The sequence below is a fragment of the Poecilia mexicana genome, unplaced genomic scaffold (genome assembly GCF_051168715.1).
Source record: "Poecilia mexicana isolate PSO_F unplaced genomic scaffold, ASM5116871v1 scaffold_21, whole genome shotgun sequence".
In the NCBI taxonomy this organism is placed as follows: domain Eukaryota; kingdom Metazoa; phylum Chordata; class Actinopteri; order Cyprinodontiformes; family Poeciliidae; genus Poecilia; species Poecilia mexicana.
The window spans coordinates 11,261,611-11,331,973 of NW_028263390.1; the positions used below are offsets into that span (position 1 = coordinate 11,261,611).

Sequence of the window (70,363 nt, forward strand, 5' to 3'; positions counted from 1 at the left end):
CAATATTGCAGAGTAAATTAACAGACACGCACTTGTGATATTTGGGCCTCATTGTGTCTAATTGCAATGTCCTTTGGTTATGTCTCTTACATGTTTTGGATTGTAATGATCTCAAGCATTTTTCATATCTAAACAAAATCTGAACCACCTGCCTCCTATACTGTACGGATTGAATTTATGAAAGAACCAAAATAACAAAGATACCGAAGCAACAAAAGACACTGAATGTTGTTTTGATGAATGAAAGGTTTCTAAACTGAGAACAGGGCTCCCTCTGCTGGTACTATGACGAACTTCAATTGAAAAGACTTGCAACATGGATTATTGAGGCTTACTATCACAGGAAACTTTTCCTTATTTTGTAAAGTTACGACCACAAACAGTATGTTATGTATTTTGTTAGGAACTCATGCGACGTGGGCTCAAACTCTTTCCACAGTCCATATCAAGAAGCACGCCAGTAAGGTGTGTTGACAACATGGCTGCTTTCGCCCTCTGAATCCGTGAATGTGGTTTGTTGGGCATCATCTGTATGAATCACAACTGAAACAAACTGAAATTTAACATGGTTTCCCCATGTTAAATTCGAATTGTTTTCCGAAATCACTTCTACTAGTCACCAGATGGCGCTATTACACATTGTGCGTTTAATCCAGAACTATTTCACCTGGTCCTTCCTCTTATAAACATGTCTGCAAACCCCATAGACTTTTCTTCACTCAAAGTCAATCGTGTCTGACCAATCCGAGTGTCAGAAAGCGCATAATAACATAAATCATTTCAAATATGTTTTTTTTTTCTCTGCAGAAAGCAAAATTCTAATGGATTTTATGTGTATTTATTATTTCTTAAGTAGCGCAGTTTTTGTCTTGGTGGGGTAGAGTTGGAATGATGAGATGATGAGCCCATACCTGTCCGTGGGAGGGGCCCCAAGTCACCGCAGCCCTGTGCAGGGATCAGGTCCCTCTGGTTCCTGCTGCTGATCCCTTTCAGCTGACGTCAGGAGAAATGGCGGAGCAGGATGGCAGCGACACCTCTCCTCCGGAGTCCCAAGGTGAGCTCTAATGCCGCGGCGACTCTTAACTCCTATAAATAATTTTTAACTTGCAGACATTCCGTCTGAGCTACAGCTCAGCTCACCTGAGCCCCTCTGGTTGTTTTTCCCCGTCGCTGTTTTAAGGTCTAAATTATAAACAAACTCGGGTTCCCCACCGGTCGGTCACGGGAATGGGATTATCTGTCAACCAACTCACCCAACCGGTTGCTTTACTTTATTTGTGCTTGACTTTTTAACTCGAGCCGCTCTTCTTCACACCACTCGAGCCTCTTTAGTTGTCCATTTGTATTTGCCGTTGAACGACATTGTGAGCTCCTCCTGACAAACACCTGTTGCTGACATTTTGTCAGCTGGTCTCCGTCTGAGCTTCCTCCCTCGATGTGTGACAGGTGGATTAATGGATAAACGGAGGTTTGTTATAATGGAGACTTGGTGTAGAAAAAAAAAAAAACTCCTTTAAATTTGGCTTATTGATAAACTTACCACCGTCTGAGAAATGAAATGAAATTGCTCCTTAGACCGGTGTAACTATTTTTCTTTTAGCATCTATTAGTAGATTACAGCAAAGGATTAATCGAAGTAGAACTAATTGCTTGTGTGAGTGAATTTTAGTTTATTGGATAGAAGTTCTGTTGAATGTTTATCTCTTATTACTTGAAAGTAAATAAAAGAGAAACCTTTTTCCCCCACATGTAGCCACACCCCTCCAGTCTAATAGGGATTGAGCAGGTGCTTTTTAATCTATTGTTAGTGTACTAACCTGCTGTGACTCCATGACTGGAATTTGTCATTGTTTTGTCTTCCGTTGTGTGGCGTCTGATGACTGAACGTTTTCTGTTTGGAGGGATTTACAAATGAAGATTAGCGTATTGTTTTACAGTGTAAATCACTTTCAGTCAATTTCTATTTTTAGCTATTAGTACAGGATTTTGGCAACAGAAATAAACAAGTCAAAAATATGAATTCAATCAATCAATCAACTTTATTTAAAGACGCAAAATAGGTCCATAGAGTAAAAGAAAAAACAGAAAAAAAAAAATTGTACTTATGAGAAGTTAAAACGAATAATGGGTAATAAATCAGAGCCTTATCTTTTCTTTTAGAAATTTTGCTGTTTGGTTTATATGCTTGCTAGTATGATCTTAAGTTTATATGAAAGTATAGGTGTTACTTGTACTCCTAACCTTTTATTCACAGAAAGTTTTAATCTGTTTGTGAATAAAATTATTTGCTGTTTTATTACAAATAATGTCCAATCAAGTAGGCATGTGCTTGTGTCCTGTATCGAGGAATAACAGGTTTTAAAAACTTATGATTCCTGGATTACTAAACTTCTCACAACACAGTGGACACTATAATTTGTGTTTGCATACAAGAAAAAAAAAAAGTGTCTCAATATTTTTGGCTGCAAAGACCCCGATACCCTGATAGTGATCCTATGGAAACAAACACAAACATGCAGGTGGCAGCATCATGCTGTGGAGATGTCCCCAATCACTCTAACTACGGTGACATTATTTTAAAGCAGTAATTGAAAAAGCCAAGAGCAGCTTGCTTGTTTGATTGTTGTCTAGTATTAGAATAATAAAAGGTGTGCATATTATAAGAAAATATGATAATTCATGCTTTGCTACTCTAGCAGAACGAGGGATATGTACTTGTTCTCTGGTTTAAAATAAATGAATTGGATTAGGACTAGTTGCATTTGTAAATATGATGAGTCCATACAACTGTGGTATTTTTACTCAATCATTGTACTGTGAAAACTTAAGACTGCCCGATACCCACTGAACTGCAGCAACAACACGTTTTTACTCTGAATACAGGCCCCGAAGCCTACGCCCTGATGCTATGAATGGGCATTCAGTGTTGGCTTAAGCATGATTAGTTTTAATTGTAAAAGTCTGTACACTAATGCCAGTGAAGTGTAGTTTCTCCACTACACTTTCCTTTCTCCAGCACACCTGAGTCACGTTAATGGCCTCATTTCCGTCCATTAGTATGATTAAGATTGCATGTGAACCTGAGTGATGTTCTGATGAGAAAATTCAGCCAACTGATTCAGATGTGTTGGAGAGGATTTAAAAGTTGCAAGATAGAATTTAATTTCTGTTGTTTTGTCTTGTCTTTGAATAATTTTTTGGGTACTATTGGCTTTTATTTGACAGTAATCAGACAGGAAGGGGGCAGAGAGAAGTGGGGAAAGACATGCAGCAAAGGCATCGAGGATGGGAGTTAAAATCGGGACGGCCCGTCGAGGTCGAGAGCCTCCGTATGGGAAAGGGACATGGTGCATGAGAAAATATTTGTTTTCACTCTTTGCATCTCTCCATCCTCCCTTTCTTCCTTTCACACCTACTCCCCTTTGTCCCTCCTTATTTCCTTCCTTCCTGGTGCCTTGCCTACCTGCCTTGTGCACCAACTCCTTTTCCTTTCTTCAATATATTCTTCTTTTCATCTTATGTTTATTTTGTTGTCCTTCTCTGTGCCCTACCCGGTCTTTGTAGCCATCCTTCCCTTCATTCTTCATTTGTCTTATTCCATCTTTCTTGTGCTGTAGCTTCATTCTTTCCTTCCTCTGCTGCCTTTCCTCTTTGCCAAAGTTTTTCTGTACCCTTGTCCTCCTCATTTTACTCATTCAAGCCCTTCCTTCTTCCCTTCCTTCTTTGTGTCCTAACTCACTTCCTCCCTTCTGTCCTTTTCAGTCCCCTTATTTCATTGTGTTAATCCGCTTTCCTCTTTCTTTCATTTAGTCCTTCCTGTCTTCCAGTTTCTGGTTGCCTACTTATGACATATTCACTGTAGGAATATTAGATGTAAATTTGTGTTAACTGTAAAATCCCAGTATCAATACATCTACACTTAATTATGAACTTCACTTACCTTTTTCATGTAAAAATCCTATTTGTACTGGTGTCTTATTGCCACACTGAATATGAGTGAGAAGGGTGTGTTGCAGAGCCTATCACGTTAAAGTCAGGTGTAGGCTTACAGCACTGCTGTGTCCTGTGGGGACAAAGATCAGATTGCTCGTCCATGATTGTGTTTGTGCAGCACATGCTCTCTGAGGACATGAGGCTGCAACTATTGGCCTGAATTCCTTTATATTATTATTACTGGAAAAATTTCCTTTAATAGAGATATTAAATGAATAGCTCCAATGACAAACTGCTGATTAAGCATTTTGACTTCACAAATGTATAAAGTATATTCACAGTCCTTAAAACTTTTAACATTTTGCCTTGTTATTGCTATAAATGTTAGTTTTGTATATTAAGATTGTATGTGAGTAGCAGCAAACTAGTGCATAATTGTGAAGTAGAAAGAAAAGCAACGTTTTTTTGTTGTTTGTTTTAAAATAATGAATAAAAATCTGAAATAAAAAATACATGTACACTGGGGAACCCAGAGTTAATACTTCTTAAAACTATCTTTGGATTATTTTTCATTTTTATGTTTGCTTGCTTATTTGTTTGTTTGTTTGTTTGTTTCTGGGTGTGGGAGAATATGCCAGAAGCGGTTGGTACGCTGAGTTTTTTGGGAACATAAAATAACAGGTTGAATATACACGCATCATTCGAGTATAACTTGCTACCAGAAATTGGCCCATATAAAAATAATATGATTTCTCTTTAAGTGGAGACGGTGGGTGGAGCCATAAACCATGTGCTCTCTGGACTCCTTCCAAGAGCAATGGCTCCAGTACTGCATTATTTGACTTGGAGTGGTTGCATCCAGCAACAACTGTGCTTCTTTGCTCTGACGTCCACCTGTCAAACTCCTACTTTTGCACTTTGTCACTGGTCCATGTGCTGCTGTTGTCAGGGAAACCCATTACGTTGTACCGGCTCACCTTCCACTACTGGAGCTGCACTGAATATTTTATCGACTCTCCTAACCTCTTTTCATCCTCCTCGTCCCTGTGTGCGCATATCTTCGTACAGTAGAAGGAAATGCTATGTGATGTAATTCTCCTGGCAGATTTGCAGATGAGATGTAGGGGACTATAAAGACGGGAGGTGGGGTGTGTGTGTGGAGACAGCAGATGCAGCATCCTCCTGAGGAGTACAGGAGTCACTTGTGCAGTTCTTACAGACCTCTGCGGAGCCACTCTCGTGGATTAAGTCTTCTTTTCTAAGCCACACCACCAGAGCTCATCCTCATCCTCACTCTCTCTGCTCGCTGGTCCTCTGAGCTGCTGTGTTTGTCTGCATCCCTTTCCTTCCTCTGCACTGCACTGGGTTTATTCTTGACTCATCTTTTTTTTTTTTTTCCTGTCTTTGGCCGTCCTCAAAATTACTTTATTTTTGTATCATCTGCAAACCTTTTCAGCTTCAAAGTAGCTTGTTTAACATGGCTGTGGGTATTTATCTGTAAGATACCTGCATCTTCCTGAAGAAGAGCGCTGTTAGGGGTGACCCTGACCTCCAAAGTCCTCCGGAACAGTTCCCTATCTCTTTTGGGTGGGGTGGGATGGGCAGGGCTCGGGTGAGTTAGCCTGGGGGCTCGAGCAGTTGCAACAGGGCAGGCGATGCCGGATAGGAAAGCAGGAGGAGGTGGAGGAAGTGGATCACCCAGAGACAAGTGGAAGCTGAGGAAGAGAGGCAGCCGGCTGACGATTCAACCTCTCTTTACCATCACTGAGGAAGAGGAGGTACAGAGACGGAGGGAGGCAGGCAGGAAGAAGAAACGAGGTATGAAGGAAAGTAGACTGACTGGGTGTCCAATGTGACCGTGCAAGTTTGAGTGTGCGTTAATGTATCTAAATTAAGGGCATTTTCTGGGACAAAGAGTTTATAATTGAACTGAGGAAACTTTGAGCATTCTCCAGAGAGTCGGAGCTGCAGATGCTCTGAAAATGTGACGCACAAAATATTTGCGGACTTCTTTTTTTTTCTTCTTACTGTACGGCTCATTATATATTTATACTCAAAAGTAAAATCTCTTGCTGCACTTTGCTTTATGGGGTTTGGATTAGAATGCGCTTCGCAGACACCGTTGGTGTGCAGGGACTGTGATGATGGACACTTTTGTTTGTGCAAGAAAGAAAATTAGCTGAGGCTGCAAGATTAGGTCAAGACAAGGACAGCAGAGATGAGAGCGGAGGTGCAGTGTGCTTCACACGTGTATGTGATGGCAATGCGTTTGTAAGCAAAGAGGTTCTGTCAACACCCCAGCATACGACTGCAGTCGCAGCAGTAAGAAATATGCAGTGCTGGGACTTTCTCTTAAATTGGCAGGTCTTCAAAAGTTAAGTATTTCTGGTAATACTTTGTTAGGAAGAGACTGGAATTGCAGCTTTTGCCTGTTTCTGGTCAGAAGATACCGTAACCGACAATAGTAGTGGCCGAGAACTGACGCTTCACCCTGAACATGATATTACCACTGACAAACAGGCTTTTCTTTAAAATAGCACAGCTTGAACGGAACTAAATGCACATCAACATTGGAAGAAAAACCTGTTAGAGACTGCAGCTGGCGCTGTGGTTCACACTCCATCAGGATGACCCTCAATCTATAGCCAGAGCTACAATGGCAAATTTTAGATCTTACCAATTCGATGTACAGCAAAACTTTTTGCTTGGTTTTCACTGACTCCATCCTTTGACTGAGCTGATCTGTTTTGCAACTAAAATGGGGAAAAGTCTCAGCAGAAGACTTTCCATGTTACAACTATGAACGACTTTGCTTTCCCAATAAAATGCACCATCAGTTTGAGGGTAAAAAATGACATAAATGTGTAAAAATACAAAGGGTTTAAAAAATTTTGATACGTACTATGTTTTTTAACTGGAAGGAGCATCTGAAAATTTTTTAATTCATTCTATTTTGACTGTTTAAGTTGCTTTGCAAATATTTTCCCTGAAAATTATCAGATGAAGTTATATCATCTTTAACTCGAATCACAAACTTTGTGGAGAATTTGAAAGTATAATAAGGTGGCTTCTGAGAAATGTCTTGACAAAAGTAAGATGGCAAACTTTCAGTTTGATTTTTGTTTTTGCATAAATATTGCTGTTTGTGAGAGCCTAGCAGACATTCTTACGCTTGAGGCTGAACCACGTATGCAAGACAAAGCAGCTCGGACCACAAAATTATAAAACGCACTGTTGTTGCACCTTTCGTCCAGAGCTGTAAAGGAATACTCTCAACCCTGCCCCCTTTGCCGCTCCGGTGTTTGGAGGTTACAGTTTGGCTTAGCATTAGCAGCAGCTAATCCTCTCAGGCTGCAGGGAAGGAAGGAGCTGCACACTGTGCCTGCCTGTTACCCACTGGCCTGGACGGCAGAGCATTAATCGCCAACTCTGACCATTTAATCTGACTGACGATGAATGCAGATAGACTGGGGGTGGGGAGGGTGTGCAGACAGACAGACAACGAGCGTAGGAGGAGGGAGGGGCAGATTAAACAGTCACACTCTCTCTTATATCTCACTCTGTGTAACACATATTCATGCAAAACGGCATAAACACACACACACATGCACACGTAGACAAAAGGATGGGGACTGGCGTGTCAGCAGCGGTGACACCGACTGACCTCGCTCATTTTCTAAATCTAATTTAGAAAAAGCCGGATGGAGGAGTTTTCCTTTTGGTTTCTACCTGGACTGTGGACTTTGTGGTTGAGCTCAGATTCTGCCAGGAAGAATGCTTTCAGGAAGTAGGAACCTTGCTGCCGACCCCGTGATTGATTTAGCTGAAGTGGACAGACCAGGCAGGGTCAGAGGTCCCACGTTTGGATTAATACATCTGACATTATGAACAACTCAGGTAAAACCTTGTGCTTTGGCCAACTGGACGATCTGTATTAAATAAAACTTTATTATATTTTGATCAAGCAATAGGTGAAGATAAGAACTGTGGGAAAGAGGAGTGAGAGGGCATAAGATTGGGTTATATTATGGTCAGAAGTCAAAGAAGGTACTTTGACTGCATCGTTATGCTTTTAGTTCACCAAAATCTCATTACCATCTGGAGATTTTTGTACTTATATTCTGTACAATATTATATTTTGACAGGGGAAAAAAACCCCTGACTTTTATCTCCAAAAGTTGAACTCTTCATGAACCAATCTTCTATATGTACTTGAATGCTGTCTGGCTAAAGTCATGTGCTATGTTAGTTATTTTCAGCTGATTTTTATCACCGAAACCACAGACGGATATGAAGGGCGATAAGTACAGTTGATTTTCACGAGAAAACAAAAGTAAAATTGGAGATGCACAGCAAAAATGTCCTTTTCACCTCTTAATTTGTCGGTTTAAACATCTTCAAACACAAACCACAATCTTCCAGTTTCTGAGAAGCCACGCCCCCCTATTTATGCTTTGTAAGGTAGTTATTACTTAACCCACATAGTTGAATCTTTAAAATAAAAAATGTTGGAAGCTTAAGAGCAGCGTGACAGGAAGCCTCTACTGTGAGCAGGTTCAATTACACCGCATAGAAGGTTTAATGTGTTTGCGGATGGTGTTAAACAGCAGGCGAGTGTGCACAAGCAAATACACTTTGGGCTATCGGAGGTTTGTTGATTCAGTGACCTCTGCAACAGATGGATGCCTGTGAGATGCACAGGAAGGACACAGCTACGCTGAAAGTATATCGGATCAGTGGAGAGGTTATTGCGACTGATTGCTTTTTTTTAAAATACGCTGTTTGTACCAACAATTTGATTTTATACTTGTTATTATTATCACTTATTTGGCATGAGGTGTCCGTCGCTACTCTGGCATGAAATATTCTAGCGCTTTTAGGTTATTGGGTTTTTACTACATGGGTTTCATAAACTCCAAGTGAACGTTCATGTTTGAAGCAGAAATGTAAGGCAATGTTTGGGTTGATGTTTAAATCTTTCATTTTAATGGATAATATTGCTTCATATTATGGGGATAAATTGGGAAATTATATTGCTTAATATTCCAATGACAATCTCAAATCACTGCAGTATATAAAACATATGGAAAAATAAACTAGAGCACAGAAAAAATAGCATTTCTACACTCTAGTTTCTGTCTATGTATGAAATGTCCATCTGATCTTTTGTTTTGCAGATGTTGTGCTTAAAGCCTAACTTTGCAGTAAATTCACTTAATTTATTTTGTATTTTCACATAAAAATTGCATTAAGAACTTAAGTGTGTAAAAGTATAAAATTTTCTCAGGAATACATTGTGGGAACACACTGTATGATTATTTCTGTATCTCCTCTTTACTTTCTTTCTGTCCTATAATCAGTCTATAAACTTTAACCAGTTGGTGACAAAATCATGTTTGCACATTTAGCGCAGTGAATTATTTCAACTGGCTAAAATATGTGCTGTTGGTGCATAACAGCTGAATGAATGGGACTAGGATGTCGCATCAAAATCCTACACCGAGTTAGTATGAAGAAGACACTTTTATATATCATTAAATATGTATTTACCTCAACATAGTCTCATGTTTTGAGCAAGTGCTTGTTCACATATATATTTGATAGTCTCTGTGTAGCTTTCTTTTGGGCGATGGATGCGCACTGCTTTGTGCATTTGTTTTAACAACAGCAGAGTGGGGCTGTACCAAGATAAGTGGGGCACAAAGTACCTCGCACTACTGAGCATCCTGTTCTGCATGCTGCACTCAAAATACATTTTATTTAAGCTTTCGCTTCTTGGTGAATCCATTCACATAAGCTCCACTATATTTGGTGTTAGTGTTTTCCAATCACTTTGATATACTGTAAGTAGGAATGCACCAATCAGGCGGTCAGAGGCCAGAACTCTGTGCCCAGAAATCAGCTGCTATATCTCAAATATATGCTTTGACGGATTGTTTGAGATAATGCAATGCCTTCATTTGTGCTACATTCAAATCTATGACGTCTACCAAAGAGCCTGTAGCATATTTTTCCGTTTGATGTTTTATCATCAGAATAGGTAGCTCAGACCTCAAAAGCAAACTAGACATTGTCAATAAGAAAGGATCCAATCAGTTAGTTCAGACAAGACTAATGTTTTTCCCTCTCTTAAGTTACTCTATATAATAAATATGTTTTTAGACATCTTGTAAGGATTCCTGTTCAACTCTCTAGATATTCATTTCATACATTTCTCACTAGGAGAAGGCCTTTTAGGCCAGACTCTAAAATGAAATGAGCAGGTTTTATCTCATCTGATTCTGACCTTTCCTGGATGAGTTGTGGGAATAAAGAGCTGGGCAAAGTTGGCTATGAGGGAACATATTTGAATGGGACATTGAACACACTGAGGTTTATTCAAAGCTTTGTGAATCAAAACAAGTTGCCAGTTGTGGTGGCGTGCTGCCCCCTTTCCCCTACTTGATGTTGACCTCAGAAACGCAAATATATATTCTCTTGCACATTTTTTTTTCCTCTAATGTCATGCCAAGCTCATAATGAGTTTCTAGACAAATATCAAGTTAAATATTGAGATGCGGGAAATGATCCTTTCCTTTTTGAGCCGATCTTTTATATGAGGAAATGGATTTTCAGGCGCGAACAAAGTCCCGGTGCTGCCTTTCTTGTTGTAACAATAGTCATTATGACCACATCTACCTGAGGCAATGCAGACCTGTGAATGCTTGTGTACACACCTCTGCAGCTGCCCCATACACGGTGTCACACAATACCCAGTCAACTATGACCTGATGTCTTTTCTCGACTCTTTTTGTAAGTTCGTGTAAAACTGTTAAGCCTGCTGTGGGTGGAGTCGGCGACGTCAGACACAAGAAATTGAGAATCGGGAGTTTTAAATAGACACTTTATCTAACCTTAGACACCGGTGGAGTCAGATATGAAATCTGTACTTTGCTCCTCTTTTGCCTTGTTGTGGGTAATTACTAGACATGCTGCGGTGTTGCTGAAAAGATAGGAAGCCCACATGGGTGTTGAAGTGTATTATTTTAGTTGGGCTTGGAGGAATTGAATGAATTGTGACATTTACCTCTTCCGCACAAATTTCTGTTTTATTATTCTAGTTATATTTGTACATAACCCTGTTTTTGTCTTCTTGACTTACTAGTGGCACTAATATTTCAACTCAAAGGGTTTTTTTAGTGCTTTTCCATCACATTTTAAATAAAGCTTTGTTTCCAAATGGCTAAAATTAAGAGCTGAGTCACCCTGGAGCCAATAGAATCAATGATCAATAACTCAGCTCTATGAGACATTAACGTTGGCGATAACCAAAAAAAAAGTGATATTGAATAATCTTTTTATTTTTTTCCTATTAGGAGAGGCAACCATGTAACAGAAACCACAAGCACACTCTTAGTCCGTTTTTATTCACACAGCTCATAAGAGGTGCTTGTTCTTACAAATCTTAGATTTATTGCTGCAAGCATGTTCCAGACACATAAACACATCTCTTTTTTTGTTTGGACCTTTGCACTATAAATGCAGCTACGGTATGGCTTAAGTGTATCAGAATGCAGCCTGCATGGAGTTTGCATGCACTCATGTAAACTCCATGCAGAAAGACCCCACATGGGAATTTGAATGCAGCACCTTTCTTTCTTTTTATTTTGGTTTCAAAAGTATGCACATCTCATAATGAACACGAAGGGGGTTTTTTTTATTCTGTGATATACATTAACAATTTAAATTGGTAGGTCAGACCTCAGTGAGAATGAGAAATTGTCCAAGAAAAGCTAAGTACAGATATTTTATTGAGATTTCTGACCTTGGTATTCAGGATTATGACATGCAAGTCTCCACCATTGTACTATGATAATTCACAACTCATTGTCAATAATAAAGATTGTCAATAATTCCTATTAATGATTAGTTAAGCAGTTGCATTTGGACAAGTCCACTACCATGATAGTAAAATCACTGAAATGAACTTTGACTTCTGACGCGTAAATAATAATACTACTACTAGGCACAGTAAAAAGAAAGCTCCGGGAGTTATGAAAGTTAATATGGTATGGTTTTAAATATTTTGTAGAGTAAAACATTATTTAGAGAAAATCTATGGGTTTTTATTACAATTTAAGTAATTTAACAGCTGTGTAAAGAGTAGATCATTTTTAAGTTGAAACTTTAGATCAGATATTTCGATGTTTTTCTCAAGTATGCTTAGTGAGAATCATTACATGGGACACACTCATTCCTAACCAAATAGAGTGATGAACCAGAAAATCCCGTCATTCTGGTCCTTTCAAAGGTTAAAACACTATTGAAATCTAATTAAATCACTTCCGTACCTACACACTGCAGGGATGCAGGTATTATTGTAATGAATCTCGAATTTAGGGTCTGATGAAAAACATCATCTTGTGGGAATAATGCTGACTGTAATTCGGAGGTAAAACTTTTATGGCTGAGGGTGATTTTTCATTTTTCCATGTTGGACCAATTAATCTCCACTTGTGACTTAATGTTTTCATGGCTCCGATGTATCATAGTTTTTTTTGTTGTTGTTGTTTTTTTTCCATTTCAGTCTCTTTGCTCAGTGTTTGATGCCAATCTGTTTTTCTTCTCAGCATCTTACTCCCAGTATAGGTCTGAGGATGGTCGAGGGTCTTCAGCCTCTGGGCAGACCTACTCCCCCACTGGGACACCTATACCCCCTCCCATTCCTAATCGGACCACCAGCAAAAACACAAGTAGTTATGCTGCAACCAAAGCAGGTAACTCATTTAGAATAAATGTATTTTACTGAAAAAACAACCTGCCAGTTTCTCCTGTTTGTTTGTTTTTACCCTTCTAAATGGAAGACTTGCTAATAGTACTAGTAAACTGTGCTGCAGACTCGTTGCTCTTTAACAAGATTGATGAGAGACAGAGGCTGGCCCGTGAGCGCAGGGAGGAGCGGGAAAAACAGAATGGTGAGCACCCTTTATCTTCATGTGTTTGAAAGTCATTCAGAGGAAAATTGATGTTTTAAAGCGAATCTGTGGCTGTTCCTTTATTCTCTCCTGACATTTTGCGGCTGAACTTGGTTGGCAGCTGTGAAGTGTCTGTTTCCCTGGAAGTTACATAAAATCCAGGGTGAACCCAGGCATCCAGTTGCCATGGATTCTACCTTACATAATACGCCAGTAAATCAGGCAGGTCTTAGGAAGGCTGAAAAGTCAAAAGCTGTTTGTTACACATGCTGATCATGTTTTACATAAGTCAAAGATCTGACTTCATATAAGGATTTACTTTGTGCTGGAAGTTTACAGCATTCTCACGGGAAGTGCCGTTGACCCTTCTCCTTGTTGATGTGTGCGTGCGTGTGTATGTGTGTGAATTTAATTATGCGAGTCAAATTCCAACTTGTCTGTGCGTACGTGCATGCAGCTGCCAAGGAGGCCCAGTGGCAGGCGCGCGAGGAGAGAGCGAGGCAGCACTATGAGAAACAGTTGGAGGAGAGGAAGAAAAAACTGGAAGAGCAGCGGATCAAAGAGGAGAAAAGACGGGTCGCTGTGGAGGAGAAGCGAAGGCAAAAACAAGAGGAGGACCGGGTATACATCCATTTGGGTTTTTTTTTTATGCTTGACGAGCCTCATCTGAGAGTTAATAAAAGATAAATACGAGTGGCAACCATTACGGATTGCTCATAAGTTATACAAAACTGCAATGTTATGAATATTTTTTGACATCACATCCGATCTGTTTGGATAAAACAAGTTCAACAAATGATATACGTTCATCAATTAATTGTGTATACTTGCTTGTATTATAGTGGGGAATTCAAATATAGTTAGAAAAAAAAATCTCTAAAAATTGTCCTGGCTAAGTTTTCAGGCATTTAGCAAATATAAATAATTTTGGCTATTCTAACTAACCTAAAATCAAGACAATTATGAGAAAGAATATGTTTGTATCTTTTATTTGGTGTATTTAATCTTCTGGTTTCAACTGTATAGACTTGGCTTCAAGTTTTTTTTATGTTTCAACAATGCTTCACATACACGTGGAAGCTGAAATTTAAACTGTAACGCTTTTCACGGGGGCTTTTATTACTCACACTCACCCTGGTTCAGTTAGACTAAATTTGATCTGTAAGTGAAGTGGTAACTTTGTGGTAATTTTTCTGTCTTTTTTGCATTGCTCCTTCACTCCCATTTCTATTTGTTTGCAAATACAAGTATTATTTGGATGATTTGTCTTCTAATTTATTTGGCATATCTCACGTAGCCGTAAAACTAGTGTACAAAAACACTTTCTTCACTAGTGTTATTAGCACAGAGACTGAAGAGATTATGTTGAGCTTGTTCAAAGCCTAAGAAGTTGCCACATTGAGGAATTTCTCTTTTGTTTTTCTGACTGAAGGTGCGTCATGAGGCAGTGATACGCCGCACGCTGGAGCGGAGCCAGAAAACCAGACCAAAGCAAAACCGCTGGTCCTGGGGAGGAGCGCTGCACACCAACACTCCAAGCATACCAGCTGGTACTGAAACACATTCATACCCGCAAAGGCCCTGTACTAACACATCGAGTTCGCCACAGAAATCACAAACTTTTCCAGCCGCCTCAGCTTGTCAGAATTGTTCTGCCATGTTTATTTTTGCACTTTTCAGGTTCGCTGCCTTCTGTTGTTGCTGCTTACTCACACCCTTCTCTGCCTTCCCTGTCTTTCTCTCTTCCATTCTCATGTTCAACTTCTGTCTGACTCATTCCCTCCTCTATCTCGCCTTTGCTCTTTCTCGGCTCAGGTTTTGTGGAGTCTGCTTTCCTCTGTCCACTCGACCTTGCTGGACTGGAGCACATGCAAAGTGCTTTCAGTTTCTACCGCAGATACGGATTGACGTCCCACTGTGAATATTATAGCTCTGTATCAGTTAGCTGGCTAGTTTTAGAGCACTAGCAGTAGTACACATGTAGACCCTATGTGGGCGGCATCGTTAGTATTTGGTTAGCAGCACACCACGTTACCCAAAGTCGTATTGCAAAGACACAACATTTCCATTTAGCACTAATTCATTTATTTTTTTAGGAGTTGGTAGTTTCCCAGTTCTAACCTAAATTAATGAATGCATAGAAACTTAAAGTCTGCTGGGTCAGATCTCGCTTCCTTTTGTTTGCCATCATTAATTTATTTTTCTCATTTTGACTGTAGATGCTGACAGAAGGTCGGTGTCCACCGTGAATTTATCCAAACACACGGATCCCATCATTACCAAGCGCCTCTCCTCCTCGTCTGCCACACTGCTGAACTCGCCAGACAGAGGTAATGAAAGTCATGACATGCACATGTCACTTCCTTATATTTTCGTATCCTTTATATGGGATTGTTTCATAAGACTTTTAGCTGAGAGTTGGATTGTGCTAAATCTTTGTTGTAAAGGTTAATAAGAATATTTGACTTGCTGTTAGTCTACAGAAATTATGAGAATTGGAATTTATTGAGTGTTACTTTGTCCCAGTTAGCATAGATTCATTTAGCACAAAGTTTTTTTCTTTTTTTTTCTTTTTTTTATATATATATATATATCTTCATTTATGTCAGGCCATGTACACAGATGGATCTTTATAAAAAAAATAAATATCTCTTCCACATTGTTTTCAAAAATAATATTGTACACATATTGTAACAGTGTATTGGAATGTAAAGTTAAAACACAAGACGATGTCTATTGGGAATTGTGTCGAAGCAAGTATGTAGAAATAGTTTGTGCATTATTTGTCGCAGCCCAGTTTTTCTATGTAAACACACAAACACAGAGTTTTCTCAAATCTCCTCTTTGGTTGGCACATTTATAAATAACTTTTTTTAGTGGTATTAGGCGGAGTTTTGTGTGGATGAAAGACAAAAACGTAAAAAAAATGTATTTTGTTTTCCCAGATATACTGTACGTGCCTCAGATAGTGGTTTACAGTAGCATCATACTTATTGGACAGGTTGGGGAATATTGATCGTGTTGTCTCACTCTTGGCGGGGTTTCTTAAACTGTTTATTGTTTGTGAAGTATCTTTTCTCGTGCACAGTTTAAAACATCATGTATCCTCTGATGTTTATATGTTGCTGACAGGCTTACAGATGAGAACAGCTTCCACCCCTGTAATAAGCAAAGCTCAGTCCAAACCCCGCCTACATCAGGGGAAGACCACGCAGCACAAAAACACAGGTTTCATCTAGGGCACTTTTGACTTCTTATGTTATGATGCACAGAGCAGAAAAGACCATGGGCTGAAAACTGCGAATGAAAGTAAAAAAAAAAAAAAAAGATGGTTCCTTTAAAATTAAACGATGGACGTCTGGATTCTGATTGCAGATTATGCTTAAATTACAACTCACAACAGTTCACTGTGTTATGAAGGAGCACATGCTTCCACTTGAGTATTTAATCACTAGGATTGGGCTCCAACGTAACCCCTTTCTATAATCCTTTGTAGGATAATCCTGTTTTTTATGGGAATGCTATATATGCATCATGGCTAAAAAAAAAAAACTAAAAAAATGCCATGTTCTATATTATCAAGTTTGTTTACCGGTTAATTTAATTTAAAACCTTCTTCAATACCTCAATTGCTATACCAAAAAAAAAAAAACAATAATTAGGCAGAATTAAAAATTATACATATGCTATAAATTGTTTAACAGTACCATTCGTTGAGCATTCATTCCTTCAGTTTTCAGCTTATTGGTATCTTTTACTTGCATACTTGTGAAAAGTATTTGCCCCATTACATTACTTCTTTTTTGCATATTTCATATAGCCAAGACATTTTAATGTCAATCAAAGATAAACTGAGCAAATATAAAAAGCAGTTTTTTATGTGGTAATTCATTTATTAAGGACAAAAGTTATCTAAACCAACCTGCCTGACATATAGAGTCAATAAATTATTTAAATATACAACAAGTCAATAAGATCTAAGTGACCTGTTATGCCCCAATCTAAATAAATTTAAAGATTGATATACCTTTATATCTATCAGTCTAAACAGGGAATAATAGTAAAAGCCAAGAGGTGTCCGGACTACCAAGATTGTTCCAAGAGCACATCATCATCTTATCTCGGAGGTCATAAAAGAAATTAAAACATCTGCAGGCCCATCTTTGTTCAGTTTGAGAAAGTGACTATGACTTCCTAAGAAGAAAGAAATTAGGCAAAAGTAGAGCCTCGGAGAATGTCCAAATAACTCAAAGTTCACAAAATTAACTTCCCAAAGAACGTTTTGGGCAAATAGTCCATGGGTTGATGGAACAAGATGGTGATCGGGAGTGCATCAGCAAGTCCAGTGTTAAGATTTTGAAGGGGCTTGGATACACTTCAGATTTAATCCTGTTGAGACGTTGTGGCAAAATGTTAAACAGGTTCTTGCAATTCTGCAAACAGGCTCAAAATTCCTCCATTTATTACCAACACTCAATGACAGTTTTTGCCTCCAAGGTGGGCAGAGACATTATAGCGGTCAATTTCTTTTTCACACAGGGGCAGGTTGGTTTGTGTTGTTTTTTTTTTTTCCTTAAAATTTGAGTTCTCTTCAGGTGTTCACTCCGAGTACAAACTGAAATTTGTCTTATTTTTTCCTTAATAAATGAAATCATGTTCTAAAAACTGATGTTTGCCTTTACTCAGGTTATCTTTGTCTGACGTTGAAAAGTGCTTGATCTGTTGAAGTGTGCCAAAACAAGGAAAACCAAATGAACTCTGGGGTGAAAGTACTTTTTTCAGAGCATTGAAAAAGCTCCAATAACCCAGCCCTGCCGCACTGCATGCTTTGCCTGATGTTGTGTTAAAGTGGGGTAAACAGATTAAAATGAACATTATTTATATGTGTGTTCCCAGTGAGCAACTGGGGGAGTTATGGTCAGATATTTAAACTGCTTGTATAAAATCCTGGGAAGTCTGGTTTTGTAATCTGATGCTGCATTGTGATATTTTTTTTATGCTGCAGCCTTCTGCTATTGCTCTCCTACCTGCATCTTGCCTTTTGTGTGCAGTTCACTTCAAGGTGTTTGCTTCCTCTGATACTTACCAGTTTAACGCATGCAATGGGGTGTCCACTTGACTTCTGTTCACCTTTCACTTTGGATAAGCAAAGAGAAGTTATGCTGGGCCTGCGGATGGTTTATAATCTGCTTTGACTGACTGCTTGGGCTGATAAGTGGGTAGGTAATAGTTTTAGCTGTTATCAAAGCTCAGGTGTTGCATGCGTCTGTGTTCAGGACTCCGCCGACTTCCGCTGACGCCATGGGAGAGCAGCATGGTGAACCGTCTACAGCAGCCAACACACTCATACCTGGCCCGGAGCCGCAGCGCCATGAGCTTGTCTGGAGAGCAGTCAGGTAACACACAGCCCCGTCCACGCTTCTTTCATTCTTGGTTATCCTAAATTTGATGACAGACTTTCTGCAATCACTCATAAGTCTTCACCTGTACAGTAGAAATAAAGTAATAATATTTCAACAGAGTGTCTTGACCTCGAGGGTTTTCAATGTTAATAAGATTTGAGTGGACTTAAAGCATTACACTGTCCCAAACTGCCTTTACCAGCCTGCATCAGGGCAGCCGAAGCTCACTGTTGGTCACCACACACACACACACACACATAAACAAACACACGCACTGAAGCAGACCGCAAGATCCTGGTGTCTAAGCTGTTTAGGAAGTATTTACCCATCAACAGGGCTGGCTGCTCCTCCTGTCTCCGTAGCAAAACGTTTGCAAGGTTACTGTGTGAACTTTGTACAACTTTGCATTGTCTTTTATACAATAATCATATATTATTTTTAATATGTTTTTTTTTTGTTTTCATGTTGAAAACTACAAATTTCATAAAGAATTATTAAACATTTGTGGGTAGTTTTCTCAAAGCAAGTTCGAAAAGGATTGTGCATTGGCCACCAAACAGTCACCATGGATGTGTTTTTTTTTTTTTTTTACCAGAAAACAACATAGATTTTTATTTATTTATTTTTTTTTGGTGAGGAACATCTTACATTGCCAATTATGTTTGTTTTTTTTTTTTTCTTTTTTACAAATTTATGCAAGTGCATTGTACCAACTTTAATAGGAAATAAATATATCCAATAGCGAGATCAATTAGAAAGGTGCATTCATAAGAGTACACATATAACTACTATGTGCTCTGGGTTCTCCATATGCATGTGGTAAAGTTCCTTGTTTTCCTAAGAAAGGAGGTACTAAGGAAAATATGTTGGGAGGTAACGGGCTAAAGCCTTCACCTACGTTCACCTGTAGGCTTAAACAAAGTTCATTCCGTCTATTTGTCACATTGCTCTTTGGCCTGACATTAGACACATTAGGCACTTTAGCTTGTTGTTCATGTTGTAGTTTGTACATATTTCCTCTGTTTGGTGTTGGGTGTTATGTGTAATACTGACTAGCTTGTCCTGATTGAATAATAAACTAAATATGTTTCCCTCCTCGGGGTGTTTCTTGTTGTTAGGTAATGTCTGTATATATGTTGCGCTTCTACTAATCTGTAGCAACTAACAGCTTCTTTCTCTTCTGCTTTCTTACTTCCAAAACATCACCTTTACATTCCTGTTACCCCTTGTTTGACCTCCCTAAATGCATGGCTTTATTCATACCATTCACCTAACTTCCTTTACACTTCCACCTTTCCTTCTGAACTTTATTTTTATGCGCCTTTTTGCCAAATCTTTTCTGATGTCCCACAAATTCCCACACTGTTCCAAATCATACCTGCTCCAAAACACTCCAAACCTCCCCGCCCACCTTGTGCATCGTCACGGTAGCCATGCCTGTGTGTCCTCGCTCAGTTTCCTGCCACCCCATGGGCGCCGTGTCATTCAAGACCCTGCAGGCCCAAGTGCTCCCTCACTGTCGCAGCCAGGACAGGAACCTGAGCAGAGAGAAAGCTTCGCCTGCCTCCGCCGCCACTCGGAGGAGGACCACAGGGACTATGCAGGTATGGAAGGAATATTTCCTAGCACAAATGTTTTTCAAACAGTCACAGAGTCTCAGTCTGGAATCAGGTCTGGGTTTTGACTGGTCTGGCATAACACATGGATAGATCCATTTTATTTGAGGGTATCAGAGTTAAGGAGGTTGAATAAATATCTATGTCACAGACTTCAATTTTATAAACTTGAAAACCATGCGTGATTTCCTTCTGACTCACAATGTTTGTCACGTTTTCATTTGGTATGTAACCACGCCAAACTTTTTATTTCATGCTGTGTAAGACAGCATGGGATGGTACCAATTTGCTTAGATGGTGAGGGAACAAAAAGCAAACAAAGAAATGTATATTAATATTTTTTTTTATCATTGCATCTTTAAAAATCCGTGTAAGCATAAGGACCGTGACAGCGTCAGGAAGTCTTGGAGCAACCTGTCCCTTCCACTGGCTCCTGTTCTGACGTTACCTCCCAATAAGTCCTCCATTTCTTCAGGCAAAAAGTCCAACAAAGCAACACCACCCTCTGCTGGCAGGTAGATGAATCTATTGTTCTCTCCAAAACGAATATGAAGCTTGAAAAAAGTTCTTGTTTTGACCTTACCTTCTAATATAACATTTTTATTCTCGCTTGCTCACAGACCTCCACAGAAGACACTGGGACGTCCCCCAACTCCCAAGCTGCTTAAATCTCCCGTTTCAGATGATCCCGGAAACCTTCGTCCTGTCAGGATCACACCTGAGCACTCCCAACCCTCAACGCCAACAGCAGCTCCGAAGCAAGAAGGAGAAGAAGAGGAAGAAGGGAAGATTTTCAGTCCTCCTCAACCCAGACCTCAGCCACTGGGTGAGAACAATCCCCCGAGTGAGGCACCAGCTGAAGTCAACGGTCGGTCATAAAGACACAGAAGTAAATCATGCTGGAAGGACAAATTTCTTCAACGATTCTTTTATGATGTCTTCCAGAGACTACAAGCAGTCCTCCAACTCAGAAACCTTCAGCTGGCACCACAGATCCAGAGGAGGCCAGTCGGATCCTGGCCGAAAAACGGCGGCTGGCCCGGGAGCAGAGGGAGAGAGAGGAGGAGGAGCGGAGGCAACGAGAGGAGCAGGCGAGGTACGGAGGCCCTCCGAGGACATCTAGCGGTGTCGCCAACGCTGCAGGTTGACTTGCATCAACGTCATTTGTTTGTCTCCGCTCAGATTAGCAAAGGAGGAGATGGCCCGCCGTAAAGCGGAAGAGCGAGCGAAGAGAGAAGAGGAGGCCCAGCGTCTGGCAGAGGAGAGGAGAAGGCAGGAGGAGGAGGAGGAGAGAAAAGCTGAGGAGGAGAGGCTTCAGAGGGAGAGAGAAGAGGCAGAGAGACTCCAGAAACAGGTCAAAGGACACAGCAACCTTTTTTTTTTGGTTTGGTTCCATGATTATAAGTACTTTTATATGTATAAAAACACAACATTTAGTTTATAAAATATATATATATATTTCTTATAATCAATTAAGAATATATTAATATATTTTAAGCAGAAATGTCATGTCATGACCTAGATAGTAATTGGGAAACCGGAATTTTTCCCAAAACATTAAATGTCACAATTGCAAGCAAAAATAAAAAAGACACAAGTGAGGAGAGAATAACTTTAATCTTCAATAGTATCATCATCTGAGTATTTTTTCTATTCTGATTCAGTGAGATTTACCTGTTGGTGCCGAATTTAGCTGAGCTCTGTCTCAGTGCTCGTCTCTGTGTTTGGATTAGAAAGAGGAGGAGGAGTCTCGATTGAGGGAGGAGGCAGAGCGACTGAGGCAGGAGAGGGAGAAGCACTTTCAGAAGGAAGAAGCAGAACGATTGGAGAGAAAAAAGGTGACGTCCTTAAACATTAATAAATAACCCATCCAAAAATCCTCTGTGTTTTTAAATTAAACGTTCTCCTGTCTTTACCTCCTGCAGCGTCTCGAGGAAATCATGAAGAGAACCAGACGCTCAGACACATCAGATAAGGTAAAAGCACATATTGGTTAAAAACCGAAAACACGCCTAACACACTTTCAAAATGTTTATTCTCATTTCCCTCATCTCCAGAAAGTCAGGACCGGAGACAGCGCAGGTAACATGAACACACCTCTCTCCTCCCAAAAACACCTCTCCTCTGTTGTTCCAGTGAAGGATGCCACTCATAGTTACTGTTCTTGTTCCGTCAGTGAGCCCTGGTTCTCCTGCAGCACCTGCAGCCACCGTGCCTCAGACAAACAGCAACAGTCACCAACCTGACCTCAGCCCACATCCCAGCACCACTCCTCTGAGCCATCCTGACCAGAGGTGGTGTACAGCGCAAACAAATTACACCACACAGTTTCTATCCTGTTTATTACGTTTTTTTTGTTGGGTTTTTTTTTTTACTCCCACTCTATTTTTGACAGGGAGAACGGGGCGTTCGAAGAGGTGATCCCGCTGCCTTCACATTCCAGGTTGTCTCCTCCTGAAGGAGAGGAGGAGCAGCAGGAGACGGAGGAAGAGGAGAGTAAAGTTTCTGTCGTAGCCTTCATGGAGAACGGTCTTCTAAAGCCTCTGAGTGCAGTTGAAGATCTATCAGCCCAGCAGGGACCAGGTCAGTAGGACTTATTTTGCTTATCTATTGTCTTATTATACTACCTACAATTGGATATGTGTCATGTTATGTGTACACTCAGGCTCACAAAAGAAATATGAGAATGTTGGTGTTTGTGGATAATTCCTAGCAGACGCGTTCGACAAAAATTACACCAGTTTTTACGCCGTTTTCCTACACAAATGTTGCACTCTTCCAGTATAACTGTAGGTGGTATTAGATCATGTTGTCTGGTACAAAGTGCATAAAAGTATTAATATTCAAGATAACTTATGCAAGAAACAGATGACAAAATTGCACTGCAAATATATTGTACAGGACTGTTCAATTGTAGATGTGTGTGTACAGGAAACACTCGTTCCTTCAGAAAAAAAAAAATTACTTTATTCCTTCATATGTTTAGGTCAGTGAGTTGTATTGCATTTATTTATTTGCTCTTATTACTTTGCCTTTTCTTTTTTGAAATTCAGATGTAGCCTGAAGCCGCTTTGGAGCGTGACGACTCCACAGCCATGGAGACGGGAGAAGCACTCGGAAAGAGGCAGAGAACCATGGAGCTCTGAAGACTGAACCAAAGGAGAGATTAGCAGCACCATATTTATATTCTCTTTCTCCTATGGACAAAAACGCCATTGCCATGCCCCGAAACCGGTGTCTCCAAAGAACTCCAAACAAACAAACAAACAAAAACCAGACAACCTTTCCAAGAGAAGTGTCTTTTCCTTTAGGAAACTCAGGCAGAGTTCATTTTCTCGGTGACATTCGGTCTTATCTTCTTGTTCCCGCCCAGTTCTCCGACGCCCCAAAATCACAAGACAACTTCAACTCCTGAGATTGAGTGAAGAAAAATTTATTAATTTTGTAAACTGAGATTACCTTTTCAGTCTCCAACCGCGATACTTGAAGCGTTTTTGTTGTAGATGTTCTTTAATCTAATTTTCAGCATTTGCAATGCGAAAGGAAAAGAAAGGCTCTGATGCAGTTTTCGTGTAGTTTCGGCATTTTCGGTTGAATCGGTACTGAAGAGGTGGTATGATGGCACTAAGTTATATAGAGACTACCTGGAAATGTCAAGTAATGCAATGTATTCTGTCTACAGTGTTTAAAACTAGAGGTTGTAAGATTGAGGCCAGGGTGATTGAGTATTACAAACTTTAGTTTCAGTAATTATTAAAAGAAGATTCTGTTTTTATCAGGCAACAGAGACATAGGGCATAAGCTTCTGATTTCTGTTTAGCTTTATTTAATTGCTGTACAGATAAAATGTGATTCTTCTAGTTGCCTGCGTCCTTTTTTTTTTTGTTTTTCTCTTCAGAAATTTGCTTTGGGTTGAAGCCATTTTGTAGTTAAAACTCAGTGAAAGCTGTATCCTACAACTTGCCCCAGAGTACTGGAAGAGTTTTACTTTTTCTTTAGCTGGGCTGTGTTTAGAAGCTGAATTTTGTTCGGCTCAAAATGACTTGAAATAATTTACATCTGATACTGAATCAAAGAAATTAATAATTTTCATGAATAGATGCTGCTAATTGTGAAGTTGCGTTGCAGCTGTGTAGGGCGACATTGTTCCCACACTGAGTTGAAGGTGAATCTGCATTCCTGAGCTTTGGCATTTGCAGCCAAACTCTCCCATGTCTTCCTTTCGATGCAAACGTCTGAAGCTCTGTCCCCACCACAAGCAGCTTCTCATACATTTTTCACTCAGCTTTTGTAAAGCGTAGCATCAATACGTTCTAGTTGTGAGCAGGAGGTTTCTACCAGCTGGACTGTTGACATCATGGTGACTACCTACTTTTGTAAATATTACCAAGTGGAAATTTTCTGAAAGACCACAAAGCTTTGAAAGCAAACAAAACCTTTAAGGACAGTTGGGTGGGAAGAATTTTTTTTTGAACCATTGTATTACTGAAGTGTAAAATTATTTCATCTCCATTTGTTGGCAAATTAAACATTTTGGACCCGATTAAATATTCACTCTGGTTTTCCTGGATGGACTTTCTTTTACTTCTTAGAGCAAAGCAGGCAATGCACACAAACAACACAGTCATTTATTTTTGTACATTTATTTCAGCATAAACCAGTTCAAGTAGTTACAAACAGCAGGACAGTAAGATTAACATGAAGGACATGTTGGGAGGTAAACGATGCCTAGAAAAGGCAAAAACAGAAATTGAAAAGTCCACATAAATGGAACATAAAAAAAAGAGACATACACAAGTATAGACTTTCATTTAGCTTGAAAGATTTTTAGACAGAAAATCTGTACATGTACATAGCAATGACTTTGTAGTTGCTTGTTGAATGAAAGACTCAACAAAAACCCTCGTATGAGGACTCCGTTTCAGCACTGAGAGGAGGGAGTCTATCTGGGCACTTTTAGGACAAAAATCTGAGCTTCACCAGTAGAAGGTTTTTGTGAGGAAACTAGCAGCAGCATTCAGCCAGCTCCCATTGGAATCTTCTTTAGCTGCAGTGCGGGAAATTGCTTTGTCAACTTCCCTCTCTGGGCTCTCCTCTTCCTCTGGGAGGTAGTCTGGGATGTCCGCGTTTTGTGGCACCTGAGCGCCACAAGAGTTCAGAGGGACATAAACCTGAAGGCAGAGATGTGAGATATTTTAAACGCTCAGTCGGGATAAGCAGAAATTCTATCTGAATGTCGTTCACCTCCTCTCCGGCATCGTTTTTCACCACTTGCTGAGCCGACAGCACCTTGGTGGAAGCGATGGCTGTGGCCAGACTCTGACAGAAAATGCACAAGTTCAGACAAAATGCACTTTTTTTTTTCTGGTTGGATTTGACGGACTTTATGAGGCATAAACTACAACAAGATAATGTTGAATGCCTTCTCTTTACCTCGGTGGGGAGGTCTGAACGGATGCGGACTGTACACCTCTTTGAGGCCATTTGAAACGTGAAGCTGATCACCCCTTTGACTTTCAGAAGAGCCTCTTCACATAAGCCTCTTTGTTGCTTGAACGCAGCAAGAAAATGCACGAGTAAACGAGATGAAGCATAAATCAGATTGTAAAAAATAAGTTGGTAAACTTACAGTGCTGTCCAACCCCTGGATGTGTAATGTGACAGACTTGGCCTTCTTGTTGGTGGAATTGATGAAGAACTGGGGCTTTCTTCTCTTCTCCCTCTCTGGTGTGCGTGGTGCTGGATTAGCAGGTGCTCTCAGAATGCCATAAACCTCTTTAGCCAGAGCTGTGATATCTAGAGACAGGCCCTCTCTGTGTGGGGAAAAACCTCACTTACATATACTGTATTGCTAATCTACAATGGGTCATGCCATATTTTCCAGAATAAATGTATCACCTTGATGAAAATATATTAATATTGTCAAATTGTCTTACCTTCTGATAAGAGTTTCCAAGCTCGCCATCATACCCAGCTCATTCTTCATAATGGGTACATTGAGAGGCAATTCAGCCAGATAACGAAGAGTCTGAGTACAAATAAATAAAAACAATAAAAAAAAATAAAAGATTATGCATTGTACTTTTTTTTTTATTTCTCAGACAAAATAGACTGGGTTGTTCAATATGACTGACTGGTCAAAACAAATATCAATTCTTGTGGATCAGATCTCAGGAGGACAGAATATACAAGCACTTATTTTGAGAAAAATTACTTCTACTTTACAATTCACAAAAAAATCGAATGAAATACACACCTTGATTATGTAAAAAAAAAAATTAAGGGGAATCAGCACTTTTGCAACATTTCTGTACCTGCAGGGTTGCAAACAGCACTTCTGGATTCTTGTGGTCCAGGAAGAGAACCAGTCCCGGAAGACAACCTTGGTCCTGGACAATCACAGCTCGGTTCTGTGGTTCAGACGCCAGGTCCCGCAGCTGACACACCACCGACAGTGCATCCATCATGTCTGAAAATCTGGCCAAACCTGAATCTGGAAGATGCATTCAATGATAATCCGGCCATTTTTGACGTCAAAGACCAAATGGTAAGAGTTATCTTGAAGAGCTTAGACCTCAAGAATGCGGCTTGTTTTAAAAAAAGACAAGAGATAAATATAATCAGATAGTAAAGTTTAACACTTATTTTTGGGAAAAGGGTTATCTGTAAAATATACATAAACGATCCGATCCTCTGGGTTCCATTATGGCAAGCTAACGACGTTAACTACTTTCTTATGACACCGTTAAGAAATTATGCCACTTAAAATACATTCCATTGATTATACAAACTTTAAACCATGAATCTTCGCTAATTATATTCAATAAAAGTCCCCTTTATTGAAACAGATGATTATTAGACATTATTAAATGGAGCTTAAATACGTTTCCTTACCAAAGAGAAGAAGTAGCTCGTGCAGAAAAATACAAAATTGGTGGGTTTCCTCTCGCGACGTGCTATTGGTTGTCACACGGTGGCAAGCGTTTGTAAGTCGCCCTCTCCTATTGGATATTCGTCCCATTCCTGAATCTGCAGCCAATCAGGAAGAGTTTTGTTACTGCGGCATTATTTGACTTTACGGATGTGCTACTTAGACGTGTGAGGAAACAAACTGCCTTTTCTAAACTGGCTTAATTTCAATTTCGGGTAAAGGATTGAGGAGATGCCTGGCTATTAACATGTGGCTTCTCTGACTATAAGAAGAGTTGACGGTAAGTTCTTATGTTTTATGCTTTTGAAACCTCATCTTCGCTGCGGCGTTCTCAGGTACTTACTTTTGATGACCTCTGCAGCTTTCCCCCATGCATTGCGGGACTGCAGTTCTCAGTCCCTCAAAGCATGCGGGACTGAGCACTTCTTTTCCCTTAAAGTTATCTTCTAGTTCCGATACCTGAAAATATCAGGATTTGCAGCTGAACTAATTTAAAAGAAGACGATTAAAGATCTGAAAGACTTCCTGAGCATCAGTTTGTGATGCATTCAAGTGAAAATTGTGCATTAACAATAAATGAGGTTTGTTGTGACCATGTTTTGGATTAAAGTGGCACCAGCTTAAAAGGGTTTGCATTACCAGCGCTGCAGGTGAAATATTTGCCTTCTGTTCAGTTTTAATTTAAATCTGCTTTGTTGTCTCTCATGTAGTTCTGTTTTAAGATTTCCTCTTAAAACAGGAAATCTCTGTTTTAAGATTTCCTCATCTTAAAACAGAGAACATTAGAACATTGAAGAGAGTCCTGTCCTTCTTGCATAATACTAATTACACACACATATCAATCAGCATAAAAAGGTTGAATCTTTACATTCTTTCTGAATTTATGCAGCTGCCCATTCACTTTATTATTGTTGTTTTTAACCTCCCCAAAGGATTTTATGGACATTTTGTGTTGGATTGGTTTTTTCATGCCCCTTTGTGTGTGCTAATATATGATATATAAGTTTTTAACCTTTTAAATAGACCATGCACTGACTGAATTTGTTGCATGAATGATTTGGATTGATCTATTTTGTAAAAAAATGTGAGCTTATTCTAATTCTACATTAAAATGTCTGTCTTGGCGTTCTGGAATTTTATGTCATCAAATCTTAGTTGAGTGTGTTATGTGGTCATTTCAGGTGTAAGGTATGTGACTTCTCTTTGTGGTGGCCCCACGCTTAGTCCGTCAGCAGAAACAGAAGCTTTCCAGTCATCAGCTGCTGCAGGAAAAAGTCCTTGCCATGTCTTTAGTAGAGGATATTCTGGATGTGCTGCGCATGGTCCTGGACTATTTTGGTGTGCCTCCAGAAATGGTAAGCCTGCTGACGCTGCAGCTCTGTTTGCAGCTCAATAACTGTAATATTTGTTATCTCTCTCCTCACCGCTGCGTCACATTTAACTTCTGTTAAGTTTGTTTCTTACTTATCTTTCATCCTGACTGCAGCTTGTTCCTGTGTGGGACTCTCAGCTGTGTGGTCAGTATCGCAGCATTGTACGAATGATCGGCACGAATCTCCCACTGAAGCCCGCTCCACGTGTCCATTTTCAGGTAATTGGAACATAAAGTTGTGTTTATCCCGAGATAGTTACGCAATCTTTGTTTTTCATAGTAGCTTTTCTTAATTGATCCAGTAATTACTTTTCACACACAGCGCTGTAGAGCTGAGGTATTTGTTCATGTATTTCTTATTGCACATTAATGGGTTTCTGTTTTAATTAAATAAGAATCCTTTTGGCCACAAGAAATGTTTTCTGTAACCTTACGAAGTCAAGTTATGTAGATTCCTACCATTTTCTGACATTTACTGACACAAAAATCACACTTAAAATATTTAGAGTTGGATAAAAACGTATAATAATTATTTCCTATCAGGATCTTAACTATGTGACTTTTTTTTATTTATCTCAGATCCCCCTTGTTACTTATAAACACCATGGATACATTGAAGTAGAAGCTGATGCACCCGCCATACCGACATTTGCAGATGTCATGTGGGTGTTTGACTATGAGGGGGAGAGCTTTGCCAGAACCAGGTACACAATGAATGACGATGCATCAGAAGATCAAAATACTTTTTTAAAAATCTATAATTGTTTTGTTTTTCTTTTTTATATATTAGAAAAACACAAGTTAAACTAGAAACGTATTTAGTAATAGCCTGTAAAAAAAAAACAAAAAAAAAAACAATATACGTAATTTTATGAGCTGCAAAGTTTAGTCATTTCTATGTCTGCAGTTGGTTATAAATCTAACTTTAAAAGATTTCATTAATCTTTTGAATTATTTATGATAATAGGTATATAATTATAAATTTTAGGGCTAGTTTTTTGCTAGGATTTTTGCAAGGGTTAGGGTTAGGATTTTAAATTTGGGTTGATGTCCAATATCAATATTGCAGTTATGGCCGATAACTGATATTATATGTATATTTTCCCAGACTTTCAAAAGCGACCAGTTTGCCTATGTTGCTTGTCTGCTTTAAACACCCCCATAATCCTGCACTGCATAGCTTGCACTGCACTCCTTGTCACAAACAAGGAGTGCAGTGCAACAAAATGTAAATAAACATCAGCCCTTAATGTTGATCCACTTTTCCTTATCGGATCAATACAACGACCTAAAACATGACTAACATCAGTAGAAAGTGACATAGATGCAGAGATATAATGCATTCCTAGATTTTACTGCACACTTCAAAATGCCAGTCAAAAAAAAAAAAGAGGGTGTGCAGACTTGTGCAGCAAGGTTGTATCAGCTTTTGCATTTCTCTTTGAATTCTCATGTGAGAGATTTGTTTTACAGATGAATTATTCAGGATTTGTGTCATTTATAAAGGTAGAGGAAGTTATCCGAAAGTTTCAAATTATGTTTCAGTTATCTGCTATAGTCTTAAAACAAGGTTTGTTAAATATTTCACAAAGGAAAGACTAACTTTAAGCTTTTTAAGTTTAATAGTTATCCATTATAACTAAAGCATAATGAAAAGTGGCGACATGTTTGCACAATGTACACACACACACACATTAAAACATTTTAATGCCAGGATAAAAAGGAAAGTAATACACTATTACTTTTATTGTGTGTGATTTTCAAGGAACCATTTACCTCCAAAGAAAGATGGCATTTTTAGTCAAGACTTGATGAGATTTCCCAGGCTGCCTCAGAATCAAGCTGAGAGAAGAGGAGGAGGAGGAGGATGTGCGCGACAGAGGGTTGATCCTGAAGCCCTGCAGAAGATCACCCAGCTGGAGAGTGAGCTGCTCAAGCTTCGGGCTCAGATCGCCATGATTGTTACTGCAGCTCCATCCTCAGGTACATTTGAGATTTTTCTGCAATCCAAACACTCTAAAAAAAAAACACAATGATCTTAATGAACCATTCCTTACTCTTCAGCTCTGACTGAGACCCAGAATGCTCCATTTTCACCTCTGATGTCCCCTGCTCCACTCCCGGCTCTCACCTCCACACCTCGTCATGCTCCTCCACCACCTCCCCCACCGCCGCTGCCATGCCAAAGCTCCTTCAGCGAGAAATCATCTGTGATGGATCTGATCAAAGAGCGCAGGAACAACAACAACTCTAATAAGGGTCAGCTTCAGGCCCAGCACTCAGGGCTCAGCAAAAACATGGAAAACAAACTGATTCCTTCGATGCTGGACGTTCTGAGGGACTTAAATCAAGTCAAACTGCGCTCAGTTCAGAGGTAAGAGTTTGGTCAGTTCTCAAGGAGAGCTTTTGATGTTTATTGCAATTTAATAGCTTTTTGTTTTCTAGTTTTTTTCTTGTGGCATGATTGAGCTAGGTAAAACATTATTACAGTATATAATTTGGTGTCGTATTTCAGAAGCAGAGTGATGGATGAATTTTTGACCTTTCAATTTGGCAGTGTCTGAAAAGAATAAAGGCAATTTTTGTGTACAATTTTCAGAATTAAGATCTGTTGACTTGTGAATAAACAATATTTGCAGTTAAAATTAGATTTTGATTTAAGGAATTAAATTTCATTTTCATTATACAAAGATCTAATCACTAATGATTAAATTAGTGAAAAATGTAATAAAAAAATAGGTGGCAAAAAACAGATAAGCTAATTCTGCTCTACACACTTACTTTAAAATTCCCCAATTCAATTAAGAGAATGAATGTGCAAAATAATAAATCAATTTATTGAAGATCTAATCTTTCTGAAAGTTTCAAATAAACTAAAGAAAGGGATTCATGAACTAATTTTGAATTTTGTTTAATCTGTGAGTAAACCTTAAGAGGGAAGTGGAACAGAGGTTCAGAACCATCTTTGATACGTCGCCAGAAATCTTCTGGCCTTTTCAAAGAAGTTTTCTTGGTTGATTCTGTCTCTCTTTTTGCCGAGTATCAGAAGCTGTCTCACGCAGCAGCGAGGGGCAGGAGTCGTTATTGGGGGCGTGTTTAGCTGATCAGAACTTGCAAGAACCAAGTAAAAAAATAATTATAAAAATAGAATAAATTGCATTATTTCCACAACACCTTCTTTAGATAGCAGAGAAAAGTTGAGTTGATGTTCCACCAAAGGTATCTTAAAAGGACCTTGAGAAAAGCAGTTCTTGAATTTGAAAGTTCCAATCTGAAGTATTTGCGTGCACTACACTCCTTGTTTAACTGCTGCAGAAAACTTGCTCTGTGTTAAACATTAGAGCCCGTTTTCTCTACAGATCACCAGGAGGCACTCCAGTCAGGAGGAGAAGCAGTAAGTGCGATACTGCTTTGCTGAATGACCCCGCCGCTCTGATTGCTCGGGCACTAAAGACAAAGTTTGCTCAGCACCGTCACAACACTTCCTCAGACAAAGAGAATTCACTGGAACTCTCTCCGTTCGGCAGCCCAGATGCGCCTCCCGTACGTTTCCACAGTTACAACCCGAATTCCCTTCTCCCCACCCGCGTCTGCCTCAGAAATACTAACCCCGTTCTTCTGTTGCAGGTTTCCCATCACGCCAGACGCAGCCAGGGTCGTCGCCATTTATTAACTAGTTAAACTCATGCCACGTCACTTGTGAGGGTGTTCACTAAGGATGAACAAGCCTCTTAACAGATTTCTGCAGAAACTACTGAGTACGTCTTTTTAACTTTTCTTTTTTGTTATGTGTTGGGATTGAGAACCTTTTCAAAACTGTTACTATAAACAAAGGTTCAGATAATGCTTCTATTTTTGTACATAGATATTTTATTGTTTGTAAAAAATAATAATAATAATAATGTGATCAAATACTGAAGCAGGCAGACTTTTGTCTACCTACCTTCATATTTGCAGAAATATTTGAGGAAAATCGTGGAGATTAATATTCAGAAGTCTGTTGTATGCAGTTTTTAAAGTTGTTTTTGTTTAAGTACATTTGCACTGTTTTACGCCAAATGTTTCCCGTTGCTTGTTTTTCCCTAAATACAGTTAAAATCTGTAAATTTTGTACATAGCAGCAGGTTGTTCACAGAGAAACTCTGATCTATTGTCTTTAATAAAAACCTTCTTTTTTTCTGCAAACGCATCATGTATAATAACTTTTTTTTTTTTTTAGTCTGCCGTGTGTCATCCCTTTCGGAAAAGACAAAATCTTACAACATGGCGCAAGAGGCAATTTTCTGTTCTCTTCTTTTCTGTTTAGCATATGTAAAAGAGGCTCTTCTTTTAATGCCTCCCATCATGCGATCGTTCTGCAAAGACATTTCTGAAACTTCTCAGGGCCATTAAAAAATACTTCCACTTTGAATCTTTTGCTTTTTATTTGAAGAGTTTTCAATATATAAATGGAGACGGTAAGGGTTTCACAAACTGCTTTTGCTCAAGGTTGGCCTCTGTACTTTTTGGAGAGAAGCAAACCCCAGTCATGCCCAGGCAGACACAACATGCTATTTATTAATGATAAAGGTTACACGTAACTAAAAAGTGCTCAGGAAAAAATAAAATAAAACTCATTAGACTAAGGGCGTTTTGGTTTAAAAAACATAAAAAATCGAAAAGAAAGGAACACTCTTCATTTCCATTAGGTGGCAGCACTAAATGCACAAATATCATCCCTCTGTCCGCCCTATCCAACCCACTGTATTTGGCCACATTATCATCCAATGAGCACTAAGCAAATATGGGTTTCTTTTTCTTGCACCAATCAACTCAACAATTTTGTTTTTCAGATCGTAATGCATACAACATGTTGCCATTATCTACAAATGTCCTCTTAATTATTTTGCAACCTGTTTGTCCAAAGAATGTTCAATATGCATGTGTTTGGGGACAAGTTACGTAACACAGTTAACACTGATGACCACAATGCTGTCGGGCTTTAGAAAACTGTATTTCTGTTTGTGTTATTTTCATAAGTACCATCCTGATTTCCTTTCAGATTTGATTAATCAGGAAAGACTGAGGTTAAAAATATCTTTGCACGAGGATCCTTGAAAACACAGCAACATGTGTAGTTTTAGACACCATTTTCAAACATTAATTCATACAATAAAAGTGAGTATGCATTTCAAAAGCATCTGGAGCATTATTTCCAGGTGATTTATACATTTCTAAGTGTTCAGAGACTCCAGCTCCTGGACACCTGAGAGATTCAGCAACTGGTTCCAGGCAGAAGAAGGCCCCCTACTGAAAAGATCTTTTCCCCAGTTCGGACCAGACCCTTAGGACCATGAGAAGGCAGACATTCTGTAAGTGAAGAGAGTAACATCTCATAGCTTTGAAGGGAATTCCAAGTATTACCTCATGCACACAATGTTACAAAGCACGGTATGTGTTGCAAACACTGTTGCAGACCAGGCATTGCCTGTCAAGGTCGTAACACTGACCACAGTGACCTCCTCTGGTCACTGTGGAGTGACTGTGGAGGTCACTCCTCAGTGACCTCCATAGAAGGTCCTGAACTGTGGAGGGAATTGTCTGTCATTTACCTATGCCACATGGTATAGAAAGTGAAGTGCATAAATATTTAAATAGACAAAAAACATTCAAAACTTGGTTCAGATAAAATAGTGGCTCTTAATAACCTTAACTAAAATGATAAGGAGCCCACTGTTTTTGGATATAATTAAAAATATACAATTAAAACAAATGCAGGCCATAACAGGTATTTAGGTTTATTTTATTTTTTTTACGTGATATTGTTTTAGACTTTTTTGTCATTAAATATTTACATCTTTTTCCACAAATATCAATGTCCTATGGAAGAAAATGTATCCATCCTGTTTTTTCATTTTGGAACCAAAAAAATAGATAAAGTGGTTGTTCTTTAAAACTGATTAAACATTTATTTTATCTCCTGTGCAATAGGAGATATGCGTTTTCTTCTTTCGAAAGGTCATGCTGCTTTTGCGTCTTTAAATGAGTTTTATTTAGCTGGTATGAGAGCAAATATTGCTTTTTGGATTGTAAAGGTTATAGACCCTTGGTCTAGGCAATGGAAAAAAAAAACTCAGATTCTTTAAAATATAAACATTAGTAACACAACATAAATATACACCCATGAGACCGAAGAACAACTTTTATTCTTCATAAAGCCTTGATATGATCAGTTTCATAATTCACACCTTAAATAAAGACCCAACTGTTCAAAACTGGGTGTACACTTGCTTCTGGATATGGTTTAGTTAGTGATATCCATGTGATGTTGTTGTGCCTCAGAGAATAGATTTCTAAACAATAAGATCTTTATTAACAGTCTGAGTATTCACTGAAAACTGTGAAAGATTTATTATGGAGACTTTTAAAAACCTCAGAGAAGTGTCTGTCCTCTATTTTAGTACTTCCAATCCTCGAGGCACAAACAGCCTGAGATGTTGACCTGGCCTCCAAATGCAGATTCAAATCTGAGCATCAGTAATTTGTCCACAAAGAGAATCACATAAACCACGGAAGAACTAACCTTCCTGTACTAATTTGTCTAAACTGCAATCTCAAACTTATTAATAAGCATATTCAATACTTATTTTTTGTGTTATTGCTCTTTATTACACCTAACCCATCTATAATTCCATCTATTTATCCAGTTAGTTGGGAGGTCAAGGATGATTAAAAGCTCAGTAACATTTTTTTTTAAATTAAAGATCTATCTTTTTCTTTTTTGTGTGTGTGGAAAAATTAAGTTTCAGAATTTTTTTTAAAGTTTTAGCAATTTGGGTTGGTCTTGGTGAACTTATTGCAGTTTTATATAACTAGACTCAACAAGGCTAAAAAGCATGCAAAAGAACAAGTAAGACTGGCATCGTCATGGACTTTGTCCTAAATGACATTAAGTCAATCAGACAGCTGCTGCTCATCCAAAATGCTCCTATCAGTGTACTGAAAAACATCAGGAAGTAGATGGTTTAAAATGAGACGTTTGGTAATCATTGGTATAAGGCGGTAGGGCATCTTGGTTTTGAATAAAAAGTTTATGGTTACGGTTCATATGTCAGAAATGAACCATTAAGACCACTTTGGGCACCAGAGATCTGTATACTGAGGCATCATTTAATTTCTCTTTCACAGCTCTAAAATCAACTTCCTGAAACCTTTACAATTCTTCACCTTAAAGGTAAAACATTCATTTATCAGATAATTTTTAACTTGTCTTCAATCTTTGTTTTTTCGTGATGGCTAATTTTTTTTTTTACTATTCTTTTAATGGTTTGGTTTTGCTTCTTTTACTTTTCAATTGTAATTAATTAAGGTAATAAACCTTCAGTAAATCTTATCAGTGTAGTAATCATAATACAAACCATGTTGTTTACCTACATTTCTAACCAACCAATCTTAATGAAAGCTGTGACATCGCCGATCTCTGATTGGTCCACTCCGTCTTAAGTCCCGCCCCCCTGGTGCTACAACCAGCCCCTCCCCTCTCCGCTCTCTGCGGTTCAGCTCATGATCAAATACACACGTAGAGCACGCGGACAGGCGCTGCGGGAGAAAACACCGCTAGGGTTTTCTTTAAACAGCCTCCTGTTGCTCCCACACAGGGTGAACAAGGTCACTAACGAGAGGAGCATGAAACAGCTGGCTTTATAATAAACAGGTGTCAGCTAGGGCTCCGTCAGCTCTCCTCCTGCTGAATGCGGAGCTCTCCTGCGTTTCTCCTGACATGAAAACACGCCGCCAGATTCCGTCGCCTTCACTTGTTCTCTGCGAGCAGTCGGGATGGTTAAATGTCCTGTTTAATGGTCGAGGTATGTGAAACTGCCAATTTACAGCTGTGCCTGGAAACGAGTAACTGTGTTGTGTTATTGTGAAGGTACTGCTGAGACCCATAGACAATAACTGTTAGACTTTAATGACCTGTGAAGTCTGTACAATGATACGAGGTAACTTAAATCTATAATGCTCTCAGCAAGTTACATCCTTGTCCTTATATTATAAAGCGTTATGATATTATCGTATTTATAAGCTTATGTATTTTATAGCAGCATGCTTCACATCCATTATGACCTTTTTGCTAAGGTTATATATGGCAAGTTAATATTTTTATTTAATTTGCTTCATTTTCTAACAAGGTAAAGCAGGCCTTGTTTATTATTATTGCAATGGGTCACGTCAGTGTATTGACAGCTTTACAGCAGTCTACCTGCAGCGTAGATGCTGCAGAAAACATGCAAACAGAGGGGAGGCACTTTATATGAAACAAGACAGATTTGCTCTTTGTGTTTACTTATGTGACAGTTCTTGGTACAAACATCAACTAATGTCTAAATAGAAATTTTTATGTTTAAGAAAGGATATATAAGGATTGTATATGTGATTATGTAATTTAGGGTATGTATGGCATTTCAAGAAAAATTACCTCTTTTTCAGAAATTCTTTCAAATTTCTTCATAAATACAATCTTGATAAATTATTAATTGTTAAATATTAGCTGCCAATTTTTCCTACTTTTATCCAGAAGACATGCATTTCCACATGATGACTTTTAAACACTATCATTTTTCATTAAACTCATTTCACAACTGCTAACAGATTGTCATGATATTCTTGCGTGAAACTGTTATGATTCCACTATAATCACAAAGATCTAACATAAATATGTGTACTTTTGTTTGAAAAGCTCACCAGGCATTTTGTAGCTTGCAAACTGTAGTTTAAAACTCTGATTAATATTTCAAACAACCAAATTTGTCTTGATTTTAAGTGCGTCAAAACTAAAAGTTGTAGTTGTTTTTTTATTAGCCGGCTGACCAAAGGTGCAGAAGTAACAGATTTTACTATGCCTGAACAGCTAGCCTTTAGTTGTGAGACATTTAAGGAATCAGAGTTATGTCAAAAATGTTCACTTATGAAATAATCTATTCTCGTTATATTAATCTAAAAGTATAAAGATGCAATATTAGTAGGATAATTTAAACTTACGAAGGTAAAGCGATTGGGTTAGAGCTTCATATTTTACATGAGAATATGTTTCATGAACATTTTTGAGGACATAGCTTTAGTTTGAATGACTCTGTATAACATAAGCACACAAAAGAGCGGGCAGAGAGTTCTGATGGTAGGCTGATATGAATAACACTGCATCTGAATAGAGAGGAAAAAACCCCAGGCTGCTGTCCTGTAAACATGCCATAACCACGTGGGGAGGATGAGTGATCAGTCACTGCGTCTGGGTTTCCTCCATCCGCCCACTTCCTGCCTGCCAGTAAACAGTGTGTGCTAGCTCACATGTAGATCCTCCTGCTCAAGGTACATGGGTCTTCCTCTGGAGGGCTGAGACTGAACACTAGCGGATAACGGATGATTTGTTGGATGTTCACCGGCCCAGTGAGTTTATCAGCCTACAGTCAAAATACCAGTGTGTGTGCATGTCTGCCCTCATGTGGCTAAAATACCACAGCTCAGTGCACTCAGTCCTCTTTCACCTTCATCCACTATTCACATGCACAAAATGTTTTAGTTATGGGAGCCATTACTAGCTGTTATTTTACATGACCTATGATGAATTAAAATTGGACTGCCTTTGATGGTATGTACAAACATTTTACAATAAAAAGTCCATAAATTATGACATGCATTTGTGTTCTGGTCCCCCGAGAGAGTGTTGACAACTAGCTTCACTCATCGACAAACTGAAATCTTGCTTTGCAAGGCAGCTGTAGCTCAGTTTTAGATGGGGAGCATCTCTGAACATCAGTTTTCAAGTCACCGATCCTCAATTGGCTGAACTATTGATTGTGTTTCTGGAAGATGACTGCCCCGTATTTAGCGCCACCAATTTTCTCATCATCTCTGCAGCTTTCCAGTACTACATGCTACTGCCACCACCACATTGCATGGTGGGGATATTGCGCTCAGGGTCGTGTGCAGTGTTTGTTTGCAGCCTTACATAGTGCTTTGCATATAAAATTACCAATTTAGTGTCATCTTACAAGAACACATTTTGCCATGGACTAGCCATGTCTCCTATAAAGATTGTGTCAAAATACAAATTGGATTTCTTTTTGGTTTATAGTGTTAATGGTTTTTTCTCACCACTTTCCCATAACATCCAGTTATGTGGAAGTCCCAACTACCATCATAATTTTCCATCCAGCAGGTTCTCCCACTTGAGCTGTGGCTTTATCTCCAGAGTTACCAGGGGCCTCTTGGCTGCTTTTCAGATGAATGCTCTTCTGTATTAACTAACAAGGTGACTTTTGAAGCCCATTGATTGAACTGGATTCTCTTTTAGGGTTTTAGTGTAAAGGGTATAATAAGTGAAAAAAAAACACACGTTATTTTAAGTTTGTGAATAAGAAAATTTTATTTTGAGATTGTAGAGGGACATAAAATGGAAAAGTTGAAGGAGAATGACTACTTTTACAAGCCAAGTCTCCTTATAGTGCAAGACAGAACTTGATCCATAATAACCTTATCTTAATCAGGATACAGTGAGCAACATCATAACTCAAAGACAAACAAACCCTTGTTCACAAGAAATAAGCACTTCTCTATTTTACAGGACTTTACACATTTTCTGTCAAAGAGCAGCATCATGAAGTTCTAGTTTCAGCTGTGGAAGGTTTATAAAATCAAGGTCGAAATTAAATAGACTTTGTTATAAGATCGGTCAAACGTAAGCATGTTTCCAAAGCTTAAATTCAAAGCGTATTTTGGAGAAAACGTCACTTTGATTCACAGTCTTTTTCTATAAGAGTGTTATAGATATTCATATATTGTCTTGTAGTGAACTGAATAGGATGTTGTAACCTGTGTCCTGTTTTCTTTGCTTTCTGTATTCTGTTATCAGAATTTGCTACAGGAAGTATAAAACCATAATTATCTTGTGACCTGAATTGATTACAAATGCACCTTTGAATCACAAAAAAAAAGCCCACACTGTCCAAGAGGCTGAGCCATGTGGAAGCATGTGATTAATGTGCAGATCATTGGCAGTGTGTGGCACTGTGCCGCTTGACCCACTTTTTCCACTGTCATTGGCCCAAACACAGGCGTGTTGATACAGGAACAGCAGATGCCAGGGTCACTAAGTGCAGCTCTTCACTCAGTTTCTAGTAATCCCTGTAGTCGTGACGAATGACATGGATATTTTAAATTAAACTGGATTTCCTTTTGGCAATGTAAAACATTACATTTGATTGTGTGCACTCAGAATTGGATCATGCTGCAGTGAAGCTATAGATTTTGACCTAATTAAAGAAGGTCATAAGTAAAAGTTGGTTAAACACCTAAAATTATTGATGTTTTACACATTAACAATTTGGCTTAAAGTAATAGCACTCTAAAGAATAAATATAACAGCTCCTGGGTGAAGTTGTCCCTGCTTCCCAGGCATCACATGAGTGCAAGAAAGCTCTCTCATGAGTTTTAGCACACAGTTAATTTGTTCATAGGGTCACTGTCGGTCTCTGAAGGCATTTAGCAAAAGCAATACTAACGTAGGCCTCTCTTCTTTTTTTTCTGTCTTCTTCCATCTTTCTCTTTGCCACAGAGGTGTGGAGGTGTCGCATTTAAATGGTTGGAGCAGAATGTCATACAGGTTCGCATGCTGGGTAAGAACTTTTGATGCCCTGGAACAGGTCTGTGCAAAAGTGAAATACACACTGTGTGCCACACACTGTAGTTTGCTGTGGATTCACTTACCTTTTTTACCCAGCGTAATATCTAGGTGAAACATAGAAACATACACTTGCAATCTCTGTATATACTCATAATATGCCCAGGCAGTGTGCACGTGTTTTGCATGTACTTTGTCTTTGAGTACATTTTGCAATGTGCCAGGACTTAGGTCAGTAGACTAATACGGTAGCTGTAACTCCAAACCACAGACTTGGATCTTGTGAATTTAGTGTGCAAAATTTTAAATAGATCTTTAAATTAATGGGCGAGAGAGGGCAGACATTTCCAGATTTTTTTGCATTACAAACACAAACTGTATGATTTGTGTTTGTGATGCATCATCGTGAAGGCAAACGAAACCATGTAAAAGTTTTGATATTCTTTATTTTAAAACAATCTCATTTTATACAAAATGAGATTGTTTTTCTTTTATTCGGAAATCTAAAGAAAGTTGCTATTCCAGATATTTTTTTTTTAAAATGAGCTACTTTGTTTTGAACATTTATATAGCTATTGTCACACCAAACATTTTGGACCAAAGGCAAAAATGGTTCGAAGAGTTGTGAAAGTTGCTGACCCTTGCCTTAGGAGGTCTTGTTTGCCTCTCGCCACAACCTATATGAGAGACACATAATTGCAGAAAAATAAAGTTTGACTCTGGATGGCTGAATATAAATGCCCACAACACTTTGGTCATTTACTTTGCTCATTTTGTGGTTGTAATGTGTCAAAATGTGGAAATGTTCACAAATATGAGTATTTCAAAAGACCCTCTGCTGAAGGTCTGATTTATCTAAAAAGAGAGAGAGAGAGAAAAAAAAGATGTCACCATGTTTTTTCTTATGGCTGCAAAGCTCTACTTGTTCACCAAAAATGGTTTCCTGTGACATAAACAACGAAGAGTCACATCAAACTAAACGGCGAGAACAACAACTGTGTTACCTCAAACGACGTGTTTAAACTTAAAAGTTGCTTTCAAGCACAATTCAAAGATGACCTCCAACAAGTGTACATCATCTTCACCTTCACAGCAGGATGCAGAATGAAATGGTGCTAGAAAACTGTGTGGATAAAATCATGAATAAAACTTGGTTTCTGCTAATAACGAGATCCTTTGAAATTTAACATATATGCATCGTATGAGGGTATTTTGGTTTCTCTTAGGGATTTTAAGCAATTTACAACTAATTATTTTAACGTATATTTAATCTATTAAATACCCAAATTGAGCTACATGACTCACTCATATATCTTCTGCCAATAGAGATCGTACGCATGATGAATATATATCTTCCTGTGGCGTTACACTGACAGAAGGGAACATTTATGAGGCAGAAAAACTCCTGTATTAGTGGCTTACAAAGTATTTCAAAGGAGGAGAGTTGAAAAATAAACATCAAGTGAATCCAGCAAAAGCTCATGACAAAACAGCTCCAGTAGAAGCTCATTCAGTTTCTCCCAGCTATAGTTTGGCTGTGTTTCTGCTCCGCCACACCAGAATCAGATAGTTGAATTATCTCTTTGGCATGTCACCAAGTTCAGCAAGAGCCTGCTGTAGCATCTTTATTTAAATTATGAGGGTTTAGCCGAGCAACATCTAAAACATGCAGGACACTGGCCCCTGGAGGCCCAGAACTGTCCGAACCGTTCTGGAGGACAGAAAGTGATGAGGACAGTTTTCCATTTGGAAAAACGTAGAGTTCGGTTCCCGAAGGCTTAATTCGTTCAGCAAACTCCTAAATAGGTAATCTGCATAAACAGACATGAGTTTTTTAAAGTTTTTAACCAATATCTAAAGTGTGGGTTAAGAATGTTATTGATGCAAAGCCTGAAAAGTACTGGAAGATAAAACCTGTATATCACCTAAGTTTTAAAATGTGCACATTCTTGCAAGAGCACATTAACATAGTTTTTTAAAGGCTGAATTTGTTGCCCTGACCTGTCAAGAAGTGTGACCAATTCAGGTTTAAACGTGGACCAAAAACAAATGAATCAACACACCGTCCCATCTGTGTAAGCTTCTCTGTCTTTAGCAACTATTACGGTCATGTTTAGTCTTTGAAGGAAGGATTTGCAAAAATAGCTTTGGAGCCAGCAGTCCTCTCCTCGCCTGAGTTTATTAAACAAGACTTCCACCCACCTCGTTATCTGCTTTCTTTCTTTCTTTCTTTGCAGTTAGCATTTTTCAACTGCATTGAATTTATGCTGTTTATGGACAATGTATCTTCTTTACTTTGTAAAATCTCTTGTATATTTTTATGTGTCTGTCTTTAATCTTGAACATTATTATTTAAGTACTGAGTTGAAATAAGTGCGAGGACAAAAACATCAAGTCACAGGTATGATATGAAAAATCTTGTTTGACTAGATTACTTGATTAGTTGTCTGACTATTCCCATAAACTGCACAGAAAGCAACAAATTCCTCGTAAGAGTTGTGACCAATCAATTACAAACAACTATATGTTGACATGTGTTTTAGATGATCTCCCTGCTCCCTTTTCCATTTTTCCCAGGCTGTTTCTTTGTCTTACAGCTTTTACTAGAATGATTTCTTGTTGCTGACTTCTTGCATCTGACATGTGATGTTCAAGGCCATGTGAATGGCTGAGTGCGTACGTCAGTGAGTGTGCCAGCACATTTGTCTGCACTTGACCGTCATTCGCACTGTGGTCCATACTGTGGAGCAGGTCTGCTGATTTAAATAAAAAAACAAAAACAAATCTATTTTCGTGCAATTTTAACAGTCTTGCTGAAGATTACGATTGGGGTTTTTTCATTCATGAATTTCACTCCATTTATTCCATTCAATCAGTGTTTAACTTACTAACTTTAGATATTGTTTACAGTTGAACATCATGTAATTGTCAGTTTTTTTCTGTTTATTTTGATTTTGATGTAAATTGTAATTTAATCAAGATGAAACATCCCCTCATCACATAAAGCATAAAACAACACATGAACCTTTTGAGCAGGTTCATGTGTTGTCAGTTTTCATCTGTATTCTCGTTTTCCTTTCTTTGAACACATCTCTCCTCCTGGGGCAACATATATAAGCAATATCTGAGAACTGTACTTCAAATAAGATTGGCTAACTATAAAACACACAGAGGGAGAGTAATGTTTGAAGTAACCCTGCCTTAGGTAGAAGCGCTTATAACTCAAATGCTTCAGAATCTCCTCCATAACCTTTCAGAAGTCAACAGTGTGTGCTTACTTCTGCTCATCCCCTCAACTATTGTGCCTTTTTGGGTTGTCATCAACCCAAATACATTTGAAACAGCATCAGCTTTGTACTTCTGTGCAGTTTTAATTCCCTTATATTTAGTGAAACCCTGCAGTTGATATTCACTCTTCAGTGCCTCAATGTGTTCTTGCTGTCAGTGCACAATTTTTAGTAAACTCAAATGGCAACTTTAAATTGAATTATATATTTAAGTCTATCTGAAGTAACAAAAGGTCTTTTTATTTTAAACAATGAACTGAATATATATAATATATATATATATATATATATATATATATATATATATATATATATATATATATATATATATATATATATATATATATATATATATATATATATATATATATATATATATATTTCAATTTGAGTTTAGCAAAACAGGTTTGGGGAAGGGGTGACATTTACATTTTAATGCACATCCTGGTGTTTGCATTTCTATATTTTTAGATCAAATATTTTCGTAAAACGGTAGACTTAATCTCTTATTCGATTTTAATTGTCTGATTGATGTTATATAAATTATTGCAAGAAAGGCAAATGTGTGGGGAAAGCATTAATTTGTGTGCATGGTTCTAGTCGGGCTGGCAGCATGTTTGAGTAGCAGCGTATTGGTTGAGAGCGTGTAAGTGAGCTCAGAGCTGAGAAAGGAGGGGCTTTTAGACTCAACAGCACAGACTGAGTGGGACCGTGGAGATGAGTAGGTATACGGCAGAAGGAGGGAGCAGCATATCAGTTCTGGATTCTGAGAGAGAGAGAGAGAGAGAGAGAGAGAGAGAGAGAGAAAGAAGGATACCGGCAGATTATTCTCTTGTTTTTTGGACTTTTCTCTTCTTCTCTTCTGTTTGGATTGCTTTACTTCCTTTAAATCTGTCCCTATGCTGCTGATCCCATCTCTCCAGGCGCTGATTCCAGAGTTTTCTCAGTCTTAGTTAGCCCCCCCATATTATCTGTCATTCTAATCTGATGGTGAGCCGTTCCTTCTTCAATGTCTCCTTGTGACCGTCATCCTCTCGTCTCTGCACCGTTCATTTCTTTGTGGTATTACAATGCCAGTACCGGAGAGGCTCTGGGGTCCAGATCTCAGGATGCAGGACTCTGGTCTCGGTGTCGGGGTCTGTCCCGACGAGCCTCCTGGCTCACGAGTGTGGAATCCCCCTGTCACTTGTGCTGGCCTGTCGCTGGCCCTGGAACTTCCCGCTCTGATCCGGCAGCTCAGGGCGGCCTGGAGAGCTCGCAGGGGAGACCCTCGGGGGGCGGAGAGGAGTGAAGGCAACAGTTGGGTGGAAGAAGAGCAGGACGAGGCTGACGAGGTCAAAGAGATCACGCAGGTCACAGGGAACAGCAATACACACCTGGAAGGTAAAGAATCCATAACAATTCACAACAGAGTTAAGCTTGTGGAAGACACGTCTAAGCAGCAGTTCATGCTGCCTCAGACAGGACAATAATAGCTTAAGGTTTGTGACCCACTCAAATTCTTAACAGTGTTAAAGATCTCTCTCCCTCATAGCAATTTAATGACATTTTTTGCAGCTCATTTTTAAGATTCACAATTTAATCGCCAGGTTTTTGTTTGGTTTCATGCAGAACTTAAAAGTAGATCTCCCTCTTTTGTCCTGCTTGTATTCATGTTTGCAGATTTGACAAGTCCATAGGTGCGTGTGTGACAGATTAACTCTGACAAGCGTGCCTCCGGCCGTATGTTTACGAATGACGTAGGTGGACGCTCGGAGGCGTTAAGACAGCTGAGTAGATGAGACAGAGAAACGAGGGATTTGGGGCGGTTGGAGCCGGAGTTTCCAATAAATGAAGCTGTGGTACCATCTGCTGAGCTGCAGTTGTCCCCATGACACTGATGCAGATTCAGCCAAGAATATAGGTTTTAAAAAGGAAAATGGTCAACTTTGACACATTAGTCTTGACACTTACAAGCTCTGCTGGCGGTATTGCAAGTAATCTGTCAATCACAGGAAATTTTATGCTGAAATTATGATTAATTCTGTGGGAAATTCCCTGCAGTGACTCATAAGGTGGAGGACGGAGAATTCTCTACAGACTTTTCCCTTGAACTGTAATAACCTCATGTGATTATTTCTTTTAAAGGGGTGAAAGGCTTTTGATATTGTAGGCCTATTGTTTCTAGGTACTGCGAGATTTAATCAGATGTTATGGTCACTGAGACATTTAAGACTAAGGAGACCCAAAGTTCAGGTTTTGGAGGGAAAAAAATTCAACAGAAAAATAATTTTTTGTCTCTTTTTTACATAAAAGAAAACTTCTTCATGTCAAATGCAAATCTTAAATGTAAATTCGGAGTGATTTTTCTTTAAACAAGTCGTCAAAAAAAAAATTAACCCTGGCAATTTTATTATCCACCTTTTAGACTACATTTTATCAGGATCGCCTGGTCGTCATTAGCATTCTGTGAGTCTGCAGTTGTTTTCTTGTCAGCAACAGCAAGTTTCAGAAGGATATTCTACAATTTGTTTTTACATCTGATTTTACACATAAAGCTGGAGTCTTCTATGAACTCACATTTTGGTCAGCTGATGATATTTTCATGTGAAGCAGTTTGGTGATCTGCCAGGCTAACACTGGCATGTTTACTGTCTGTTTTGATATGAAGCATTGACAAATGATTTTCTCAACATGTTTTGTTGCAGTTGGTTGCGTTTGGACAAAGTTGTTCTGCTACCTGCCTAGCGATTTCCTTCAAATCACCTGTAATTTAATGATAGTGTTTCAGCTGAGCTCACGATTCACATGTGGACTGGCGGCAGCAGCAGCCAAAACAGTAATTGTACAAGGCAAACACTAATTATTTGGGAAAATCCAGATTTGTAGGATGAATATAATAATATGCACAAGCAATATCATAGTATGATAGCCATGGACTGAAAAATAGACCAAAGTTTTAAAAAAAAGATCGCTTCAAATTTGACCATAACAAAAACAACCAATCAGAGCCAGGAAAAGGATCTTAGTGCTGTCAATCAATCAATGTTGCTCAATGTGCTAATGGTGGAGAAACAAGTTAATATTCCAGGAATATAATTTATCCGCCTTCGCTGACCTCAAAAAGATTTAGGAAAGTTTATATCTGATTTAATGTCAAAGTAAGAAAATGAGAAGTTCTGTGTCTTCTTATTGTGTATAAATCTCAGATTCGGCTATATTTTACACAATAGTTTTTTAAAAATGTTTATAGTTTATTATCAACATATGGGCATCATATGCCTGTAAATAAAGCAGGCACAGCTGCAGGCAGAAGAAAACATCGTCTGCTTCCGTGTATTCACAGCATGTAGATTTGAGTTTTAGCATAGCTCAGTATGGCATCATTTTTAAAAACGTAAAAACAGTGTCTGTGCCACTAACACCCACAGACACAGTGAAGCCCGCATATTTCGATCAGCTCCACGTGTCAGTATGCGTGCCAGATGTACACTCGTGTTTTTGCTTCTCAAACTTGGATTTAACCTCATTTGTAAGTGTGTGTACACATACCAAATGAGCGTTAATGTTTGGGCACGTTGGCGCTTCCTAAAGCACACTTTCTGATTGACTCGCATTTTCATCGTAAATGACCCAGTTCTGTGCCGCATGAAAACAATGACCTAGTTACTGCTAAGGGAAGAGAAAGGGACAGAGGAGAGAGGCGGCTGGCGAGACGGAAGGATTGGATCAGATGGAAGGAGGAGGATGTAAACACAGGAACCAGAACTAAAAGAAGAATTGGGGGGGAAAATGGAGCAGAGAAAGGAGAAGAATCAAGTGCTACAGAGAGCCGGGGGAGGCTGATTGTGTGAATGAATGCGGTTGTCTGTAATCTGGAGGTGTGATCTGTTTCTGGCCTGTTTACCAGAAGATGTATTTTGTCCTCGTCTTCTCTGCCAACGCTCTGGATTAAATTAAAAAAAAAAACTGTTCTTCCCGTTTGCTTCTTTCGTTGCCCAAAGTAGGCCACTTGACAACGATGAGTCACTTTTCTGTGTATTTGTTCATGCTGCTGTGCATGCCAAAGTAGGAAGTTGTACCAGTTTTCTCCAAAGTTGACAAAAGTGATGCCTTGGCTTCTTCCATGCTGAATGCTTTCTGAAGCTGCACTTCGAAGGCGGGCTCCGGCACGTCCCGGCAGTTGCCACAGTGATAGCAAAGCCATTGCCAGCTGCTTTTAACGGCGGTCGCTGAGGTGATGTGAACTGGCAACCTTAGGGATAAACTATGCTCCAGTTCCTAACTGCTGATCTATAAATTATTCATTATCCCCATAGTTTTCAGACTGTTTGAGTGAAGATTGTGTGTGGGTGTGGGTGGGTGTGTGTGTGTGTGTGTGTGTGTACCATGACTTGAGACCTCATTCTGTTTTATCTTGTTTGTCGCTGGCCTCTGGGTGTGTGAATTGCTCATATTTTCTTCAGCATTCTCTGTTTTATTTTTTTGTTTGTTTGTTTGTTCCTAAATCTAGTGCTTCCCAGCAAGTAAAGGCCTGGAGATATTTCTGAATAATTAAAAAAAAAAAAATCATGTCTAACACTACTTAAACATGATATAATTTAGTGTCACATCTGTGTACACATTGTGTTGTTTTATCGAAAAACGACTGTCGGGTACTTGCGTACCTTTTTGACTAACTAGACTTCTTGCTTAGAAAATATTGGGCTTGGACAAGAAATGTACAAACCTAAGATTGCTGCATGAAGATTTATAAAATCATAGTTTATATATGTACATGCAGCAATATTATCCTTTTAAAGCACCACTGACACTTCACTATTTGTTTTACCATTCTATCTTTTTATTTACTCTTGCTGTTTTTTTCTTTTTTTATATATCTGGCTCTTCTTATCTTTCTTTCTGATAGCTGATGGCAGGCTGAACGCCGGTCATGCTGGTGTGTTGCTGGCTGAGAGACGAGGTTCTTACCCGCCGATCGATCTGCGGATCCTGAAAAGTACGATTCCTCATTGACTCAAATATTTTATGTTGACGTCCATGAGGCCATGGTTTAAACTGTCCACTGTTTAAGTATTGATAATTTTATGGATATATATATATATATATAGATAGATGAAGGACATTATGATGCATCAATGAAGATGGTTTGACTTTTACAATTTTTTTTAAATGCATGTTTTTTTATTATTTTTTTTTTTTTATTTAGCAAATTCACAGCCAGGGGAGGTCGAGTCCGGCACTAGGAGAAAGCTGAAGCGTCTGTTAAGCTTCCAGAGATACTGCCATGCCTCCAGGTTGCTGAGGGGATTAATGCCTCACACTCCCGGGTCCCTGCACTTGCTGGATGATGACTACTTGGGACAGGCAGCTGTGAGGGCATAAAAACGCATCACCACGCAAACGAAGACGCACATACAATTTTTTTTTTTTAAGATCGTTTGCGAATAACAAATCAACTCTTATAAATGTCTTTCTTCACAGCACATGCTCTCAAAAGTAGACACATGGAACTTTGACATTTTCCTCTTCGATCGTCTTACAAATGGTGAGATTATTTTAGTCTGACATGACTGCTCGTCCGTCAGTTTAACAATGTCCTAGATCTTTATTCTGTTATGTATTTGATCATGATCCCAGTCTATATGCCTTTTTTATGTTTGGGGATGATTATGTTTGTATCGTCTGATGGATTGAAAGACACAATCATCGTTTACAATTTATCTGTGCAGGTAACAGTCTTGTGACTCTGATGTGCCATCTCTTCAATGTTTGTGGACTGATTCACCACTTCCAGCTGGACATGGTTAAACTACACAGGTTTCTTGGTAAGCTATGAGAACTTTGTTTGCTCTTCCACCAATAACAGCTAAAATAATGTCTTTATCTTTTCCACTTCCTGGTTTACACTAGTTGGCGTTTGAATTGACATTACTGTCAGTTAACAGCTTTAAAACCGTTTTTAAAGAGTCTCATTCACAGTGAGGCTGTATTTGTAGCGCATTCAAATAGCTGGCCAAAGTGCTTCACTAAATATAAAATCAACCAAAATGTATTCAGTAAAAATATTGATTACAACAACCAATAAAACATAACCAGATAAATAACAATTATAATTAGTAAAAATAATTGTGATAAATAATCCAGAAGTGGAGCCGTAAATGTCTAAAAGAAAAAAGACTTATGACCAAATTCTTACTTTTTTTTTTGTTTGTTTTACTGAACCGTTTTGGCAATAATGTGACCCTTTAAAAATTCTCTGAAAGAGTTGCTATATTTTTGGTGTTTTTAGTGTGGGTATGTTTTGTTTAATACCAAACACTTCACCTATTTCCCAATATAATTCTATGAGACTAACGCCTGCATTGTACCTCATATGTTTCAACTAACCAGAATAAACACAGAGACCTTGTAGATTCGTTTTATTACAATCGGTGCTTATTGATCATTTACAATGTTTTGCAGGAATGGTGCAGGAAGATTACCATTCCCACAATCCATATCATAATGCTGTTCATGCTGCTGACGTTACTCAAGCCATGTACTGCTACATAAAAGAGACCAAGGTGAAAACATACACACACTCTTTTCCTGTCATGCCCACACTGTAAAGCCTCACCAGGCCTGAGCTTCTCCTTGACATAATCTATTAGCTGTGCTCCCAGAGGGACGTCTCCCGCTCACTTGAACTCAGTGACACATCCATCTAGAGCTCAGAGATTTTTCTGAAGCCCTCTGACTAGATTAAGCATCTCTGCATCTTTCCCCTTATTCAGTAATTGCTTTTGTTGCTCCAAGAGGCACTTTGTGATTAATCTGTTTTGTTAAAAGCACTAAATGAAATTCAATACGGCTCGCTAACCTGTATGTTGAAGATAAACACTCTCTGAGAAAAAGCGAGTCTGCATTTTCACTAATCAATGTGCTCTATTGCCCTCTATAGCATAATGAGGCTGGATCTTTGGCCACCTGTAACGTCGTCAGTTTTGTGTTTTTGAGATCAATTTGGATGTAAACCAAATTTGGAGATGTAGATAAGACATGACTAAAAGTCCCATTTCTCTAAGCCATTCCTCAAAATGGGAAATCCAAGAAAATTGGACATTGAACTGTAGGCAGGTGTGTGTTGATTTCCACTTGTCAAGAAACAGACACAACAGGATTGCTTCTAACCTAAACTTACCCAAATATAAAGTCAGAGCAATTATGAAAAACTGTTACTGTAACCGTGACAAACAAGGTGGGACAAGGGCCCAATCTAATCTTGCTTCCTAATTGTCAAAAAAAAAAAAAAATCTTATTTGTAGTATCCTTCAAATTTGGCATGTTTTGTTTAAAGGTTTTGCTCACATACTTTGGGTTATTTGACAACTTAAATAAACTTCACATTAACCAGAAATCGCACGTTTGACAAAATAGACGCAAAAAAAAATTTAGATTAGCAACGACTCCTCAGTTAGGTTTTTCACAAGGATCTCTCTTGGAGATTCTTAGAACATTTGTGTTTTGCAGCTGGCAGAGCAGCTGACTCCTCTGGATGTGTTCCTGGGTCTGATGGCGGCAGCAGCTCATGACGTGGATCACCCTGGAGTCAACCAGCCTTTTCTCATTAAAACCAGACACCACCTGGCAACCCTCTACCAGGTAAACACAAGCAGGTGGACGGGTGTCAGCATCTGGGTTTACCTGTGGTGTGTTTCGTGTCGGAGGCGCGGAGACTGAATGACATTCCTGCTGTACAGAACACCTCTGTGCTGGAGAGCCACCACTGGAGATCCACCGTGGGCATGCTGCGAGAGTCTGGTCTGCTGAGCCACCTGCCGGCCGACATGTCGTAAGAACACACGTCTTACATCGTCTGATTTTTAATCAGAATATTTTATTGATTTGGTTTTAGAAATGTTCTTTTAAGGTTTCCGATTACTCGTTAATGTTTGGAATATATTACTGTTTTGCACATTGCAAATCTATTTTCAACAAACACAGTACACTAAAAACCTTGGACACCCATGAAGTTAGGATGATCCCTTTTGGGGAGTTTTAGTGTGAGGGAGTATTTTTTCCTCTTACTAAGTATGTGATAAGTATTTAATCTCTCTCACTGAAATAACACACTAAATTTAAAGGTTGGATTTTTCTTATTATTTTCTTTGTAGCTGTTGGTTTTCTTTTCATATAAATACGTTTAACATGAAATTAGAACTCAATGGAAATTCCCACTGGATAAAGTAATAAAAGTGTATCATGTGTCTTCACTTTTAGTCTTCACATGAATGTCGTTGACAAGAAAAAATAAGATCATTTAGCTGTTAAAGGGTGTGTGAAACTTGTAGCGAGTGAAGCAGAGCTCATTGGTTTGTCTTCCTTCACGCTACAGGCAGGACATAGAGCAGCAGCTGGGCTCTCTCATCTTGGCCACAGACATCAACAGACAAAACGAATTCCTGATAACTCTCCGAGAGCATCTGGACAACCAGGATATGGACCTTCAGCTGGCCACACACAGGCATTTCATACTCCAGGTACACTGCCCGTTCCCTTTCAAATGTACTGTTGAAACGAGATATTTACAGATAAAAATACGCGTCAGACACTCTTCAAGTGATGTCAAGCATGTAGATTCAGCTGTATGGTATCCAAATGATAATTTTCTCACACAGCTTTATAATGGTAGACCTCCATATCGTTGTGACACGTTTGTATCCATTTCTCTTCTTTTCTTCTAGATTGCCCTGAAATGCGCTGATGTGTGTAACCCATGTCGGGAGTGGGAGCTGAGCAGGCAGTGGAGTGAGAGGGTGTGTGAGGAATTTTATAGGCAGGGTGAGTAAACTTTTACATATCAGATTTCAAACTAGAGTTAGTATTATGGTGTGCTGAAGAAGATGTGTATTTTAAAATGCCAACTCTATGCACTTTATTTCACTGTTTATTCTTGTTGCAACTGTTTTTGTTTTTTTTTTTTTTTTTTATCAATTCTGTCTTTGTTGACCTGGAAGGTGACCTGGAAAGGAAATTTGACTTGGAGATCAGTCCTTTGTGTGACCAACAGACAGACTCTGTGCCAGCCATCCAGATTGGTAAATCCTGTTTAATTATCAAGGCGTTCTCGTTAAATAGCCCTTATTAAGGAGTTTCACATCTTTCAGGTTTTATCTCCTACATCGTGGAGCCTCTGTTTGAGGAGTGGCAGCGCTTCACTGAGCCCAGCATGCTCAGCCAAATAATGATGGGGCACCTGCACAAGAACAAGGCTTGCTGGAGCCGACTCAGATACGTACACACACTTGCAGAAACAAAAACTCACCCCCATGCCGAAGAGCCTGAGCCTGAAGGAGGACAAGAGGAGGCAGAGGACATCCCATAATATCTCTCTTGTTGCTCTGATGGGTTTTAATCTCCAGCATACATGGAGGGGAGACGTTTTAATCCAAATCCATGTTTATTCTCCAGCACGTTTGTTTCCACAGCTGGTTGCCCTTACAGTGGGAGCACTGGAAGGCAGCGTGGCCAGGAAACAAGAAGTATAGCTCCCCCTGGTGGAGCAGTGGTTGAATGTAGCATTGCAGGAGAAAAAGAAATGGAAGTGGATTCACTGAGGAGCAGAATGATCTTAGTAAGAAAATCAAATGTGGACATGCTTTTGTTTGTAACTTTGCGCTCAAATAGGACTAAAAGGTTAACTAGTTAACATGTGTTAACTGAGGGTTCACATGTGGATTTTAACATGGGTTTAGTTGGCGTAATAGTGATAAGAACAATAAAAATTAGAGACATATAAAAACCAGCTGGACTTTGCTGAAAAAATATATGACAGAATAACAATCTCCTCACATCCTTCGTTGTTTTTAAAATTTAAAAATGCTTGCACTCTTGTACAATGTTTTTTCATGTCTTTATCTCACTTGTCTACCTTTCACTGAAGTGCGTTTTTAACTCTAAGCTTTGAGTCGTTATGTCGAGGTACTGTACACTTTAGCATCCAGCATGTTCTCGGTGTCAGACTGACTCAGATCATCATTTAAATAATGACTCACACTAAAAGTGGCTTAGGTCAGTGTTGCCGGCTTGATGTTTCATTGTTGAGCTGAATCACCAACTTGAAGAGCCAAATACAAAAAAAAAAAAAAGGTTTATCTTCATATTATAAGTTGTATAAACTGTATATACTGTGATGGATAACCTGAACACTTCACATGCCAAAACCTTTTTATCTCTGTACTCTGTAAGTCACTTGAAAATGTAACTCTTCTCACTTTTCTCTAAAAGCCAACTGGATTTAATCACAGCCTCACTTTAAAAGCTCATACACAACAAAGCCTTAACAGCCGCTTGGTCTGTCAGTTAAAAAAAAAAAAAAATTAATAGGGTTTTCTGAACAATATGTTTCATATTAAAATTTCTGCCTCTTGTTCTTCAGCCATATCAGCACTGAAACACAGACTCAGTACTGTAGCATCTTGTTCCTGGTTGTTTTTTCACTCAGTATCAGGGTCAGATTTGGCGTCTCAGAACTGTGAAGTATTGCCAAGGTGTTGGTGTACTTTTATAACACGTTAGCTCTGCTACGTAAGGCTTTTGTTCTAAGAATGCTTCCATCTTCTTACACAGGTCCTGTGTGCTGTATTTCTTAGGTTGATTAAGAAACACTGATGTCTTTACTTAAAATACACATTAGCTGGGGATGTACTGATTTCGATTTTGTGTCCAAATTCCAATTTTTGTGTTTGTACAGCTCTGACATAGACCATTCTGCTTTTAGCTAGTTTCCATTTCTCATTTAATTAGAATGTAAAAGTATTCTAAACATGTTTTTAGCCTTCTACCTTGTGTAAAAAGCACGGGTTGCTGTTAAACAGGGTTTACATTTATTTTAGTGCAAAAAGAAAATTATTATAGAGTTCATATTTTAAGCTGTCTTTAGCACCCTATATTAGCAGCTAGAATAGTTATTATTCATAGCTGTGAAAGGCCTAGAGCAGTGCTTCTCAAACTTTAACTCCTCAGTAAATGTTATTTTTTCCAAGTACCTCCATCTTTATCTACATTTTAAAAGTGTATTACTACAGTAGTTTGACTTTTTAAGTTTGTTGTGTTAAATCATCAAAACAAAAAGGATTAATCAGCTAGCTCTGGTAAATAATACAATTCAAAACAGGCAAAATTTCCAAGCTTTATGCTTGGAGAAAATTAACAAAAATGCCAATTGAAGTTTGGAGTTTCTCACATACCTTGACTTCATAATCCACCGTATCGTAACACCATATTTATTGAAACAACATTAAAGGCCTTTCACTAGCTACACCGTCTACATTAAGTAGTGCTGCTAAACAGCATGGAAGAATCATAATAATTCATATTTTAAAATACTGATATTCGTTAGTAGTTTAAGAATAGCAATCCCTATCATGTTGGGATTGGGTTGGGAGTGTTTGCAGATGGCACCAGTTCATAAATCACATTTCATACTGCAATATTCTTCCCCCCATTAACAATAAATTATAATAGGCTGGAACTGGAACATGTCTCAGTTGGTTTCCCAGATTTACATCTTGACTCCAGTGGTACTTTTACTCCAGTTTGAGAACCATTGCTCTAGAGAACAATGTAGCCCATTATTTGCACTCTGATATTTACAAAGGGCTGCCAACATTTCCAAGCTAAGCATGTTCAACTTTGTTGTAATATCTTCTTCCCTTCTGCCCAAACAATCCCTGTTTGCAGACTTCTCCTTACAGAAAACAAAAAAAAAATCATTTTTTTAATGCTTCCTACGCCTCTTGTGCTTTCTCTGACATTGTTTGGGACGTCTCAGTTTTACTGTACATAGCTAACTATCACTCTTTTTTTAATAAGTAACATATCCCACACCAAAGTGTGAATCCAAACACAATAGCATTTATTCTGTGTTCTTATTCCATTTAAACTCCAAAGTCAGATTTTCCAAGGTCCCGATTGGAAATACAACAAAAGCACCACCTGAAATTTGAATTCCAACTTGGAAAATCAGAGATCTCTTTAAAGTGATTGAGCTAAAAAAATCAAATAAGGCTCTTTTCCATTAAAAAACATAGTTAAAGTTGTTGGGACACGCAATTTTTAGTACTTTTTAGTATCTAACATCACTCGCTAATATGAGTCGTATATTAGTGATATACATAGAAATGTGTAACCTCTATTTGTAAACTTATTACCTTTAATGTCTGAAAGCATAAAAAGATGATAAATGTGTTATCGGAAAGTACTGCTTCTAGTAGTTGGCTCTGCAAAGCAAATTTTCAAATCCAACTGGTTTTCAGACATGCAGCTAAAATATCCAAGTCCAGTTAGACATTATTTCGCCATCTTATTTCAAACCTATGGGATAAATCAAACAGCAACAGCTTTGGTCTGTTCACTGACTGGGAAGCTATCAGACTGTTGAGTTTCCAGAAGTCTATCACTGTTCAAGCTAAATATCATCTAGATCTGGTCACTGGCCAATTCCTATGTGCAACTGTATTTATTTGCTTCACTTAATGTTAAAGTATATGCTACCTGTTACTATAAACATTGGCTAAAAAGATATTTATGGGCAATATATGTGTAACGTCCATGGATGCACTGAGCCACGTGAAGATGAGGCTTTTGACAGCAGGTCATCCAGTATTTGTAAATACAAGTATAGAATATATGTACGTTTGCCTCCCTGCTTTAAATATTGTATACCAGAGGTTGTTGAATTTAAGATTTGTTGCCAGCAGAGTATGGTATAAAATGACGAGCTTGACGAGAAAGGCTTGGTTAAAGTTATACAAGCTGCAATATCTGCCCCAGTTAAGAGGTGCAGTGCAATAACGTTAAACTCCTGTGTACAGTTCTGGCTTGTATGCTTATGTCGGTTATATAACTATATATGTCTTTACAGTGGCACTCTGCTTGCTGTGCTAAGATTTCCACTTTGTTCGAGCGGCACTGGTGCAACCGGGGGAAGCACACAGACAAAAAGGCTTCTGTAAACACTCGACGGGGTTAAGTTGATCAAAGAGCACAGTTGGCTCTTTGAGCAGCAGAAAGTGACCCGAAAAACACTGTTTCAGTCCTGTTTTGATTTTTTTTTTTTTTAACAGCTTCCAAACCCGAAAGCAGCTATGAGCCGGGAACAAAGTGACACATCGGTTTCTGAATACGCTACCTAGCAAGTGCTCCAGATTATTCGCTATGAGTCATATATTTACTGTCAGTGCAGACCTGGTCCAGGCAACAAGCATCAGGCTGCCTTGTTTTTATAATACCTCTCAGAATGAACACTGTTACAGGGTAACTGAGCCATACTGGTTTTATTCAGCAGGACTAATATCTACTGTGTGTTTACATACAGGAATATCAGCTTTACTAAAATCAGCATCTTAATGTATACCAGTAAAATGTGCAAGTTTAGTGTGAAGCTGCAACAAATTTGTAATTTGGTGCCATGAGATATTCAGACACATTTATTTCTGTTAAGTTCTTGTATTTCACTCTCCAAAAAAAAAGGCTTTGCAAAAGTATCCATATATCCTAAACTTAAACATAGTGTAATGCTACAACTACTAACTGTAATATACTTAATTTGAGTTTTTTTGTTTTAGATCAAGACAAACCTCAAAATGATTGTGAGTGAGGTAAAAACGAAATGATGTTTTCTTTAATGCTTTTTTTTTCTTTTTTACAAATACAGATTTAAAAACTGTGGTGTGCATTTGTATTTGGCCCCATCAGCCAATATTTTTATAAACAGAAATGTATCTCGTTATTAGCCTTGTGAGGTATCTCTGGACCAGCTGTGCACAACTGGAGACTGAAATGCTTGCTCACTATTTGGAAAAATAGCTCAAGTTCAGATTCCACGAGCATTATTTCCAAGCTCTTAACTGGACTTGGGATTTAAGACTTTGACTAGGTCATTTTAACACCTGGAAGTGCTTCGATTTAAGCCGTTCCATTGTAGCTCTGGTTGCATGTTTATGATGATTATCCTCGTGAAATAGGACCACAGTCACATGCCGATCACAAGTTTTCTTCCAGGATTTCAGTGTATTTATCTCAATTCAGCTTCTCATCAGCCCTGACTAGTTTTCCTGTGGTTGCTGAAGCTTTTCCCACAAAATCATGCTGCCCCCACCATAGGGACGGTGTGTGCAGAGGTATTTGCAGTGTTTAGTTAAATATCTAATTTGGTCTTATCTAACCAGAGCACCTTCTTCCATATTTATGCTGTCTCCCCCACGGTGTTCAGCAGACTTCAAACAGGAAGTTGTGCTTTCAACAGTGGCCTTCTGCTTCCCGCTCTTTAGCATTAGGTAGGTGTCCTCTCAAGGCCAAATGGTTGCACTAGATTATCTCTAAGGGTATCAGATTTAAGGGGGCTGATTACAATTGCACACCCTTTTTTTGTCTGTTTTGTCTAAAATAATGTTAAAAACCATAGTTTCCCTTCCACTTCAGTTTTATTCACTACTCTTTCTTGACCAGTCGCATTGAATCCCAATAGAACACATTGAAATTTGTGGTTGCAATGTGACAAAATGCGAAATTCAATGGGTGTGGATACTGTTGCAAGGCACTGTGCATTTTATACACTGTTCATTTCTAAGATTTTGACCTAATGCTTTAAAATAATGCAATTCAAAGTTTGATTTTCTTCAATTTTTTTGGACTGTTTTCATGTTAAAAATATACTAAGTTTTAAACGTTTTTTATAAACCTTGGGATATCTGCAGTAGAAGGACATTGATCGGTTTCATTTTTTTAGGATTTCAAGCGTCTACTTTCTGGACTAACATTTTGTGCAGCGTGTAATCTTTCAATAGAAGCCCTTTGTGTCAAAAATGACTGTAAAAATATGTCAGGATGGCTCACCTGATGTTTCTGTATACATTTGGGCACTGTGAATAAAACAATAAAGTTTTTTTTGTTTTTGAGGTAATTAAGATTTGTATGGACTCGTTTGTGTTTACCACCAAAAGTTTTCTTAAAAGGAGGAAGTTGCTAAATTCAAATGACCACTAGATGGCAACAAAGCAATACTGGTGACTGTGTAAGAGGCCTACGCAAAAGGGAGACCCACCATCCCATACGGGAAGGGGGCAGAGGCGGGTGCTCTCCACAGGGCCGTGTTTACAGTATAAATAATAGTTAGGTCACCTATGAATCAAAGTGATGATTTCTCTGATGTAACCGTAGTAGCTTGGGGCTGTAAAGTTTATGTGTCAACAAGAAACTTTGGAGGCAAAGTTGTGATCGGTTGTAGTTTACAGGCCAAACAACAGAGAGGATGAGGATGAATGAGTCACAGTGTTGACTCTAGAAATTAAGATGCTCTCTAACCGCTAATACAAACTGAACTTCTCTTGTAAAACCTTCAGAAAAACATAAGTGCCTTTTAAATAAAGAGCAAGAGTTAAACCTGCTTTCTTTTCTTTATTTCTTTTTTTTATACACAAGCAAAAGAATGTAGGGTGGTGTTCTGTGCAGATAAGTGCTGCAGCCAGCCTGTGTTTCCCTCATTTGCATGCTGTTGATTTGCAATGCAAATCAGGCTTGTAGATTGTGTAAGATGTGGGGTCCGCTAATAAATCACATTACACAGTGGTGGCTGACTTTTCTAAACTTTATCTTGTTCAGAGTTTCAACCAGAAGCCTGTATTAGATGCGGCAACAAGACTTTCTCTGTTCTCTGGGACTTTTTTTTTTTTTTTTTTTTTTTTTTTTATCACTCATGACAAGAGGCAAATAGTTACTTGCAACCCCAAGGACTTTAGGCAATATAACTTACAATTTTTATTGATTTTAAGATACCAAAGTTATGATTATGACCTTAGTTGTCTCACTGGGTCATCAGGTGCCTATTCATGCTCCGTGTTCCACTACCCTCTCTCCCACCCCCTCAACCACACACACAAACACACGCCCATACAATTTAAGTAGAGTCAGTCAGCATTCATCCAGCATGTGTCACTATAAATATTGACAGTGCAAACAAAGCCCCCTCTTTAGCCCCTTGAATTACACTCATTTAAACGCTCCCTTGGTAAAAACACGCGCGCTATCAGACCACTGCACAGATAAACATCAACCTCCGAATGTAACCCTGCCATCATCTATAGCTGCGAAACAGTGCGTGGGATTCACACCCGACTTTATAGATGTACATTTTTTTAACCTAAAAAAGAAAGAAATGTCAACTGTAATCTGTCTTGGCCCTGCAGCTCACAGATAAAGAGGGCCGTGTGCAGAAAGTGAAAAATGAAACTTGTGGCATTGATGTAGAGCTTCTTTCTCAGTTCGCATGTCTGGCTTCTGCGCTGTGCACCGAAAGGGTTAATCTCCTCTTGTTAGTCAGCATCCTCTTTTCTGTATTTTTTGTTTTGCCCATTGTCTGACACTTAATCTCCTGCTTTGAATAACTAAGATTTAGTGGGATCTTAATTCAGTTATCAGCACCATGGCAACAGCTGTTAGAACAGTGTTTGCTCATCTGCCAGTAGCTCTTAGTTTAACAGAAATAAAAATTAAAAATTTAAAAAAAATTACAGAATGGGATAAAGTTTCCACTTCGAATTTCCCTCAAGCACAGCCTGTAAGATGCCGCATATCAATTTGTGGACCAGATTAATGAGCCTGTGTTCCCCGAACCAACTTCATGTAACTCTTATGAGCTCTATTGTTGAGCTTTCTGTTTGCCTGAATATCCCTCACAGCCCATCAAAACTGTGGAAATATTTCAGCTCTGGACAAATTGTTGTGCACTAGAGCCACCATTTATTTCTTCTATGAAAATGTGTCCATGCCATTTCCCAGACAAAAAGCCGCCAAAGAAAGAAACTAATCTAATTTCTAAATTCAACATCTTGTCAGAGAGAGGCCAAGACCCACTTGTCACTGTCATAGCAGTTTAGGCAAAGGCTGTATTATGAGCCTTTACGACCTTTAATGACATAATTTGCATGGTGTGAAAATTTACACAGGAAACATAAGTAGAAGTTAGTGCACCACCAATGACCTTCCTGTGCGGCAGACATACTACTGAGTACACAGCATGTAGAGTGGTGTAAAAAAAAAAAAGAAAAATGTTTATTTAAATTGTTAATTTAAATGAAGAGTGTTTTATACATTTTTGCACTGCGTTGGTTTTAAGAAAACACCTCTCGTTCGGTTCTCGGTACGTGTTTCAAACAGGAAGACCATTGGTGGCGCACAGCTCCCTACCTCAATTTCCTTTTTAAATATTTGTCAGTTTGTGCATAAATAGTCAAGTATAATTTGAAACAATCTTTTGTGGATTTGTCCAATGCTTTTAATCAAGTTCAGAAGTTTACATACACTAAGATTGCTATGTCTTTAAACAATTTGGGAAGTCGGCGATGATGATAACGACATGGCTTTGTGAGATTCTGACATGTTAGCCGACAACATCAGAGTTAAATGTTTCAGTTTGTAAATGCACTGTCGTACAAACAATTTAAGTGAGTGGCAATAATGACTATTGTAAAATTCTGAGGGAAAATGGACATCAGCTCAATGCCAAAGCTGGGAAATTAAAGCTTGTGGACAACAAAATCAATGTTTTTCTGTGGCCTTTACAAATCGGTGATCAATTTATGGAACCAGCTAAAAAGTCTGTGTCCACAAGCCTGACTCCCTTACACCAGTTCTGTCAAGTTTCTGCAAATCTCTGTAAACTTCTTCTTAACTTACTTTTTTTTTTTTTTTTTTTTTTTTTTGTCATAGCAAATGTGTAAAAAGAATATTCACTCTTGTTATTTTGTCATGAAGGACATGGAAATAATTCTGGTAATCCTGACTGACTCAAATCAGGAAAAACACAGTCATATTTACTCTTAGCCAAATCTTTTTATAAAGTGTATGTAAATATCTGGTTTGACGGGGAGGAAGAGCGCATAAAACATAAAATGGCAGAAGCTAATGCTAATCTTGCAGCTGCGTATGTGATTCATGCTCACATTAACTAAAGCGTGCTCTCATCCTGATTGCTTCTTAAACAGCATCTCTTCGTTTTGAGCATCTTTGCAGAAGGTGGTTTCCACGCAGCACATTGGTCGCGTCATCAAATGACTAAAGTGTACGCTTAGGGGGAGGAAAGGGTTAATTTCTCATGCAGTAAGATCTTCAACATCAACACCCACACATCAAGAGTACAAGTTCACATTATGTACATATATACATATCTGTATATATATGAATATTATTAATCTGTTAAAGCGATTCCAGTAAAAAAAGGGGGGTGGGGAGGATATTTTGTGGCCCTAAAGTGATGTTGTTTTTTTTTTGTTTGTTTTGTTTTTTGTTGCTCCTTATGGGATGATAAACAACATCGAAGAGACACACCTGCCAGAGTTCACCTGTTCACCTTCAGTGTGTGGGACTCATGGCCGGCAGAGTGCTCTATACGTCTCATGCAACCGCAGTTATTTTTGTTTTAACTTGGTGCAAGCACATGCTTACTGACAGATTTGTTGACTGCTTTTGACAATTTGCATCTTCCAAAATATGTGCAAGACTTTGTGGGCAGATGAGAGCAAGATAGATGGCACATATTGACCTTTGTTTGGTAAATGAACACCTAACACAGGTCTTGCTTTTTTTCTTTTTTTTTTTTGTCACTGACGCTGCTGCTGAAGTCTGTACACAGTGAAAGTTTCTTTCTGATTTGTGTTACAAACAAAAACAAAACAAAAAAACCCTGTAATGGTTTAGGTAGGATGTTTATGGTTTCCTGTCGATTTCTGACGAGTTCTGATCAGATCTATGCCATGGTTTGAACTTTGGACCTTTGCAGTATAGCCTGCAACTACATCAAGGAGTCCTTAGGTGCACCTTTTGCAATCACTTGTTCATTTCTTTTAATACTAAAAGTAAATACCTTCAAAAAGCTAATTGGAAAAGTGGTCCTACTAGTGAGCTCAAACAGTATGTTCTTTTGTTATTTCAAGTTTATTCCTGCAGAAACAAACATTGTTTTGGACTTCTCTTTAGTGTTTTTCCATTTCTAATCAGTCTTCCCTCCCTGGTTCACTGAGGAAACACGAGTAGCTTCCTGTAAATCGTGTGCTCTCTTGTTGTATCAAGTGCAGCTCAACCTGCTTGGCCTGTTCCTCCAGCTCGGCATCATTAGTCAGAAACCATATTGCTATCACCATTACAGGGATTCAGTCATACTGTTGCTCCTGTAAACACACGTTTTAGGTGTAGACTTATCCATCTGTGACAATGTTTATTTTGTCTAGATTTGGGGGGGAGGGAGGGGGGCATGTGTAATGTTTGTTTGTGGTTTGCACGGCAGGGTTTTATGGTGGGATTCCTTCTTTTTCTTTTTGCGGTTTGTGAACCTCTAACACATCACCTAAAGACATTTTTTTAAAAACTCATTTTTTTCAGGTCACATATATACATATATATGTGTGTATGTATATATATATATATATATATATATATATATATATATATATATATATATATATATATATATATATATATATAAACGTCACAAATGTTGTGTGTGCTGCTAGAAATAGATCATAGTTTATCTTTTCATCTGAAAGGAAACCCCAGATAAACCAAACAGCTGCAATTTAAGGGAGGACACACAAAACGTTACATTTAATAGTATTGAATTCCAAGTATACCATTAAGAAAACATTTATTAAAAACAAACAAAAAAAAAGACTGCACAGTGACTACACAAAGCTCCAATGTGCTTACGTTCACATGCTGTAATAAAAATGTATTGGTTTGAAGGTAACAAAGGTATCTCAGCTTGTTACATAGCATAAATGTTGTCAAAAATTAGAATAAAGTTACTCAGCTAGCAAAAAAAAAAAAAAAAAAAAAAAACTCTGGGCAGTTAGCCAGTACCTTAGCTAGCAATCTAGCACTGACGTAAAATACGTTAAAGGGGAGTATTATGTAAAATCAACTTTCTTTCAGCTGCATATTATGTTACGATATTATTTCCTCATCAAAACATGCCTGAAGTGTTGTGTGTTGACTGATTCAAATTCACTGCTTTTTGAGCATTATCTTGACATTTTGTGCCAAAATTTTTTAAAAGATAGCTAATTAGATAGCTTTTTGAAAAGCTAAAAAGTTCTGCTACTTCTAATGACCTTATTCGTTTGGTCCATTCCAGGACCTTCCAAATGAAAGTTTGCTTTTTTTAAAAAAAACATCTGACAAAAAAAAAAAAAAAAACTGAAAAGAAAAGAAAGCTTTTAGCAAATAACACTGTTTCATCTAATTTGTTTTGTTTGTGTCAGTAATGTATTAAGGGACAAATTGGCAGAAGTTCTGCGACTCCCTCTTTTTATTTAGCACTGTTGGACTTATAAGAATTTCCTTCTTGTAGATTTAAAACTCCTGCTTAAGAACTCAAAGTCAGCATACCAGAACAGCAGTAAAATATGCTATGATTAATTGAAGCAAGCTTAAGCATGTTTATTTGTTGGCTTCCTTATGTAACTTGCCCCTTGCCTTCTTTACGTTTAACTGTGTGCATGCATAGATGTTTATACCGTGTGTCTTTGTGTCGCCCTACGATGGAGTGGTGACCTGTCTGTGGTGTGCATACCCCACCTTTCACCCATTGACCACTGAAAACGGGAAACCCCATCACAAAAGAATGAAGTGTATTACAGTACATTTCAATGTTATTACTGTTTTATATAATTTGCCGTGTAAATGTACATTTGCCATGCGCATGTTTTAGTAGGATTTCTTTTGATAGACACAGACGCAGCCAAGAGGCTCTTTGAATATGTCGAAAGAGAATATGTCGACAAGATAATTACTAGTCGTGCTCTCCACGACATTGGCTTGAATAGGGGAGCGGCAAGAAGAAAGACCCAATTAATATTTTGCTGCAAGTCATGTAGGAGGCACACAAAGCATGTGGAAGACGGTGTTCTAGTCAGACGAGACCACAAAGTAACTTTTTTTTTTCTTTTCTTTTCCTTTACGATGCAAAATGAAGTGTGGCAGGAAAAATAACATGGCCCTAAGATCAATTGAGAATCTGTGGCAAGACTTGAGAAATAATATTCTCTGTTGTTCTCCATCGAACCTGGCTGATTTTGAACTGCTTAATGAAGAAAGAAGGGGGGGGGGGAGCTCAGTGAAATAATTGGAATTAATGTATCAAGCAACTGTACAAAATAAATGAGTTGAATGATAATGCTGTGGCCTTATGTCGTTAGTGGCGTAATCTGTGGCAGCCAGCACTCGATATTTAACAGTATAAAATCCAGGACGACCAAAAGACAGTGAAGTGAGTAAAATAAAATGTTTGGGGATTTCAGGAATCTCCCTTTGTGCCAATTTGAATCTGCTACGTTCATTGACCGCATCAACCACAGTTGAAGACTTTGTTTGAACAACAACAGATGTATGAATAAAAGGAGTTTAATGTCCAACTATTTTATCGGCCCTTATCCTGCTTGGCCTTTTTTTCTTTTTTTTTTTCTTTATTGTTGGATGGGATTCGGGAATCTACCAGGGAAGGGGAATTCTGAAGGAGTTTGTTCTCCAGAGATCCACTCCTATTTTCCCATGCATCTCATTTGACAGGCAAATCCAATGCAAATCTGCTGTGCTGGAGAGGAGGACCCACGAAGAGTTGGGAGACACGGTGTGCACACGAGGGCCGGTCAGTTCAAATACGTGTGTGTGTGTGTGTGTGTGTTTTAGGGGTAAACCGAGACCAAGAGGGGGAGGGAGATGCTTTCAGGATCTGTCAAATCCCTCATTATCTCATGTCTGACATTAGCTTTTTTGTGTGCGTGTGTGTGTGTGTGTGTGTGTGTGTGTGTGTGTGTGATGAAAATTTACGCTGCAGATAAGCGTGATATTTTGCATGTGAGACTGGATAAGACTGTGTGTGAAAGTGTGCGAGAGTGTTCACATTGCATCACAAGAGCATGTGTGACACATGTACCTTCCTCTTTCTAGTTGCAAAACAGCCCTGCTTGTCGTTGCCTCTGCTTCCGCGTGTGTGTTTGTGTCGGTGTTGTGCATCTCCCTTCATTCATATGCAGCCCCGTAGTATAGTAGTGAAAACTGTGGGGAAGTTGTCACAACGAGAGGAAGCGTGTAGTAAAAATATGACAAGATATGCCGAGTATTGTTCACCTCATTGAAAGAGAGTTTCCTCTTTTTTTTTTTTTTTTTTCTTCTGTGAATGTGTCGTGGGTGTTTCTGTGTGCACTTCTTCAGGGGACGGCTGCCTGTGCTGCACACACTGGGATACACCTGCCGCTCTGCACACAAACGATGCACAAAAACATGACTTCATATTTACGTTTGCCGTTGTTCCTCCTGAATCAGACTTCCTCAAGAGAAGTTCTCCGGGATGTTGTTAAAGCGTGCAATAAAGAACGAAACTGCTTCCCAGTGAAAGTAAATCATTTGATTGTTTTATACTTCCTGAAGTCCAGGCGTGACCTCTGCTGATCTTCCTTACTTAAATCGGCGATAAGATAACATGCTCCGCTGTGGACGCCACGACAGATCTTTTAAAAAACGCGCAAAATTACAACTAAAAGAAAAATGACTTACAAAGACAAGAGTTAGATCACAAGGGCGTCACTTGCATCATTTGCTTTAGTCCTCGAATGCGCATGGATTCAGCTAGCATGCATGATTCGCTGGTATCTCACTAATATTACTCTCTAATAAAACTCACTTCCTGCTGTCTTCTTCTGTGTCTGCTCAGAGACTGTCTGTGCAGCCGAGGAAGGATGCTGGCTGTTCTGTCAGCTCGGTGTGAGTGTCTGCTTTACTCATTCTCTTGCTTCAAATGCCCAGAAGTTTGGACACCACACCTCTCCGCGCGCTTGTCATTCTAGCTCTCTGCTCGCATGCCGGCCGGGACGGTTGATATTTCTAGACAACACGATGTGTAAGGTGCACCACTTTATTTAGGAAGAAGGACAAGGATGTGAGGTTTTTCTACCTCTCTGAAGGCATGTTTCGCCCTGAGAAACAGACATTCTGGAAGAACCTGCTTCCTTCTGTTTGCGGATAGTTTTAGGTTATCAAATTTTTTACAAGCACAGCCTGTTAATGCTGGAAATATGGATCAAACAATATGACTCATGTAGGACTTATTTGTCACGGTAAAGGGTGCGCAGATAATGCATCATAATGAACACATTACGCGTGGGTGTTTGATAAGGATTCTTCCTGTTTTCCAAGCGTGTTGTGTTTCATTTTCACTGTCTTAGAAATGAGAATCACAACTGTCCAATTGAAAGTCAAATATGTTAAGAAGCTTTGCACTTTTAGTCAAGAAAAGTAATGTCTAACTCTTTTTTTTGTTGTTCAGAAAACTAATTTTTTAAACTCTCATTAATACAGGTGTAAACAAATGCAAAACAATCATTTTAATTCAGAGCACCGAGTATTATTACTTAAGATGCAACATCTTGTCTGAAAAGAATGGAGGTGAATAAATCCATACTAAAGGGTTAAAAATGCTCCTTAGCTGCTGTTTGGTCTACAAGCAATTCCCTATACAGTGGTATGTAAAACTTTATAGCTCCCTAATGGATTTCTTTTTACAGGCGTTTTTTTTTTTTTTTTTTTTTTTGAGGTTCACTCTTAAATGTTTTAGATAATCACATGATTTTCACTGGAAAATTCCCATGTGAAAATATGTTCTCTCCTCTTCTCAAATAATGCATTTTCTGCAATTACCCAAAAAATCTTCTGGTTCACACCTGACAAAGGCCTGACAAATACCAGGCATGTAGAATCAAGAATACGAGAACCTGTTTGACAACACAAAGTAGGCTAAGAGATCACAAATAGCAACACATTATGCTATATGTGAAGAAAAATAAGAAGGCGCTCCCTCTATCAGTCAGGAAAGAGTTTTAACAAAAACAGCATTTTTTTTTATGGCCCCTGCCACATGGAAACATTTTCTTCTGAAACAGGTCGTCTGTTTCAGAAACACCTGTGTCCACACACGTGACTGTTTCCGGAAATATTTTCATCCACATGGAAACGCAGAGAACAGCCCAAGATGCTGTTTTTTTTTTTTTTTTTTTTTTACTTCCTCATACCTGCAAGTGACGCTAAACGTGGAGTAAACGAGAATGGGGAACAACAAAGTGCGAGTGCAGTCTTTTCTGTGGGGTGATGACAAAATTGAGCTTCTTCTCCGTGTCTTATTGGATTCCGGGACTAATAAAATACAAGACGAACACGCCATTTGCCGTTGTTGTTATTATGTATAGTACTGATGCACTTGGGGTTACAGCTCTGGTCAAGAGTCGGACTAATACATCAGCGTTTTCACAAAAGAGATGCTTTCAAAGACACTTTCAACCTGGAATCTGGGAAAAAAAAAGGTTAGGGTTCCCTAAAAAATATGGACGCAGGGCATAAAAATTTTCTGATGTTCAAAAATGTTCCCATACAGGTCAGGCCTTAGACTTTGCGACTCCAGTAAGAGCTTTTATGTACAAATGGAGAAAACATGGAGCGGTGGTGAACTTTTCCAAGAGAGGTCGACCCGCAAAAATTATTCAGTTTATTGACAAGTCACCCAGGACGTCCAGGACCCATAACAGTATTTAAAGCTCTGAAGGCCTGACTTGCTTGTTAAGATCAGTTTTCGTGATTGAACAATAAGAAACGGCTGCAAGCATCGGAGATTTCAGCTGCAACATTGTTCATTAAAAAAAAAGAAGCCCATTTTCGTATTTTATTTGCTGAAATCCATCTTAATGATCCTCAAGACTGAAAAAAGCTGTTCTGTGGAACGCCTTGTTGCATTTGGTGTAAAACTAACACAGAATTTCATAAAAGGAACATCACACTGACAGTCAAACATGTAAGTGATAGTGTGATCGCCCAGTGCTGCTTTTTCTTCTTCTTCTTCAAGTCCTGAACAAGATCTTGTTGTAAATGAAACTTATAGTTCCCACGCTGAGACACACTTGAATTTTGCAGCAGAACAATACTCCAAAAACACACCGGAAACACGCCTAGTCAAAGTCTGGACGTATGTCCAAATGAAATGCTGTGGGTGTAAGCTTAAGCAGACTAGAAAACCCTTCAACTTAAAACTGTTATGCAAAAATGTCTGTCCAAATGATCAACCTTTTTGATCATATTCAACATAAATGAATTTCAAAGCATCCTTATTCATGCTGGAGCTGGAAAAAAAAATATTTCCACTCACACCCTCTCCCCCACCTATTCCTTCTTCCTCAATAAGGCACTTATCGAAAATCATGTGACTTCTTCAAAAGTCATTCACCTGACCTGAATGGGGAGTTCTACAAGCGGGGACTGTCATCGGATCCATCAACAGGTGTGAGGTGAATCTTTTCGTCGCGAATGTGTTTTACTTCTATAAAACAGAGCCTAAAAAGAAATCCAGGATTGATAGAATTTTTTTTGACTTAACCTGCATTCATCATAAAATTTTGTTTTTAATTGGTGCAGTTTGGACTAAAATTCCCTAATGTGAGCATAACTATAAGAAGAAAAAAAAAACAAAAACAAAAACACAGCATATCATTCAAAGTCGGCCCAAAAAACACCAGCGAAGGAAAAATAAAGTCAAAGTGAAATAAAGCCTCAGCCTTGCATGCACAACTAAAACCACTGGATCCGGCTGAGCAGGAACAGGCGAGAGTATCCCAACACGGACTGCGAGTCTGAACACGATGCCAGTCGTGACGGCGAGCCCCGGATAGGATCAAGGAACAGGGGAGTGAGACTGGGCCCGGAAAAACGGGATTCCTCTCTCATTGCTTGCTCACGGAGCAGCATACCTCTCCCAGACTTTCCCACGAGAAAAACCCCAGGCGTTTTTCGGTCCAGGTAAAAGGCCGGGGGAAGAGAACTTAGCAAGGTGAACGAGCTATAGATGCATACTACATGAAGTCGCAGGGGAGAGAATATAGGATTGAGGTATTATTTATTTATTTATTTAATTTTAGTTGGAATGGCTGGGGGTCTGAAACCCCATTCAGAAACCTGCAGGCAGACACCCACATGGATTAAATGTGAAATTCATGAGAAAACCACTAGATAGGCATCAGCTGACCAGCTCCGGACCACAAAGTTTTCATAACTGTCTGGGGAGTTATGTTCAGCTTAGAGACAAGCAACCTATGCCTCTTGGTTTTATTTGGATGTAAGTGAGAGTGACTAAAAAGGATGACATATCTGGCCCGATCCGCTTGTTCTTGTTTATCCTTTTCCACTTGTTTACACACACACACACACACACACGTTTGTACAGTGGAAAAGTGGGGGTGCGGCACTTCTCGTCTGTCATGTCATGTACCTGGAACCGCCTGTGATGCTGCTCCCTTTCTTTCTCGTCTTTTCTTCCTTTCTTTCTCCCACTGCCTGCATCCATCCATCGGCGTCAGTGTCGAAATTATTTAGTCATAGTCGTCGGACCGGTTCTTGCTCTTTTATCAGCTGGATGCGAAGGGATTGCTTTTCATTCACCGTTTCTTCCTGCTCTTTTAAGGAACACACGTGGAACAATTACGAGCTAAGTAAAGGCGTATGTGCTGCGATGTGAGGGTTTAATCTCTGCGCTCATTGTGTGAACCATTTCAGAAAGGCAGGTGAGAGAGAGAAAAAAAAAAGACTTTAAAGTGAAGGTAAAGAGCACCTGCTCATTTGAGATCCCACCCACCCACACCACCTCAAGCAAGGTCCCAAACTGTATCTAACCTTTGCCCTGCCTGCAGGACAACCAAAGCAGTGTTGTTTTTAATTTTGCAGCTGCATACTTCAAAATCAAGAGTTTTCTGCACAATTTAACAAGAGTTAGAGCTAATTTGTAGCTCTAAATCTAATTACCAATCATCAATGTCTAATATCTAACTCTGTTCAGCTAGATAAAGAAGATAGATGGTTGATTGAAATAGACCCTTTAAATTAATCATGGATTATCCTACTACTCTAACGAGCCACAGTAAGTCTCAGTTTTGCCCCCACTTCTTTTTACACCAGCTTTCTTGAGTGGCTTCAAGAAATTACAAACTGGCTAAAGGAAAAAACTCCCTTCAACTAAACTCCTCAAAGTCTGGAGAACATGATTCCTCTGATCAGGCAACAGATTGGACTTTTGAACTTGACCATCAAGCCGATACTTAGTAATTCAGGTATTGTTTTAAACCTGCAAGTGTCTGTTAAAGATCACTCAAAAGAGTGCGTTCACA

The 70,363-nt window shown here is 38.8% G+C and overlaps 4 protein-coding genes across 12 annotated transcripts; 3 read left to right on the forward strand and 1 right to left on the reverse strand.

Moving 5' to 3' along the window:
- The first annotated feature begins 944 nt into the window (after positions 1-944).
- On the forward strand, positions 945-24,475 carry map7b (microtubule-associated protein 7b). 5 transcript variants are annotated; one of them, XM_088001689.1, is made up of 19 exons: positions 945-1,054; positions 12,543-12,689; positions 12,810-12,887; positions 13,345-13,508; positions 14,320-14,437; positions 15,107-15,217; positions 16,020-16,115; positions 18,164-18,283; positions 19,721-19,893; positions 20,281-20,420; positions 20,526-20,773; positions 20,851-21,001; positions 21,088-21,259; positions 21,639-21,743; positions 21,831-21,881; positions 21,963-21,987; positions 22,082-22,199; positions 22,301-22,488; positions 22,959-24,475. In XM_088001689.1, exons 1-19 carry the CDS (start codon positions 1,009-1,011, stop codon positions 22,967-22,969), a joined length of 2,262 nt encoding a protein of 753 aa, XP_087857815.1. In that variant the 5' UTR covers positions 945-1,008; the 3' UTR covers positions 22,970-24,475. The 5 variants fall into 5 exon arrangements, 4 of the variants coding, with proteins under 4 accessions (XP_087857815.1, XP_087857817.1, XP_087857816.1 ...); XM_088001691.1 differs by having other exon boundaries at positions 20,526-20,731; XM_088001690.1 differs by having other exon boundaries at positions 19,745-19,893.
- Positions 24,476-24,532: 57 nt separating this feature from the next.
- Positions 24,533-26,850, reverse strand: armc1l (armadillo repeat containing 1, like). The gene is made up of 7 exons (XM_014994541.2): positions 26,800-26,850; positions 26,220-26,398; positions 25,842-25,933; positions 25,535-25,718; positions 25,339-25,455; positions 25,150-25,224; positions 24,533-25,076 (listed from the first exon to the last, which is right to left on the reverse strand). The coding sequence occupies exons 2-7, from the start codon at positions 26,370-26,372 to the stop codon at positions 24,882-24,884; spliced, it is 816 nt and encodes a 271-aa protein (XP_014850027.2). The 5' UTR covers positions 26,373-26,398; positions 26,800-26,850; the 3' UTR covers positions 24,533-24,881.
- A 75-nt stretch (positions 26,851-26,925) lies between these two features.
- Positions 26,926-32,397, forward strand: mtfr2 (mitochondrial fission regulator 2). 3 transcript variants are annotated; one of them, XM_014994537.2, is made up of 8 exons: positions 26,926-27,116; positions 28,018-28,191; positions 28,323-28,427; positions 28,788-28,912; positions 29,974-30,191; positions 30,273-30,582; positions 31,568-31,751; positions 31,836-32,397. In XM_014994537.2, exons 2-8 carry the CDS (start codon positions 28,120-28,122, stop codon positions 31,887-31,889), a joined length of 1,068 nt encoding a protein of 355 aa, XP_014850023.2. In that variant the 5' UTR covers positions 26,926-27,116; positions 28,018-28,119; the 3' UTR covers positions 31,890-32,397. The 3 variants fall into 3 exon arrangements, with proteins under 3 accessions (XP_014850023.2, XP_014850025.2, XP_087857819.1); XM_014994539.2 differs by having other exon boundaries at positions 30,034-30,191; XM_088001693.1 differs by having other exon boundaries at positions 28,061-28,191.
- Positions 32,398-35,270: 2,873 nt separating this feature from the next.
- LOC106922263 (3',5'-cyclic-AMP phosphodiesterase 7B) lies at positions 35,271-58,077 on the forward strand. 3 transcript variants are annotated; one of them, XM_014994536.2, is made up of 13 exons: positions 35,272-36,052; positions 39,799-39,859; positions 48,040-48,129; positions 48,340-48,503; positions 48,615-48,678; positions 48,863-48,958; positions 49,596-49,696; positions 50,643-50,774; positions 50,873-50,964; positions 51,508-51,652; positions 51,857-51,953; positions 52,130-52,210; positions 52,280-58,077. In XM_014994536.2, exons 1-13 carry the CDS (start codon positions 36,032-36,034, stop codon positions 52,495-52,497), a joined length of 1,362 nt encoding a protein of 453 aa, XP_014850022.1. In that variant the 5' UTR covers positions 35,272-36,031; the 3' UTR covers positions 52,498-58,077. The 3 variants fall into 3 exon arrangements, with proteins under 3 accessions (XP_014850021.1, XP_014850022.1, XP_014850020.2); XM_014994535.2 differs by lacking the exon at positions 39,799-39,859 and having other exon boundaries at positions 35,271-36,052; XM_014994534.2 differs by lacking the exons at positions 35,272-36,052; positions 39,799-39,859 and adding an exon at positions 44,150-44,534.
- Positions 58,078-70,363: the final 12,286 nt, after the last annotated feature.

What these genes read in the sequence shown, in the direction of transcription:
- map7b (XM_088001689.1), top strand. Translation starts at nt 1,009, where the DNA reads ATGGCGGAGCAGGATGGCAGCGACACCTCTCCTCCGGAGTCCCAAG. An exon ending in GGAGCGGGAAAAACAGAATG is followed by an intron (nt 12,888 to 13,344) that starts GTGAGCACCCTT and finishes ACGTGCATGCAG; the next exon opens with CTGCCAAGGAGGCCCAGTGG. An exon ending in GCTGAACTCGCCAGACAGAG is followed by an intron (nt 15,218 to 16,019) that starts GTAATGAAAGTC and finishes TGTTGCTGACAG; the next exon opens with GCTTACAGATGAGAACAGCT.
- armc1l (XM_014994541.2), bottom strand. Translation starts at nt 26,372, where the DNA reads ATGATGGATGCACTGTCGGTGGTGTGTCAGCTGCGGGACCTGGCGTCT. An exon ending in TGCTGTTTGCAACCCTGCAG is followed by an intron (nt 25,934 to 26,219) that starts GTACAGAAATGT and finishes ATTTGTACTCAG; the next exon opens with ACTCTTCGTTATCTGGCTGA. An exon ending in TTGGAAACTCTTATCAGAAG is followed by an intron (nt 25,719 to 25,841) that starts GTAAGACAATTT and finishes TTCCCCACACAG; the next exon opens with AGAGGGCCTGTCTCTAGATA.
- LOC106922263 (XM_014994534.2), top strand. Translation starts at nt 44,222, where the DNA reads ATGCCAGTACCGGAGAGGCTCTGGGGTCCAGATCTCAGGATGCAGGAC. An exon ending in CTTCGATCGTCTTACAAATG is followed by an intron (nt 48,679 to 48,862) that starts GTGAGATTATTT and finishes TTATCTGTGCAG; the next exon opens with GTAACAGTCTTGTGACTCTG. An exon ending in GCTACATAAAAGAGACCAAG is followed by an intron (nt 49,697 to 50,642) that starts GTGAAAACATAC and finishes TGTGTTTTGCAG; the next exon opens with CTGGCAGAGCAGCTGACTCC.
- mtfr2 (XM_014994537.2), top strand. Translation starts at nt 28,120, where the DNA reads ATGTCTTTAGTAGAGGATATTCTGGATGTGCTGCGCATGGTCCTGGAC. An exon ending in GAGAGCTTTGCCAGAACCAG is followed by an intron (nt 28,913 to 29,973) that starts GTACACAATGAA and finishes GTGATTTTCAAG; the next exon opens with GAACCATTTACCTCCAAAGA. An exon ending in GCAGCCCAGATGCGCCTCCC is followed by an intron (nt 31,752 to 31,835) that starts GTACGTTTCCAC and finishes CTTCTGTTGCAG; the next exon opens with GTTTCCCATCACGCCAGACG.